Source organism: Eleutherodactylus coqui, chromosome 1 (genome assembly GCF_035609145.1).
Source record: "Eleutherodactylus coqui strain aEleCoq1 chromosome 1, aEleCoq1.hap1, whole genome shotgun sequence".
NCBI lineage: Eukaryota > Metazoa > Chordata > Amphibia > Anura > Eleutherodactylidae > Eleutherodactylus > Eleutherodactylus coqui.
In genome coordinates, this window is record NC_089837.1 from 138,182,785 (window position 1) to 138,248,196 (window position 65,412).

Genomic DNA, 65,412 nt, shown 5'->3' on the forward strand with positions numbered 1-65,412 from the left:
GATGTGTGTGATGTCTGGGAATCAGGATGGATGTGGATGTAGCACAGCTGTGTGTGTGTGATGTGTGGGAATGAGGATGGATGTAGTAGAGCTGTGTGTGTGATGTGTGGGAATCGGGATAGGTGTAGTGGAGCTGTGTGTGGGAATTAGGATGGATGCAGTAGAGCTGTGTGTGATGTGTGGGAATCAGCATGAATGTAATAGAGCTGTTTGTGTAATTTGTGGGAATCAGGATGGATGTAGTAAAGCTGTGTGTGTAATGTGTGGGAATCGGGATGGATGTAGTACAGCTGTGTGTGTAATGTGTGGAAATTAGGATGGATGTAGCAGAGCTGTGTGTGTGATGTCTGGGAATCAGGATGGATGCAGGATATAGTAGATAGGATGGGATATAACAGAGCTGTGTGGTGCATTGCGCCACCAGAAACACTGGTACTATAATTTCCTAATAATTACTAGCATAGTTTAAATCAATCATTTGTGCTACAAAAAGTCTGAGTATGCCCCAAAGGGAGGAATTTAAAAAGGCAGATGTGCCAGAAATCTGGAACAATAAAGTTGCACATTTCTGCACCAGTCATAGTTTTTCTGCGCCCTCACCTTCCAACACTTGTACTATAATTTATGCGAGAAACTAGCGTAAATATAGCGCAAATCAACCAATTAAAATCAATGAGAGCTGTGGCTGAATTGTCAGAGCCAGCCACTACAAAGTGGTCGGAGCGATGTGCTTCTGCTCCGTATCCTGTGTGTTTTGCCTGGTGACAGTGGGCACCGGAACAGCTCTTTGGTCGGGGTCCCGAATGGCAGACCTCTATCCTCAGGATATGTTGTCAATAAATCTTGCCTGGAAAACTCCTCTAACAAATGCCTTACCGTGACTCTTGAGAACCACCCACTTCTACCAACACTCGGAAAGCAGCACAGTGGCTTCATAAACATGGTGGCTGCCTCAAATATGCTACTTTTTAAAGGAACTTAAAGGGGTTGTCTCATGAAATCAAGTGGGGTTATATACTTCTGTATGGCCATATTAATGCACTTTGTAATATACATCGTGCATTAATTATGAGCCATACAAAAGTTATTCACTTACCTGCTCCGTTGCTAGCGTCCCTGTCGCCATGGATCCGTCTAAATTCGCCGTCTTCTGGCGATTTTAGACGCGCTTGCGCTGTGCGGTTTTCTCCGTGGTGAATGGGGCCGCTCGTGCCGGAGAGCTGGTCATCGTAGCTCCGCCCCGTCACGTGTGCCGATTCCAGCCAATCAGGAGGCTGGAATCGGCAATGGACCGCACAGAGCCCACGGTGCACCATAGGAGAAGACCCGCGGTGCATCGTGGGTGAAGATCCCGGCGGCCATCTTGGTAAGGTAAGTAAGAAGTCGCCGCAGAGCGGGGATTCGGGTAAGTACTAAACATTTGTTTTTTTTTAACCCATCCCTTGTGTTTGTCTCGCGCCGAACGGGGGGCCTATTGAAAAAAAACAAAAAAACGTTTCGGCGTGAGACAACCCCTTTAAGCCAGAAAACTTATGTAAATACAGGGAAAATCTGCCCCAATCTATGTACCAGGTGTGTAGAGAAAAGATCTAAGCACTATAGACTTAGGCTCAATGTCCACGGGCAAATTTGAATTATGGAATCCGCACAGGGCACCCGCACGGACGATACACAATTCAAGCCACCCGTAGGGAGACATGGGCGTCCAGAGCTTAATCAAAGCATGCGGATTTGTTTTGAAGTCAAAGGAAGCCGTCCGATCCGTGGTCCGTCCGCAATTGAATTGCAAACAGGCTGCGGATTCCACGGGAAGGCAGGAGATTTTAAAAAATCTCCACTGCGCATGTGCAGCGCCAGGTGCTGTTTCCGGACACATCCACAGTAAAGACCTGGACAGGTAAGCAGTGTCCTCAGCTGCGGGCAGGATGGGATTCCGCTGCGGGCTCCTGCATGCGAAATCAGACCTGCCCGTGCACATGAGGCCTTTTATATAGGCAATTTTCTCATGAGATTTCTGTGCGTTGTATGAAGCACAGAAATTGTGCAGCGAAGAAACTCCCTATTTTAAATGGGCCTATTCAGATATGCGAGTTTTCCGTAGCAACGATTTTGTGAGATTGAAAATTTGCAGCATGTCCTATTTTTGGGCGGTTCTAAGAATCACCCATTCTTTCCTATGGCAGCAAAAAAAATTTGCATTGTGCTCGCATGTACATGAGAGTTTCATGCAAGTGCGATTTTCTTTTTTTTACAATTGGAATAACCTGCAATTTTCACGTGCTTGAAAATCACAAGTGTAGCGATGCAAAGTGTTTTTCTCACAAAATGCATCGCGCTGGTATAAAAAAAAAAAATTGCAAGTGTGCTATCGGTCCGACAGATATTGCACACATCCGTGTGAATGCACCCTAGATCTTTGCCTTATTAAATTGTAACAGGTAAGCAAGTAAAAAAATCCAAAATGCTTATTGGAATAAATGGGTTCGATAAGGTGCGGCTTCCAGCAGGGTTTTCATAGTTTTCCGGATCTGTCTAGACTTCATGCAAAATTGCACCGCGGCCTTTGTTTTTACTTTACCTCTGCCTGCATGTTTATCTTTGTGTCTGTGTTTGCCTACCAGCTTGTCATTCTTTATTTGTCCTCCTGTTTTGTCCTGTCTACTAGGACCTTTGTTGCTATTCCAGAATGTCGGTCATTGTATACAGAGACTGGGGCCATCTGTTTAGGAGTAATCCTCACAGGGGTGGGTGAACTGCCTGTGCTAGCTTTTTCCTGTTACCTCTGCAATTCTGGATTTGCATTAATCAAGCTATGTCATAGTTGGTGTCTTGTCCTTCCGTCTGTCTGTTCTGTCTATCTGCCTGTGTACTTATCTCTCTTTTTTCTGCTTGTATCTCTATGACTGATCAGCTTGGTCAGAGCATCTGCCTGTATGTCACCCTGTGATAGGAAAGGGCAGACAAAGACACACAAAGAGAGGCACTGACACAATCAGGGAGGGAAGAGACAGAGCAGCAAAAAACAAGACCCTGTATAAGGACACAGTATGAATGGTGAGCACAGAGACAGACATAAGCCCAGGATTAGACAGAGCTCCAGACAATGATTCAGCTCTCTATATATAAATAGACTGGCTGGGCTGACAGCATGCAGACAGTTGTCTCATGTAACATCCGCAGGCCTAACTGGTTTATGACTAATATGAGGATTAGGCTTTTCAGGTAAATGTTAGTCATTTAGTGATATACAATGGTGGAAACTGAAAGTGTTCCACCCAGACAGAGCTGCAGAAGATTTATGTAACTTGCCCTAAGCCTCTTGAAGGGTATTTAAAAATTGAATTTTGTAAATTATAGGGCTGTTTATTATACAAAGTGCTGCATTGTTTTAGTTTATAAGTCATAAAGTGTGTTAAGACGTTTATTTTTTGCCCATAGATTGTCAGTGACCGAATCGTGGAGTTAAGGCCCATTTACACGCAAAGATAATCACTCAAAAGTCGTTCAAAAGATAGGGAGAATGACAGTTTGAGGGATTGTTTTGCCTAAGCTGCTAATAGGCACTAATACTATTAGCAGCTTATTACCTTCGTTTGCATGTAAATAAGCCTCCCAAGCTGTATGCAGAGAACAGCAGGCGGTCTGCTCTCTGCATACAGTTCCTTTGTTCTGCCACAGGGCTGGAAGCTGAATACAATGTAGTAAGTGCTCCCCATGGAGAACACAGCGTGTAGTCCTTGCTATCAGCTCTCCGGCTGAAGGATGGGATTTTATGCTCACCTAAAAATCATGGTTCAGCCGAAAAATGAAAGATGGGAGCATTTACACACAACGATTATTGCTCAAACGATGGCTTTTGAGCAAATTTTGAGCGATAATTGTTGCGTGTAAATGGGGGTTTAGAGCTCCGTACATTCCAATATCTGATTTTGAGAATGTTGGAAAATAGGCATGTACGAAATGTCATGCCATGAAATCTCCCAAAGGACGGGCTGTTGTGCAATGGCAGTACACCCAATGAACACAGGAAGGCTCCAGTACTCGCAGACCGGGCACAGGTTCACACAGAAGGACAACGCCACGCGAAGAACAGCGACTGGTTGCAGTCTCCCCACGAAAAATTGTAAACTGCTTGAAGCTGAGCTGCAGAGAATTGCACACACGCATGATACGTGGTGAATAGAGGCGATGAGAGTGAACGTACTTTCATTGTTTCATGCACACCGACGTGTGGACACTGCGTATCCATACGCAGGAGGAATAAATCGCAGCATGCTCTATTTCTCTGTGTTTGCTACGTGGCTCCTCTATGTGTAGGGCAGGGTTTCCATACGCATCCCTGCTTAAAACAGAGCAGGGAATTTAAGAAAAATAATAAATCACCCTGCGCATGTATGCTCAGCCCATAAGTGGTCTCTGCTGCCAGAGCGTGTGGGAGACCTGTGGCGGTTTATGCATACGCCCATGGGCATGAGCCCTTAGGCTGATGGGTTATGGGAGTCCACCACCCCTCCATTAATCCACATGCCCTTTTTGTGTCACTTTTCGAAAGTGGTAAAAAAAGGTATAAGTCACTAACTTTGGTGCAAATGTGCCATACATCAAAATCTGACATTTCTGTTAAAACAGTTTGATAACTAGGCCTCCGTGTTTTTTTTTGAAGTGGGTTAAGTGCAATTTGTAGAGACTTTTTTTTGCTAATGTAAGGGTGGTTTCACGGGGCACAGGAATGGGGAACCCCCACAGCCAAACGGCTTTGTCTTTGGACAGAACTGAAACAGACCCCATTGACTATAATGTCCGGTTTCCTCTCATTTGCTCGCCTTTTGGACGGAAGAAAAAGAGTTGTACGCAGAAGTTTTTCTTCCGATATTTTGAGCCAGATCTAAGACGGAATCTCTGAGCGAAGGATCCAACGTAGCTGTTGGCCAATATGGAATTATGAAACGCACTACACACAGCAGATTTTTGTGGTGTTTTTTTCACCTGTCGCTCACATTTCGAGGCTGGGAACCCACAACCGTATTTTGACACATGTAACACGGATGTGCGTCCTGGCCAGATCTGCTGACCAAAACATCATACTATCCTACCATTCTCAAACTTTGGGTCTGGAGACTCGCAGCCAGGCCGGAACGTACGTCCGTATTACGGATGCAAACATACGGCTGAATACGGTCATGTGTTCCCGGCCTAAGGCCTCATGTCCACGGGCGGATCGGATTCTGCATGCGGGAGTTCACAGCTGAACCTGACCCTGCCCATGGCCGAGGACACTGCGGGTGTTATACTTACCCGTCCTGCGGATGCGTGCGGAAGCGACCGCTGGCACATGTGCAGTGGTTTTTTTTAACTCTTGCTTACTTATGGCCTGTCCCCAATTTAATTGCAGACAGGCCGCGGATTGGACGGCCTTCATAGACTTCAATGGAAGCCATCTGTGAGGGAACTGCACTGAAATGAAGCATGCTGGGAATCGTTTTCTGGACCAAATGGTCTGCAGATCAAATCCGCATGCTTTATGTAATTAGCGGGCGCCCATGTTTCCCTGCGGGCGGCTTGATGTGCGGATCTTCCACAAATCGGATCTGTCCGTGGACATCGAGCCTTAGGGAGAGCGGTATTTTTTGGTATTTGCAGCAAGGTGTGGGGTTGACACTGTTTCTGGTGTTTATGCATGGGACATGAAAAAAGACATAAAAATGTAAACCACATTAACAAAACGCCTATAGAAAAGGCTGGCTTTTTAATATAATTTTTGCAGGGTAAGCATAAAAGCGCCCGAGATGTGCAAGAAGGAAGCCATAGAATGCGCTGTGTGAGCACTAATGGCGCTTGCAGACGTGACGAGCACGGCCAGACATTGCGCACACCGCGGGCGGCTGTCTGCTCCCAGCAGCACTCGGCGCCCTCAGCAGAGAGACGTACACACAGCATCACGTGACCAGCGCGTCTGCCCTCTGCTCACCCCCTCGCCCCCGCTCCGCCCCCTCCCAGTGACGTCACCGTTTCCTGCGCCCCTCAGACTGAGCCGACAGACTGCGAGAGGGAGGCGGCTCGTGTGCAGCGGTGACGTCACGCCCCGTAGCCTGGGGAAGGGGGGAGAGGAGGAGGGTGGCTGCCTGACACCGAGCCAGAACGGCAATGGCACCGGAGCAGGAACTGGACTGCCGGAGCTGCCTAGGTAACGTACATAGGTGGTGGGAGGAGGGCACCGCGGGGGGTGTAGACGGGCTGCCCTGTCAGTCACCTGTCCAGTGGCCGCAGTTGTCACTGTAAACGAGGGCAGAAGCAGTGCTGGCTAGATCCAGGCACAGTTGTGCAGAGAGAAGCTACGGCATGTGCCCTGTGCCAGCCAGCAGGAAGCCCCGGGATGCCCCGCGTGATGCCCGCTGGTTGCAGCCTGTGCAGATGCCAGCATTGGGCTTTTAAATCTGCCTGTACATGGCAGGATTACTGATAGTAGCCCAGTAATGAGCCCTGCCAGCAGCCCTCCTCCTAGTCCACCAATCCATGCAGTCGCTTTGGTTCTATCTGAAAAATTGTCTTTTTTTTTTTTTTTTTTTTTTTAATTTTTTTTTTTACTTTTAGTATTTTTTTTTTCCATTTTCTTATTGATCGTTATTGAATATACGCAATTGTCGCTTCTAATTCTTGGCAGAGAGGCACAATAGACGTTCTGGAGACGATCAAGTACCAAATTGGTGACATTGGGCATATAATTATGGTGTGTGGAGCGGAGAGGTTAGGGGTTAAAGGGCCAGCTGTGCCCTCCATGTGGCTAGCGGGGCCAGTGATCGGGATGTTATTGTGCCGCTGCTCACATTTGGAGTTTCCAGCATCAGTCATTGATTCGTCTGCTGGCAGAATTAAATGTCTCTCTGGTACCCGGGGATTCCCTCGCCTATTGTTTTCTGGGTTATTACTGATGCTCTGGCAGGATGATTACTCCTGGTCTGAGGAGAGAATGCTCCGTCTATCACAGTATGTGCGGGGCTGACCGGCGGCGCTGCTGCGTTAGATATCACCATTATTACCCTTCCCCTGCAGATGGACGTCGCCGACTGCTCTTCTGTGTGAGGCTCTTCATTCCCCGGACAGTGGCTTCTATTCTCAGATTATTTTTCCCCCTCCCCGGCATCGGCTCGTGTTATCCAAGCTGCTTCAGCTGTGTGATTTTGGGCCTTTTCACAGGAGGCTTCCCATCGTGGGAGCAGCAAAACCTAAAGAAGGTTTCAGTTTTCCTGCCCATAGAAACGCATTGGAGCTGAAGATCTTTGGTTTCGATCCGTTTCTCAATTTTCCGTCTCCATTCGTTTTTTTTGCACTGGAACAAAAGCGCACACTGTTTTTTTTTTTGTTTTTAAAAAAAAAAAAAAAAAATCTCATTGTAGTCAACGAGCAACCGAAAACCCCCCCAAAAGAATTTCGTTTTAATTCGTTCTTCCTTTTTTGTATCCGGTTTTATTTGTGAGCATGCACAGAAAATAATGGCAGAGAGCGGAGATAAACCAAGCAATCTAAAAAAAATCCTTTTAAAATGCTGAAAAAAGAAATAAACATAAAGCGCACTTTCCCTTTTTTGCAGGATCCTTTTGCTGGAAACGGCATACCTTCCATTCATTTCCGTTTTTTTTTGTACAGATACACTGAAAAAACCGCTAGTGTGAACTTATCTGCATCTTCCTCCTGTAAGGACTCATTAGCATCAGCGTTGGGAAGTTCTGCTTTCCTGCCCATTTCGAGACACCCCCCCCCCCCCCATGCTGAACGGACCCCCGTTGGCTATAATATTGACTTTCGGCCAGCAGTCTAGCACAGGACAAAATAGCGCTGCTTGCTGTGCCATTCCATGCTGTTTTCTAGCAGTGGAGCTTCCCAGCACTGCTGTGAATGAACCCTAAACATGCTCTTTATTTCTTTGTTTTGTTTATTTATTGTAGATATTTATAAATATTTATGTATTTGCTTATTTTGCTAGTTTCCAGCCTTTGATTCTGCTTTTCCTTATCCTGTTAAAACAAACCAGTTCCTTGTATATAGACAAGAGTGGGTTAATAAACCTGGAGGCTGGCATAGCAGTGGGTGATGTCTACCATCAGGCAGGGATGGATGGCACTGGTTCCCAGGGTCCTGCCATCAGCACCGCCAGCTTAGTTCTCATTCTCCTGCTGGACTGCAGTGAACTGTAAGCTGACTGCATAAGAATTATCACATGACAGTCTTCAGGGAGATTTGTTCCTTTTTTCCCCTTCCCACTTATTGGGTCTAACCAAGTCTTTCCATGTGTTTAAGCTCGCCGTCACGTTACTCTGTTTGTCATTAAACGGGTCTTTTATTGTGTGTTTGAAATACAGCTTGCAGCACCTACAGCAATCTGGAGCGCGGCTTGTAGATTAGAGCGAGCGGGGCTTGGCACACCGATTGATATGTCGGAGATAATTTAAAAAGCCAACACAAAGGATAATCAGGATGACCTTCTGCTACGTACCAGAGCATGCTCTCATCTTTACCTACAATTCGGATTCTTGGGTCCAGGGGGACGTTCTATCATGCTGTATAGAAAGATGTCCTGTGTAGCGAATACTGCTTCTGCACATTTTCTGGATTTGACCTTGACAGTGTTAAAGAATACATATTTTCCTTTCTTTTTCTAGATAACACCAAAGTGTAATAAAATACAACACCAGCAGAAGAAGAGGACGACGACTCTTTGTTCTTGGATATGTGTACAAAAATAACTCCTATGAACTGAATCCTCGGTCTGGAAGCTCTTGTTGCCATTAAGTCTCCATTTCCCAAACTGACTTCGCTCTACTTGTTGCAATGTGGATGCAATGTTGTTACATGAAAGTCAACCAGCAGAAGAACATAAAGCCATTTAATTTGCATCGTCTGTACGAAGGCACTTTGTGAAATCTGTTGCATTCAGCACTTGCGTTTGATTAAATATTGGATAGGAAAACTCAGATTATTTTATCCCATTTTTTTTTTTTTTTTGTGAACTTGTTTCTAGAGATGTACATTCACAAATAATGTAGCATTGATGTGCTCTGGAAATAAGACATTTTTGTCTTTTTTTTTTAATAGCCATGTTGGTTTCTAGACTATAAAGTCCCAACGTCTTACCATTTGAGTTTTGGTAGCGGAAGGATTCGCAAAAATGGGAGAAGACGGAAGTCCCCCGTTAAAAAAAATGGCTAAGGAGACTGATGTTAGTGTAGATGTTCCAAGTGTTCTAAACAAAGTAATGGCGATCAAGATGGAGATAGATGACTTTAAAGATGCAACTGCAGAGGAGAATAAAGATGGTGTTACTAAGTCTACCGAGGTCTCGCTTGGTGGTGCATCAGCACTGAATCCTGGACTCAAACATACGTTGGCACAGTTCAATCTAAGTAGTCGGAGTTCTCTAGGTGGTCCTGCTGCTTTCTCCGCTCGATTTTCACAAGAAAACATGTCACCAGCAGTGTTCTTGCCTCTTCCTTCCCCACAAATTCATCCGGGTCCACTTCTCATCCCATCAGATAGTTCCACGGAGCTCACCCAGACAGAACTGGAAGGAGAATCGATTTCTTGCTTTATGGTAGGAGGTGAAAAGAGACTCTGCCTTCCTCAAGTCTTAAACTCTGTTTTGCGAGACTTCTCGCTGCAGCAAATTAATATTGTGTGTGATGAAATGTACATCTACTGCTCACGTTGTACATCAGACCAGCTTCACATATTGAAAGTTTTGGGAATTCTTCCTTTTAATGCCCCCTCTTGTGGACTGATCACTTTGACAGATGCTCAGAGACTATGCAATGCTCTCTTACGGCCACAAACCTACCCACAGAATGGCAGTTTGTTGCCTGCAAAAAACGCTTTGGCTCAGATAAAGGAAACAGGTAGTGCCTTTGAAGTTGAACATGATTGTTTAGGAAAGTGCCAGGGCTGGTTTGCACCTCAACTTTATACCCAGCTTGATGCCCCCTGCATTCAGTGCTCGGAGTGCTACGGGATGTTCTCCACACAGACTTTTGTCATGCACTCTCACCGGTCGCCAGATAAGAGGACCTGCCATTGGGGTTTTGATTCCGCAAAGTGGCATTGTTATCTTCACCTGAATCCAAAGTATCTAAATACTCCAGAAGGCAAAAAGCTGATGGTTCTTTTAGAAGAGATGAAAGAAAAGTTCAGCAAGAAGAACCAACCCAAAAGAATACAACCCAAAGTAAGTCTAGTCTTGTTTTAGCTATACCTGAAAGCTGTAGATAAAGCAGGTTTTGGACCAGGTAGCTGACAATTGTTGCAAGCAACAATTTCTTTTTGTCTTGGAATGTACTTTTATGTTGGTAAGTTTTATTGCATACATTAAATGATACATTTCTTGCTAGTGCTTGTGTCTGCTGATCCATAGAGATCAGTGGATCTTTGAACATGGTTGCTTAGGAATCATTTAGACAAGCTATCAAAGTGCTAACAACCACTTGTCCGTGAGTGAGTGCATTACATGCTCCGCCCCTGATCACATGATAGTGACGTCATTATGAGTCTTAATGCATAAAACACGCAGAGCCTGACAGCAGCTGTGTGCTGACCGGACCTGTGATGATGTCACCATCATGTGATCAGTCACTTGGGCTCTGACCTCCGCCCCGATCACATGATGGTGACGTCATCACAGGTGCTTTGCTTTATTAAAAACCTGCAGAGCCAGTCAGCAGCCATGTGCGGACATGACCTGTGATTATGTCACCATCATGTGATCAGTCACCAGCTCTTAGCTCCGCCCCTGATCGCATGACGGTGACATCACAGATCCTAAACAAGCAGAGGCCGATGAAGAATCCATTTAGCAGAGCTGTTTGTGCGACAAGTGCATCTAGCAGAGTTTGTGTGTGACGCGCATGTAGCAGAGCTCTGTGGGTGTGTGTGACGCGCATGTAGCAGAGCTCTGTGGGTGTGTGTGACACGCATGTAGCAGAGCTCCTGGTGTGACGCGCATGTAGCAGAGCTCTGTGTGTGTGTGTGTGTGTGTGTGTGTGTGTGTGTGTGTGGGACGCGCATGTAGCAGAGCTCTGAGTGTGTGTGTGTGTGTGTGTGACTCGCGCATGGAAGCGATAATGGTGACGTCATCACAGGTCCTAAAACTGCAGCTGTGTGCGTGCTTACAACTCAAATCCCTGGTTATCGTTTGAACGAGCGAGTGACATCACCGCTAGCTCATTTGTTCTCCGCAGCCTGTTTAGACAGACAGATACATTGTTGCCTCATTCAAATGACAATTGATCACAATCCTTCAGTCTGTCACATTCTGTACATGTTAATTAAAGGAACTGTAAGAGTGCTGTTTAACCGAACAATAAGTGAACGAGCCAATGATGATTTTTATGCCTGCGTAACACGAACGACGAGCGCAATGTGAACGATTATCGTTCGTCATTCGGCCGTTGGCTTGCGTGTATCGTTCCCTTTGCTCATTTGTGTGCTAGTTGTTCCTTCTGGAAGCACCTTTAGAAGTAGCTGGCAACCTATGGGTATTTTTTTTAAGGGTCTTTATGGAAATCTGCCAAAGGTGAGAATTTCCTTCATCCTGCCAGTTGGTGTTATCTGTTAACAAGACGCATGTATGATTTGTGTATGCAGCGTTGTTCCTAGTGTGGATTATAAGTCATACCATCAGGCTTTAGAAGAAGCAGCAGAGCTTAGCTTTAAGATTCATGTTCTGAAGATTGCCATGAAATTCCTTCACGCATTGCAAATGGTATCTGAAATCATTTTTTTTTAATACCTAAATATATGAATTCTGAGAAGATGTATTTGAGCTCAGAAATACATTTTATCACTGGATTCCATTTTATGATAGCGGAACGTTTTGTAACTTCGCTTTCCTTAGATGTGTTTAGCTGAGTAGATGCAGATTTCGGCAAGTATCAAGCAGGGTTTACTCTGTTCCAGAGTAGTTGTTCCATGCGGGTCTCTAGGGTCTCATATAAAAACAATATATAGCGCCAATGTATTCTGAAGCACTTTACAAGTCAGAGGGAACATACACAAAATAAGACATTGCATACAGTATTCAACCAATAGACAATGTGACCTATAGGAGTGGGAGTCCTTCACAGAAGAGCTTCAGTCTATGAGCATATAGGGGTGACACACGAGATTCAAGTGCTTGTTCTGTACAATGGTCCAGTCATCTTTTATATAACTAGGGTGGTATACATAAAGCTGTATGAGCCGCTCAGCAGCTGGTATGTGTATATATATGTGTATGAAGTGTATGGGTTGTGGGGATACAGTGGAAAGAAGAGGATCAGGTTTTCAAGGTCGAGTGTTGAAGCAGGGTAGATGGAGAGTTTGGATTGGGGGATATGGTAGGCTTCCCTAAAAAGATGTGTTTTTAGGACACACTTAAAGGGGTATTCCGGGCATAGACTAACATTTTAAAGTCTAATGTACATCATCACAATAGTTATTGTAATAGGTACCGGGTCTAGCTATTTAATTTTCTATATATGTAATGTGACTCTCCGTCTCAAAAATATATCCACTTCCTCTAGTGTCTTGTCTGCGTTTTCTACTTCCTCCCCTGTCCATAGCCTCCAACATCCTGTGAGCAGTGCATGATGGGAGGACAGGGGAGGAAGCACTCTGCTGCATTGCTCGTGTGCTGTTCAGAGTGCCGAAGGGTCCCATCTGTTGGCTTCAGCAGCTTTCTCTGGCACTCGGAGGGAGGTTGGTGCTGGTAAGTTGTAGGGCCTGTAAGCTGGGGGCGGAGCTACCGGGCTGAAGGGTAAACAAGCTCTATGCCTGCTGGGAGTTGTAGGTAACAGTTTGTTTCTCTGTTTACTGTGGAAGTGTTACAGGTAAACACAAGCAGATCAGCGGCTGCACAGGAGGAAGAAGAGGGTCCAGAGCAGCAGATAAAAGGCACAGGCTGCTGCTACTTAGCTGTACCTCCTAGATTTCAGAATTTGCATTTTGTGCCCAAGAAACCTCTTTAAAACTGTGGTCTTTGGGAATTAACCTGATTGCCTGGGGTAGTGCATGCCAGACAACTGGTGCAGCTCTGGAAAAATCTGAGATGGGATTGGAAGGTTCAGATTAAAGAGAAACTCTATTTTAAGTAATTGACAGAGCAGAGGTCATGGGTGGGGTGGTATGTACATGGCAATTTTTCATTATCTGAAAATCTGTAACATGCCCTAAAATCCAGGCTGATGTGGTGTTTTTGAAAATGACATCAACTGTTGTGTTGCATTGTTGATGCGTATTCTTGTAGAAAACCTGAACTGAAAATCTACAGTAAATATTGCACATGTGAATGTTGCCTAAGGCCTTTCTCACACAGGCGTTTGCAGAAATGCTGCGTTTACTGCGGTTTCAGCAGCGCCGGCATGCGCTTAGCCAGCATTTTGGCTGCATTTGTAGCACAGCTGAAAATGCATCCCGCGGAGCTGGGAAAAAAAGCAAAAAACAATAAGGAATACTCACCTTGCAGGTGCCGTCTGGGTCCGGGCCGCTGATCTCTGGTGCTGCTCCAGGCTTCCCCTGCACTGACAGATCATCTATTGCTGGTAGCAAGGTTTGAGAACCCTGCCTGCAACAAGAGATTGCCATGATTAGACGAGCTCTGATTGGCTGAGCCAGTCAATGAATGGCTGTGATTGGTGCATAGAGCCAGCGCCGAGAACCAATCATAGCAATCTCTTGCTGGAGGCAGGGTTCTCAAACCTTGTTAACAGCAATAGATGATCTGTCAGTGCATGGGAATCCTAGAGCAGCGCCAAAGACCAGCGGCCGGGACCCGGACGGCATCTGCTAAGGTGAGTATTGCTTTTTTTTTTCCATCTAGTGTAGCTAGGGCTGATTTTTCACGCTCTCCGAAAATGGGTGTGCAGTTAATGCTACCAAAAATGCAGTACCTAGTTGTGCCATGTTGTTAGCAGCGCTGAAACTGCTGCTCATTCATTTCAATGGGCAATACAGGTCTGAAAACGGCCAAAGGTAGAACATGCAACGCTGTCAAAGCGCAGCGTTGAAGACGCTTGTGTGAGCAGCCCAATTGAAATGAATGGGAGCGTTGTACAGCGTTTTAGTACTTTGCTGAAAAGGCAGCGCTAAACCCTGTACAAAAACATCTGCGAGACGGAGGCCTATGGGCTCGTTCATATCGGCATTGGTGCTTCGGTCTTCCTGCTCCTGAACGGATCCTTGTTGTGATGGTAACAAATTGTGACAAACGGACGGCAATGGTTACAATGTATCCTGTTTGGTTTGAAGTAGCACCGCACGCTGCGTTATTTTGTTCAGGATTTTAACGTAATTCAGCACTGATGAAACCCCCAACGCGGATGTGAGTGCAGCCTTAGAATCCCTCAACCAGAGAGGGTTCGTTAATGATTGTTCAGGTACGGCCAGCGTTCTGTGGACCGTGTCGGATTGGCGTCTTTCCAGAATGCGCCGTTGTGGTGATTTACTGTCTGCTGTTCTGAAATGTAAAGTCATTTCTATCCTGACACCCAACCAATGACTGGATTGTACATTATGCATGTTGTGGGCTGACTTGCAGGAAAACTCTTTCCTTCTCATCTTGGGGTGTGGAGGGGGCTTATTCATTCTGCAGGAGCGCTAAGAACTAGCGCTGACGTCACCCGCTCGTGAGTCGTTCAGCCGACAGTCGTCCCGTGTAAATGAAGCATTAGTTAATGGTCTCCTTAGGATTTGTAATTATGAGCAGGTGCTCTATTGCCAGTGATGGATTATAACTGCAGTTTTTGACACAGTTGTTTATGCCAGTGTTTCCCAACTCCAGTCCTCACGGACCCCAACAGGTCATGTTTTCAGGATATCATATGGTACGAACCCCTGTGGCAATGTCTGAGGCACTGACAATAATTACATCACCTGTGCAATACTGAGGAAATCCTGAAAACATGACCTGTTGGGGGGCTCTGAGGACTGGAGTTGGGAAACACTGGGCTATACAATATTAGAGCATTGATACATTTCTTTTCCTGAGGCCCAATGCACATGGCTGGATTCCGGGGCGGGCGTCCGCCTCCAGATTCTGCAGCAAATACCTGCCATAGCATGCAATGTAAAAGTGGGTTTCCATGCCCACAGGAATGAATTGTGTTTTTTGGTTTTTTTTCCCCTGCTTGTGGGGGGAGAATTGCAGCATGTTGTATTTTAATCTGGATTCCATGCTGTCGGCTTTCATTGAAGTCCGTCCTGCAGCCCTTCCGCAAACATCATTGTGGAAGCCCCGTGTGATCCACATCATTGCCTAGCGACGGCGCTGTCACATTGGTACTGCGTATTTACATCGGCACGACGGGCAGCAAATCCGCAGTACAGAAGCAAACGCATCCGGACTGGTACACGGGGGTCACCGGCCGGGCATCGTGACAAATTCCGCTGCGGGATCCCACTTGCGGAAACCGACCCGGTTGTGTGCATTTGGACTAACAATAGGCACCAAATCATAAAACATTTTTTAAGGGCTCTCACTCAAGAGTATTCTACCACGTATCACATATGTTGGTTTTGCATGTATAATACGCGGTACCAATCTATATTACATTCAGTTGTGCCTCTCACACACAGTGGGTGAAAAAGATCACAGCATGCACCATATGGGCACGTATTATGCAAGCATAGACGCTGAAATAGTGTATGGGGATTGTCGGCATACTGCTGTGGCCCTCACATGGGAGTTGCACATGTGGTGCGCTGTACTAAATCATTCGTCTGAGAGTGGCCTCAACATAAACTACTGTCTAAATCCTGCGGCCACAGAACATCTTTTTTTAAATATTTTTCCATTCACCGTGCAATGGGTGGGCCCTAGATGGATATGTGACCACGGGCAAACCATCCAGAAACATTGGTGATGCCAGCATGTCCACCGTTCATCTGTACATGACCACACAGCCGTCACTGATCCAATTATCGCAAGGCGTTGTAGTCTCCTGGTAAACACGTTGCGGTTGAGGACCATAATACTGCTGCAGGGGGATTTAAACCGTAAGAATATTACACTTTTTGCTAAAAGCATTCCCGTGCTTTGCAGTGCCCTGGTTTATGCTATGGGAGGCACTCCAAATACACCACCTATAGGGCGTATTGTGGGGAAGCGGTAGAGTACCATGAGTAGTTGGCTTATATGCTTAGTTCAGACTGGTCCAGACACGTCTATAGACCCGACTGATGACACAAGTATCTGTCTGGCTTTTGTCTGTGTTACATCATCTGGAAGAGAAGGAGGACATATTCATGCCATGACTCATTGTTAGGACTCGTATACCGGATCATTGTGATATATATGGCATGTACATATGTGTGGTGCGTTGGAGTGGAGGATAGACTATCTAGATGCAGTTGCTGGCAGTGAATACTTTTTCTTGTCCATGAGATGCTTAGAGGAGGGTTCCTCTCTCTGTTGGGTTGGAGCAGGTCCAGTTATATCTGACCGCCTGGCTGTAGACTATGGACTTTTTGATGTGTTTAGGATGGGAAATGTCCCATCTGAGGTAAGTGGGACGATCAATTGGTTTTCAGTATAGGGATGTCTGTATTGAGTTGTTTGAAATTTTTATGGTGGTGTCCAAAAAGTTGATTTCTGTATACCAGTAGCTTAATATCAGAGTCAATGCATTTCACCCCACCATAATGGAATTTTATTAGTTCTTGTTCGGTGTTGGTCCAGATGACTATGATGTCATCAATGTAGCAGAAGTAGGCCAATAGTCTGCTGGAGCAGGAGGCCAGAAAGTCACTCTCCAGTTTTGCCATGAAAAGGTTGGCATATTGCAGTGCCATTTTTGCTCATGGCGGTTCCAGTGAGTTACAGGAATATCTCTTTGCCAAAGGAGAAATAATTATGTTTGGGGTGAAATGCATTGTGCATTTCTTCAGAAGGAGAGATGTGACATCTAGGGTTTAATCACCAGCCTCTAGCTGCCTTTTCCAATATATACAGGGCGATTGTGGCTCATATTGGCAACTCCGGGGTGTCAATGAAGATTATTGGGTCTCAGCCCTGTGTCTTTTTAAAGACCTGTTAGGAGGCCTCCAATTGTGGGTTAATATGACTGAGGTTTGGCTCCACCTGAAACCAAACACCACATCATTAACTATCGTGGTTCTGTGATATTCTCACCACATTAAGCTCCTGATGTTCTCTCCGTATGGCCAGAGAAACGCGTCGAGCATTCTAAATATCTGTGGATTTTAATTTTAAAATCGGGCTATTGAGAGCTCTGTCATTTCAACAGAGTATCCTAATATCATACTTTAGAGCATTTAAAGGTCTTTTTGAGCATCCAATGTATCCACATACTGTTGGAACATCAATCCAATGGTTGTGTAGTATATTCTTCAGTCTGTACTCCTCTGTGAGTCTGCTATACCCGTCCTCGCTATCCCACTGGCGGCCCTTGCCGGACACCGCTAAGGGTGCTACGTGGCTGTGAATCACATCGACAGCCTCTTTAGCATTCATCATCAAGCATTCTTTATATCTGTGGCTTCTTGGTTGTGGATCTTTGGCCACAGTCCTTAACTTCCATTCTGAGGGCATAGTAAAAGTTACTATGAGCCGCATATCTGCTTATCTGTTACAAAAATTGTGTTGCACAGTGTTATTTATCAATTTAGGTTATTTAGGTTATTCTTCTGTAGGGATTTTTCAGTGAAGTATAATTTTAGCGATTTCCCAAGCCTCTCTGCCTGTGAAACATATGTTATTCTATGAAGTACAGTGTAGATAGTATTAGAAAAAATATTTTTATTAAGAAAGTCACCCATATTTAAAATATCACCCTCTATATTGGACACACTCCAAAAAGAATGAGTAGCTGGTGTGTGACGGTGTTAATGCGAATATTGCACCCCAGACCTGTATTTTCCCTCATTAACTTCCACCCAGCCGTTTTTTAAATGCCGTAATGATAAAAGGCCGGCTTAGTGACAAGTACAGTTGACGGGCTTCTAAAGAAAAGCACAGTACCAGCCATTAAACGGTTAATTGTGGGTGACTTCTTGCGGATGAGGTCTTGGTGATAAATACCTGCAGTAACTATGGCAACTGTGCCGATGTCATACATAGCGAAGCCTAAGTCATAGAGAACCCATATAAGAAAACTCCCTGCCGGCAGGACAGACGGCCATATGCAGCGCGGTGCAGTATTGTATCTTGACGCCAACAGGAAGAACTGGTGGAGTCAAGATTGACAGGGGGGTGATGCCCCCCCAGAACTAATTGGTTGCAGACCTGGATGGGCTGCAGGTCCTGGCAGCCCACTAAGCTCATGCTGCAGCTGCAATCCAGGGAGCCCTGCACCTCCGTTTCTTCCCGGCCCCAGCTGGAGGTGCACATTGGGCCTGGTGAAACCCCCTCCCCACCAGGCAGGCAGAAGAAGGCAACCCACAGCAATCCAGGTAGGCCTGCACCTCCCTTCCTTCACGGCCCCCGCTGAAGGCGCGCATTTGCTCAGGTGAAACCCCCTCTCCACCGGCCGCCGAGAAGAAAGCACCCCGCTCTGTTTTACAGCGCACATCGGGAGCTAGGGGTGTGACAGGGGCGTTCCTCCTGTCAAGCCACTAGCTTCCGGGGGCGACAAGATGCAATACGTGGTGTGTGGAGACCTGGGACTTCACCATTTCTAAGGGAGGAGGGGATGTCTGCCTAGCCAGCCAGAACAGCCATAACTGCACAGCCGGATCCTATCTATTATCCCTAGCGATCCATGGGGGGTCGGATGCCGCAGCCAGATCTCCGGCACGGCCGGTACTCGCTGCCTGGAGGGGTCACTTATGGACATTTCCATTAGGCATCACACGGGGCCTCTGCTTGTTTATTAATGACTGTTTACTAATAACTGTCACATGGAGCGTTCTGTTATATCGGGTATTACTGGGAATATGATACAATGTACAATTCTGGTAACATCTGCTGTTCTATATTAGCGTTAACCCTGTAAGCCCGGAGGGAGGGCCGTCCTCCAGCCATGGCTCCGAGGTGCGCCATTCTCAGTGTTGTCTTACAGCTGTTGGTCTGATCTTACATTTCAGACACGGAATAAAAATATAATAATGCAATTTCAAATAAAATTTTGTCAATTTAACACCGAATGAAAATGTCTTGTGTTTGTTTCACAATCTCTGGTTTGGGGGATGTTGTTTGGGACTCGGGATCCATCACATATTACACAATGATGAAGCCAGGCATCAGTGGGTTCATTTAGAATCCCGTGCAAGAACACAGGAGCAGAGATGACGCGCCTCGCTGCACTACTAACACAAGTAAGCACGTCCCAGGAATGAGTTGGGGCTCATGTCCACAAAAGTGTCAGAAAAAAAAAAAACACTGCAGGTCTCCCCACAGCGTTTAACCACTTTTGTAAACATTGGCTCTGCCAACAGAGACTGCATATGGCTGCGAGTGCACTGCGCATGGCCGCGTATCACGCGCTCACGGACATGCGCAATGTGACTGTTTTAATTCCCCGAGGGTTTGCGTCTGAAAATGCTGCCCATACACAATGTGAAAGGTCTGAGGGAGGTCAAGAGGGATGTCCTCTTCCCACTCATTGTTTTTTAAAAACTTCATAAAAATTCATACATTGATTTGAAGGAATGCTGCCATCCAATAGGTGGCGCTGCAGAGAGGTATTGTTCCATCTTCAGTCTTGGAGGCTTTATGGCTTTGTCTCCTGTTTTGTTGTTTTGGTGCACCTCACCACATTCTCTTTCATTGTTGCTACTTATTTTGAACCTCCTATTTAGGGCGCCAACCCACTGGCGTTTTTTTTCACTGCGAAATTCACAGGTTTTTTTTTTCTGCAGGGGGTCTATGGGACTTGTAATGTAAAAATCGCGATCGCGCAAAATTGAGAAAAAAAAACGCGAATTTCGCAGTAAAAAAACGCTAGTGGGTGGGCACCCTTAGGCAGTAGCGTAGAGATAGGGTCTGCACCATATAACGATTAGGGAATAGTTCCAGATTTCAGTATTGGGACTTGGCCCCTTTGGCCTTGCTATATCTATTCTGGCCATTGCTGAGGTCACCTGCCCCACTAGTCTTACCAGAGTAGAGGACTAGACTATCAGGACTATTTGTGGGTTTCCCTATATGGGGAGACCTTGATCCCACAGAAGTAGGCATTTTTCCCACTAAATAGGGCCCGATTCCTTAACTAAGGCAGGAACTAACATTTAAGCATTGGGAATCAATGTATTTTGACTTCTCTGGCTATTAGTCAAGAGGACTTCACACTCAAGCCCTCAGAATTATCACTCACCAGTTAGCACCATAAGTTGGTACATAGGTTCACTTTTGGTTTCTGAAGAGCTGGTTACACAGCTGAAACGCGTCGAGCTGGTGAACCATTCTTTGCTATCAGAGCAGAATATTGAGAGCTAGTGAATTATTTTTTGTGACCAGTGAGTGCTAAGTAGTTGGGAAGGTACTAGTCATGTGTCTCTCATGAGTGAATCTAGCTCACGATTTGACTTGGGGAACTGGTTATATTCGGGACAGCTGTAGACCAGGTGGGGCTTATTTACTTTAGGCTTCCCAGGTATAACGGTCTTGAACAAGCCCTTAGCCTAATATTCCTATCTTACATTATAATACTAGGGGGAAGTCTTTGACCATACCTCATAATTGTATTGTCTCTATTGGACCCCAGATAATCGGTGTTTTATATGTTGTCTTGTTTAAGCCTTCCAATTTTAATTTAGGAGATTATTAAAAGTTAAATTTTTTTTAGGGAATTACGCAGTGATTGTAAAAAAAATGTAGCTCTTTAGCTACAATATGAAATGAATGTCATTTATTAAAATACACCTTGTTTAATTGTTCGCCATCATTTTGACTTTGACAAGTATTGCATTGTATGTCAGACTCCATTCTCTCTGACAGCCACATAATAGGAAGTTCTTGCATAAAGGAGTAAAGCTGATGGAAAACTGGCCATACGATTGAAGACCGCTGAATGCCACTTTTGACTAATATTATCCTACCGCCACTATGTGACACTAGAAAGCCAGCTTTCTCTCCTGGAAGAGAACTAATTTACATATCTAAGCCCCCCTACTCTGCAGTGACAAAGGGGCAAGATCTGTCTGCAGATGGGTCTCCTTACCTTTTGGAAAAGCTAATTGGTCCTGCTAATCTCATGTTCTAAGGCCTGTTAAAGGGTCCTACGAATATTTTATAGGTTAGCTGCTTCCACTAGGTGGCACTAGAGAGTCAGCTTTCGTTCTCATGGGAGTGATCTATCCACATACAGTACGGGAAATAATTCGCCGTTCTGATAGCCTAAATGTTCAAAATAAGGCCGGGGTCATACGAATGTGTTTGCTGATGCACTGCCCGCTAATCGCGAGCACGCAATGATGTGCTGCCAATTCTACACCATCTTGGCATGTATGAGTATGTAATACGGACCAAGATATTGCATGTGGCAATTCTTTTCGTGAGGTTCATGTGAGCAGCATAATTAAAGTTTGCTACTGCGTATTACGTGCGCAAAAACCGTGTGGGTAATACGCAGTGAGCATACAGACATGTGAGCCCCGCTTTATAGTGTAAACTATCCATAGAATAAAAAGCTCATGTAGTTCAAAATATTATTGTTCATTATTTAAAATGATTTGCATAAACCCCTAAAGAACATAATTTTAGCAATCTATGCCCTTTAAAGGACGCTGTGCAACCATCACTGGCTGGAGACGTCCCAGTATAGCGCTACTGAGCGTATAACTTGACTATTGCATTAATACATGAAAGACCTTATTGCAGGCGTAATGTTTGGAATAAGCAATCTCCCGAATAATTTAGAACCCTCGTGGGTTTAATAGCGATTGTGCACTCTATTTTACATCTTTTAGTCATTGCTTGAACGAGCCAGATAAAACCCGGTATGAAGTGTCCAAAAAATATTCATCATTGCTGTATGCTGGAAGAGCCGGCTAAGAGAGACTCCGCGCCCTGTAAGCTTTTACTGTGATTTGCATTGACATTATGTCTCACTTATTACCGTAGGTTAGTTTTTCATCTTTAGTACATAGATGAAGTTGAACCCATTATTTGGCCAAAAAAATACAATTGTTATAATTCTAAAGCAGCACTTCTTTCTCCCCAGGATTCTGTTACTTAGATTGTCTGTAAGTGCAACGCTTCTGCGACGGGGCTTTACAAAATCTCGTTCACGTAGCACATTTTTTTTCTCTTTGGATCAGACGTTATGCTCTGAGCAGATTTTCAAATCTACAACATGTAATATTATGCCGTGGATTTGCAGTGGATTTTCAGAGGATTTCACCAAATCCAATTTGAAGGGTCAAATCTACAGCAGAAAGTTGCATTATATTCCCTGTGATTCATGATGAGACCTTGCAGCAGAAAAGATCTGCACTGCTTGAATATATCCTGAATGAATGGGAACTCTAGAGCATACGGAGTATGGGAGCAGCCTAGGTATTAGTGTAGCATGTCTCCACATTCCAAAAGCACGTTTTGCTCCACTGTAGTGTGTCTCCACATTCTAAAGTCGTGTCCCTCGCATTGCAGGTTGTGTCTCTACTATATATTAATATGAAGATGTTTCACCAAAACAAAAGCAAGTAAGGAAGATGGAACAATACCTCTGCAGCGCCACCTATTGGATGGCAGCATTCCTTCAAATCAATGTCCGACTCTTTAAATGAGTCTATAAAACAATGATTGGGAATAGGAAACTAAGCAGCAAAACCATACACAGACAGCTGCTTCGGGGTGTTTGCCCCTCATCAGTGTGCAGTAGGTTTCTGGCTTAGCTAGTGAGAGGCATTCTGGATGCTCTCCTTCGGGAGAAACTATGCCCACCCTCTTGACCCACTCACCTACTAGGTGTCTCCACACACCTTCTGGGTGCTCTCCTTAAGGAGGGATGAAACAAAACAAAATTGACACTAAAGGCAACAGACAAGCATTTTCAAGAATATCGTTGAATGGCGTCTAGTTTCCGAAAGTATTCAACTAAATGTCTTGGTAGTAAATTTGCTAAGGAGCTGCATAACTTTCACTAAATTTTATGTTGGCGTGACTTCCGTTTGCTTCAATTCTTTTGGTATAAGCGCCAGTTAGGGGACTGATAAAATTTTGTTGATTTTGTTTATTGTACTATGTCTTGAAAATCAGGCCAATTTAGAATATTAACATAAATTGTCCAACTTTATTAACATTTATCCAACCAAATCCGTGATCCGGAAGTAACCTGGCCCTGAACATGACACCAAAGACTTGGTTCATTTTGGTGTAGACCATTGGACATCCTCAATTTTGGTTGCCGATTGATCATTTCCGAACAATGCAAAAATTCCAAGAGCCAGTTATCAAATGGCAGTAATGTTGGCAGGCTAAAGACTCGGCATTCCCTTGCAGCAAATGAACACGATTGTGTATTCTGTTAGGCTACACGCTATGTGGAAATGCATGTACTGTATCCACTTTCTACAAGACATGCTACACGAATCCCAGCAACCTGTATCTCTCAAGGCACTCTGCAGAAGCATGGTCAGCACAATACATGTCGGTATATAAGATTTGTAAAAATTAATTGGTTTCCCATTTGTTTCAATGGGGTTGTTTTGGCGGCAAGCAGGTGTATTTCTGCAGGCCCATCCAAATGACTGGCACAGCGGCAGCAATTTCTGCAACAAATCTGCAGCGATTGTACTCTTTGTAGAGCAGCGCTGAAGACTCTCAGCTTATGTCATAAACTGAGCCTTATTTATGACATGGTATGGACATGCGATAATATGAAGGCTTTGGCCAAAATTGCATTCTGCTGCTGTCATTAGGCTGAAGCTGTTGTCGCCTTCTATAGATGGGCAATAGAGCGAGCGGCACCTATGGAAGGTCACACTGTTTTTGAGTTGACGTGTCACATTATTAGAGGCTTTTTCTTGCGCATATGATATAATTCTGTAACAGTTGATTCCCCTCCCCAACCCCTCATTCACACGGGCGGATCTTCTGCCTGTATTCAGTCTGTATTTTTATCGTATTGAATTAAATCGGTGTATTAAGATGTGCGAGAAAAATGTAATTGTTCCCAGCAAGAGAAACCAAGTAACTTGTAGATATACTTTTTAATGGCTAACAAAAATACATGATGTTATTGCAAGCTTTCGAGCCACTCAGGATACTTCCTCAGGCATAAATTTTTACGAGACTGTTGATGTGCTTAAAAAAAAAAAATCACAGCCAAATTGCCCATTAATGTCTATGGGTGCATAAAAAGATAACAAAGCAGACACCCATTACTATCCGTACTTACTGTGTTTTTTATTTTTTTTAAATTTTTTTTATTTTTTTTTGTACACGCATGAAAAACAGATGATACATGGAAACAAGACGCACATACGCAGCAAAAACCATGTAGCGTACATATACACATTAAAAATTATGCATTTTTTTTCAGACCAAATTTGCATATGCCCGTGGGAATGAGGCCTTAAATTACACACTGCTATGGCATAGACAAAATGATGCATTACCATTATCTTCTGAAGACACCCATCATGTTGTTCGGGCGATTTTCAGTATGCAGTCAGCATAGGTTTAGCTGATACCACGGCACCCGTGGACAGAGCCTGATATTCTTGCTCAGAAGCATTTATACAGAAAATGACTTTATTTTCATTGGTTAATGATTTTAAAGGTCAGTCCTAATATTGATTTATATGCTATTTCATTCAGACGTGTCATACGTTCGATTGGCTGAAGTTCCATAACCACAGGGTTATCCGACTCTGCATCGCCCTTTACACCTCTCACTGTTCATTAGTGCAGTGATTTAACGATTGGTGGGGCAGAATTTATCATGGTAAAGCAATATAGATTTTTATTCTGAAGTCTATGGCTATATTTACCTGCTGTATTTAGTCTGCTGTCCTGTCATGGCTGTATAAGGGAGCGTTCACACAGAAGAAGACTACGGGGGACGTTCACGAAAAGCCACATACCAGAATACTGGCCTACAAAAGTCGTACAAATTAGTGACTTTGCTTCAGTTTGTGCTGTCCCCGCCACTTTTTTTGAAAGTCACCAGGGCTTGTCGGAAGGGTGTGTGGACGCCCCATACCAACAGATTTATGTATAATTTACACCAGAAACTGGCATAAATTATACAAGAAATGAATCCCCGGGTTGGGATAAGGCACGGTGCGCCTGGGGAGTCATACGAAGTCCGGTGCAGAAATTACTGGGCTTAGTAAATTTCCCCCCCATGTTATTCAATGCTTCAAGCTAAACGGAAACGAATGGAGCCACTCTGGTGTCCACATCACAATACAAGTGACTGGCTCCATTTGTTTCTGTCCGGGGGTGCCATCACAGCGCTGTTACCTGCAGCTGTCGCGGAACCCCCCCCCCCCAACGGAATCGCATGGCGTATTAGATAACGCTGTAAGTACTGTATTGTATTTCTCATGAAATAAGTCCTCTTCTCTTTATATGGTGCCACTTCTCTGTTTCTTTGTGTTAGTACCCCACAAACAATGGTAATAAGCCTCAGTTGTCTACTTTTTACTTCTGTTATTCCTCCGGGAAATATGTAAACCGAAAATGTGCCCCATCATTACTAATTTTATTGCAAGCCTTTATTATAAGGGACATGTTGGGAGAGGTGATGGGTCCTCATGAAGGTGACTCTTCACTAGATTTTACCAGCTGAAAGTGGACTAATCCTTTTATCTTTCTTTTCTTAGACTGAACATATACAGACATTGGAATTGCCTTCTTGGTACCCGGTTATTAAGCAGGAAGACGATGGCACCAGCCGAGCACATTTGCTGCATCCTAGGTAAGTAAAGCGGCAGAAATGCAGTCCTAAGCTCTTGCTCACGACCTGAAGGTTGTGTGTTCAATCCCCGCTTGGTTCTGCTAGCCAGCTCAAGGTTGACTCCTCCTTCCGAGGTCGGTAAAATGAGTACTCAGCTTGGTGGTGGAAGTGGGGGTGTAATAAAAAAAATTACCTGCAAGCGCTGCGGAATAAGTTGTTGCTATACAAATAACAAGATTTATTTTAATACCTTCTTATCAGGCACTCCCTTGGTTTGACAGCCCCTGGTGATTTCACCTGAGGGAGTACTGGACCTCCATACTGGAGCTCACTGTCTTAGGAGAGTCTGCTCTTAGGCCACTCTCACACAAATGCGTTTTTACAGCGGTGTTTTGAATGCCACATTGATCGAGGTACAAAGCTGCCATTGATTCAAATAGGGCCTCGCAGACCAGTTTTCAAATGTGCTGTCTGCTCTATTTTGGCGTGACAATGATGGGGGTGCATTAAAAAGCACTGTGAACACCGTAACCTGCATTTAAAGATGGCGGTAAAAATCGCGGCGGTTTGCCAGCGCTGTGTGTGAGAGTGGCCTAAAGCTTGCTATATCTATTGTTCCTTATCATAGAATGTCACTGGTCTTGTATGTATGTATGTATGTATGTTCCACACCCTTTACTACACACAGCTTGGGTTATGGGAATTACAGAAGGTGCTTGCTAAGTGGATGAAGCCGGACTTCATGTCAGACTTAAGAAATATGTCAAATAGCTATATCCAAGAAATATATATTATATATAATTAGCAGAAGTTCTACTTTAAAAATCCTTAATGAAACATGAGGGAATTGCAGTTACTAATGTAAAGTTTTATTGACACCGCTCCCATGACTAGTCAGAAAACTTTTAGGGCTACTTAACACGAATGTATTTTAGTCCATGTGATATTGGTGCCTATAATGGTCTAGACCACAGTAGTCAGTGTGTTCCAATTCATGCAACAGTTTGTTTTACACCATCCATGTGAAAAACAATTGCAGAATGATTGCAGAACATACTAATTTAGTCCACTTTGTCACTTTGTGGACAAGACTTTTTTTTTTTTTTTTAAATCAATTTTTATTGAAATTTTTACAATAAAAGACGAAAGAGAATTTTACAGCGTACCGTACATATGTAGAACTGTAGACAAGGATAAACATATGCATTAACAATCTGCTATATCTAGACATTACCGCGGGGCATGTACAGTATCTTTGGGTTAAGAAAGAGAAAGAGGGGATCATCAGGTCTCAACTGAGGCCAGTATTGTGAGTAATTATTGCAAGGACCTGTTCAAACAGAACATACTGTGGAAGACAAAAGGGGGGAATGGGAAGGGTTAAGAGAGGATAGGTGAGGGGGGGGCGGGAGCGAGGGAGAGTGAGCTCCCGAGAGGGGGGAAGGTTATTTCCAACGTTGGGGCTCTCACCAGCTGCGCCCCCAATGGCGTTCCCGATGTCAGCTTCGTTCTAAGCCAGTAATGGAGGAGGAGGGAGAGGAAGGGTTCAGCGCAAGGACCCTCTGGAGCCAGTAGGGCTAAGGTGGGGGATAGTGAGGCTGTCTCCCTCCTGTGTGTGGGCCAGAGAAATATTCCCTTCTCAGCCCAACTGCTGCATGTCGCCGGCACTGGGAGACCTTCCGACCACGTCGCTCCTAATAGCCCGCCATGGGCTCCAGATTTTTAGAAAATTATCATGGGTCCCCTTAGACCAACTGGAGAGCTCTTCCAAGTTCGCCAAAAGATCCGCTCTGTCCCTCCAGAGAGTCACAGTAGGAGCATCTTGCTGCTTCCACATCAGAGGGATCAGAGCTTTCGCTATATCGATCAAAAGGGCAATCAGTTTGTGTTTACGAGGGTGAAAGACATGGGATGGCCTCCACAGAAGAACCACCTCAGGGGAGAGCGCCAGATTAGGGGAAAGCTTTTTCAGCACCATCTCTATGCCCCTCCAGAAAGAAGTTATAACCGGGCAATCCCACCATATATGCAGAAATGAGCCAGTAGCAGATTCACATCTCCAGCACCTGTCCTGTAAGGCCAGCTTATGGTCAAACAACCATTGCGGAGTCCGGTACCACCTCGCCAGGAGTTTATAGTGAGATTCCTGTGAGGTGACATACGGAGACAGGCCGACCGCATAATTAAGGATGAGCTTGGTTTCATCTCTGGATAGAGATATGCGGAGCTCCCTCTCCCAAGAAATGAGGAAGGCAGGTTTCGATATCAGCAGAGGGGAGATGAAATGTTTGCGAATATTAGCTATTCTCCTAGGGGCTACGGAAGCACCATTGATTGCGGGTTCGAAAGGGATCAGAGGCCTGGTCGATTTGTGTATCCCGAAAAAGTCCTTAAAGACTTTCACTATGTGAGTCGCTACTAGAAAAGGCAAGTTCCGGTTTGGGAGGAGATCTTCCAATAAGGAGGAAGGAGGTTTATGGGAGCGAAAGAGGATGTCCTGAAAGCATTTACCTTCAAGGATCCTCCAAGCACCAGCCGAACATGGGTCTAGGGTTAAACCCATGAATTTATATAGCGCACATAAGGGGGTGCTAGGAGAGGGGCTAGGCGTCAGTCTCCCATGTCTCAAGTGGGCCTCTTAATAGGAGGTTGAATCCACAGCCCCTATGAATTTTCCTGCCGGGAAACCATAGATCTTCTATGAGATCAGGGCCATACGTTCTTCTAGCTAATGTCTGGATAAGAGGATCTCTGCTCGGACGGGAAAGTTCCAACCAATAATTCAATTGATTGGCAAGGTAGAACTCCCGAACACAGGGGAGATCCACTCCTCCCTCACAGCGTCGTCTGACCAGAAGACAGTGGGCCAATCTTGGTCTCTTTACCATCCACAAGTACCTCGAGAAAATTGATCTGAGAGTCTTAAAAAAAGAGGTTGGGATGAAAATAGGAAGGAGTCTGATCTTATATAAGATAATGGGGATGATATACGATTTTAGAATGTTTTTCCTACCTAGCCAGGAAATAAAGGGTAAGTCGTAGGAACTTAGTAAACTTTTAATTTTGGTTATTAGAGGGAGAAAGTTTGCCGTGAAGAGGTCTGCTTTTTTAGTGAAACTTATGCCCAGGAAATCGATGTTTGAGTTAGACCAGGAGAAAGGGGAGTTGCTGCTAAGGACCTTGTATCTGGAGGAAGAGATGGAGATGTTGAGAACTGTAGATTTACTGAAGTTAATTTTAAAATTAGAGAGGACTCCAAATTCCTCTAAGAGTGACGTAAGTCTGGGGAGGCCCTGTTTAGGATTCGTGATGAGAAAGACTGTCGTCCGCATATGCTGCCACAGACAAGGTCTCTCTGCCAATTTTCAGTCCCAGAATCAAGGGGTCCCTCCTTACCTTTTGAAGAAAAGGTTCCAGAGCCAGTATGAAAAGGGTAGGGGATAAGGGGCAGCCCTGGCGTGTACCATTGTTTATGTTAAAGGGGGGGGGGGGGGGAGAGAGTGAATTATTGATTTTAAGTCTGGCATGGGGCATAGCATATAGGGATAGGATTGCAGAGACGAATTTGGGTGGGATGTTAAAATGGAGGAGAACAAGTTCCATGTGGACAAGACTTGCCCAGTGAAGTCAATGGGTACTGAAAAGGGGAAAAAAACCTACATTGACACCGTCTGTGTGCAATTTGTATTTCACAGATCCATTGCTAGAAGATATGGAAAAAAGTAAATTGAAGCTGCTTTTTTTTCTTTCACAACAAACCCCCCCCCCCCCCCCCCCCCAAAAAAAGAAAGAAATGACATATAGGAGTTAAAGCTGGACGCAAAGACTACATCTGTAACAGAATGCGGGACTGTGTTTGAGGCGTATATTCTTTCAATGTCTTGCGGATTGTGTCTAAGTGGGCGGAAAGTGCACTCCTAGGTAATACCGGATAGCTCCGGCATAGTGCTCTTATTTTGGGTCTTTGGGTTCAAGGCTTACTGCCTAATGATGTACAGGCTCTGTAAACGCAATGACTCCCCAGATGGGGAGTAAAACACTTATGCTTGGAGCGCTGCTAGTATCTGAGGCTGTCCACATCGCAGTCTGTTTTAGATTGATTTACCTTCTTTCCTCTTTTGAAAATATAAAAAATGAATGTCTGACTGATACAAACGGAAGCGAATAGATTGATGTTAAAAGGATCCATCAAGCCTCAAAGAAATGGACAGCTTCTGTTTGCATTAGTTTTTTTTTTTTTTTATTCCTGAGAATCGGTTTTTCCCCTCTTTTACAACTGCTCGCTCAGTGTGATTTAATGGATTCGTTAAATGGAAGCCCAAACGAAATGGTTTCTGTTTGTGTCCACCCCCCCCATTGAGTAAAACATTAAAGTTTGAAAAAAATAAATACTTAAAACTCCATTCTGCCCTGTTTCTATTTTTTAGATTTAAAAAAAAGTCCAGCACGTCAGTCTTTTCTTACTGAATCCTTCTTTTCTTCCGTTTTTCTGCTCTTAGGCTGCGTTCACATAGGCGAATGCGATTTTGGTCTGTGAAAAACTAACTTTTCCATACCATTTTCATGTGTGTGAAAAATGCGCATTTTTAGTGTGTGTTCTTCTCCACTCTGCATTTCCGGATTATTTTTTCAAGTGCTTCCTTAATTAAAAACACATCACACTCGTATGTGAATCGCATGGCATGTGATTGTGATAGAAAATAATGGGCGATTCTTGAAGAATAGGATATAAGGCAATTTTATTAACTCTAAAATCAGTCCAAGAAAAAAAGGGCTCACATGCATTAACCCATGAAAGGCTTCTTTACCTTTGCAAGTTCTGTTCATCTTTGAATCGGACAGAAGCCACACTGAAAAATAGTCTGCGTGAATGCACCCTTAAGGCCAATTTACACGCAAAGATGATTACTCAAAGTTCATTCAAAAGATAGGGAGTATGACATTTTGAGCGATCATTTTGCATAAGCTGCTAATATTCACTAATGCCTAGGCATTGGCAGCTTATTACCTTCATTTGCATGTAAATGAGCCTACAGAGCTGTATGTAGAGAACAGCAGGTGGTCTGTTCTCTGCATACAGCTACTTTTTTTTCTGCCGAGGGACTGCAAGCTGAACACCTTATAATCAGCGCTCCCATGGAGAGCACAGAGTGCGGTCCAACTCTCTGGCTGAACAATGGATTTTATGCTCACCTAAAAATCATCGTCCAGACGAAAAGTAAATGATGGTAGCATTTACACACAACGATTATCGCTCAAAAGACCTTGTTTGAGTGAATTTTGAACGATAATCATTGTGTGTAAATGGGCCCTTTGGATGGAACTGTAAAATGGTAAATGAAGCACTAATATGAAGTCTGCCCCCTGTGCAATATGATAAACCGAGAGATTACACAACGTTAATTTAAAATAGTACGAGATGTGACAAATGTCTGTACTTCATTAATAGGTTGATATAACACCTTTCACTCTGTAACTGCTGTGCTTGCTCTCAGTTAATCTTAATATTTAGAACAAGCAGTAAACCCTGTCAAAGCTGATAGACGGAGAACTTGCTAGTTCATCACGGTCTCTGACTCCATCTCATGCATAACATATTCCGTTAAACCAATACATATTTAGGCATGCAGTTTCTGGAGAGTGTTCCTTCTAAAGTTTACTTGGGATGGCAGATAAGATTGATACTTGTCGCTCTTTTGCTTCTTTTCAAGTGCCCAAGGAAATGAGGGAAATCATTTTATCAGAGAGATCTATAGACTTCTATAGACCAAAAGTGTCCTTTGGGGCCTCTTTACACGCCCTGAAGATCAGGCAAAAGTGGAACGTTTCTTTGTCTGATCATTGTGCCGTGTGTAGCCGCGCCCAATCCGACAACGAATGAGCAATTCCACTACAAGTAGGGCAGCCCCTTTAAACATTTCGCCACGTCTTTACATGGACGTTATTTCTACTACTGCTCAAGGGATTGATTCTAAAACAACGACACAATGGAATCGCTATTCTAGCACTTTCCTAGTATATTTCTGCACATCAGTCTATACGTTGCCTCCAGCCAACTGCTGCTTAAAAAATGGAGAATCTCTCCTATTTATTCTGCATGTGTTCTGTTGAACCTGGTGCTGGCGGACGGTGCCCATCCTACCTCAGTAAAAGATTCCCAAATGAATAATTATAATTCGAAACTCTAGAGTTTCACCGGAGCTTCCTTTACAAAGCTGCAAGTTATGTTTGTATTGTGCTGCCAAGAATACAATACTTTTGGGAGTTATTTCAGTTTCTCAGCTCCTAAAAATATTCCGCTGGCTCCTGGACATCTTGGCTTGACATCCTTTTTTTTTAATCCATTTTCATCAGTATGTGGTGTAGCCATCTGTGACCAGGCAACAAGGCATGAACATGTAGCTAGTGCCACACCATTATATATGGCTGGGTCCTTCCAGACACCTTAGTGTGAGGCTGATGGCATGTCAGCGTTTGTTTAAAGGGCCTTCACACAGGCCAATGCAGGCTTTGGGGATCAATCACTTAATACTATTGTTCCTCCCCCATATGCTATCATCAGTCGGCAGCATAGCCCCTTATTACACGGGAAGATGTGCCGCCACCGATGATTGATGGTTTATAAAACATGCAATCATCTGACTGACAAACAAGGTAATTTTTTGGGTAATTGCTGGCAACTTCAGATGGAGCAATTATTGGGTTAACGAAAGGTAGTTTCCTCATCCTTGGCCAGTGGAAATTTAAAAAATTTCCCTGACATTTCCACTTAATAGTATTTTTTTAAATGTCCACCTAAATCATTAAAGAGAACTCCAGCACCTATTTTCGCCCACCTGTACCACCACTGTTTTCCAGCCAGCTTCAGATTTACACATTGTTATTCAAAATGGCCGACAGGAAGTGCAAATTCTACGTCTCCCACAACGCCTCATGGCCAGTTAGTGAGGAGTGCGCATTCACAACTGTACAAACTGCCCTCATTACAGAATTTGAAGGCACTGAACATGCCTGACCAGTAAAACGGGTCGTAACCATGGAGAACTAAGCGAGAAGGAGGGGATCGTTCAGACGGCAGAATCTGATGTGGATTTTTGTAAAACCATTTCAAACCTATTGCAGAATTACATGTTATCACCCTATGAAGCCGATAACCTTCACTCCGACTCACCCGAATACCCCTTTAATAATCGTATTAAAGTAGCTCAACTTTAAAATCAATTATGTGTTACTGGGAGAATGTGGTAACAATATTCACTGGAACATGGCTGACGTGTTGTACGGAGCGCCACGGCCCCTTTGATTTACAATCAATGTAGATCCAAGCTCGCGAACTACAAGCGATAATATCTTCCGTGTCGGAGGGTAGTGATACAAGTGGGTTTTCTCTGTAAATTCCCCATACACCGTCTGATTCTAGTAAGTTCTGCTCGTTACACCTGTACGTTTTCCCATCCTGTTCCTACTCCTATTTGTTCTGGCCGTCTATCTTCCTCTTTTTCCGCTGGCCTTGACATTTTCCCGTATCTTGGGCCTATTGTGCGCTTACAGATTTTCAGTATATTCTGTCATACAGGATTTGGAGATTTTATTATTTTGTCACTTCATTTATATGGAACTCACTAATTTGTTACAGTGTGAGATTAAGCCTCTCTAATCATGCACACAAGAAGAAAATATGGTGACTAAATGATCAATTCTTGGGTTGCAGGCAATTTGTGTTCATGCTGCTATAAATCTGCCATGTAATTTAGGCCTCCGTCCCTCCCATCCATACTAGCGAAATCTGCAGGCTGACTACCTGCAGCGAGGCAAACGCTTCCCATAAATATTAATGGGAAAAATGAGGTCTGACTGAGATTCCAGTGAATGCCGATGCTGGAACAGGTCATTTATTGAAAATTAGAGGAAAATAATGATCTTATTTAGTTTATGTTCGTGTGAATGGACAGGAAAATAGTCATGCAATTCTGTGCTATAGTTTCTCTTAAAATGGTTGTTCGGTATTGGACAATGTTCACATGCCGGCAGAGGAATCTGCACCATTTTAGCATTTAATTGCATGCGCCTCAGAGTTGGGGATCAACTGCTGGGGATCAAACTGGCAATGCTGTGTTGTAAAAATCCACCATGGCTCTGACGGTACGGGATCCCATGTGCAGATACCCTCAGGTTGCCTGTCCACGGGCGTAGCGATATCCCGCGGCAGATCTTCGGGAGCTGGTGAGAGCTGACAACTCTCTCCGCTGAGCCTATCTGACGTATGATTCTTCACTCGTGGACGGCAGTCCCGCGCTTTCCCTAGCAACGCTATGGAAAGCTTCAGACAGCGCGATTCACCGGCGATTTACCGACGCCGAATCATCGCCTGTGGACAGGAGCCCTTAGGCCACTCTCACACATAGCGCTAGATTTCCGTCCCGTGTGAACCCAACCTTAGGGTTTGTTAAAGAGGATCAGTTCAGGCAATCCTCTAAGTTTAACCCTTTCCTATCCAATTTGTATCCTGGTTTTCCTACGGGGCTTACTCTTTTTCTGCCATTATACAATGCTGCTATCTGGTGGCTATAGCCAGTACTGCACGAGGTGACACGTTGGATAGGCTCCGACGGCAGAGAGGCTGGCAATATACAGTAAGAGAACCCCGACGGGCGTCTTGAAACATCGAAGCTGTACAGCCTTAAATTATAATGTCTTTAGACGTCAGACAGTGGATTGGAAAGGGTTAAACGCATCAGCTGCACAAATCTGTCACATCCTGGACTCCTTAGTTCATTGACTGCGCAGGTCCTGGTCATGAGGGGTGTTTCAGTCTGTTTCCATTTTATTCATAGAAAGCCGAGATCTTAACCCTCTCCAATCCACTGTCTGACCTCTAAAGACATTATGATTTAGGGCTGTATAGCTCTGATGTTGTAAGTCATCTGTTGGGGTTCTCTTACTGTATATTGCCAGCCTCTCTGCTGTGGGAGCCTATCCAACATGTCCTCATGCAGTACTGGCTTTAGCCAGCAGATAGCGCCATTGTATTATGGCAGAAAAAGAGTAAGCCCCCTAGGAAAACCAGGATACAAATTGGATTGGAAAGGGTTAAATCTATGTACTATATAAACCATTGTATGGGTGTATTTTCCGTAAAATGCATTCTTTAACATAATGATCAAGTTTAACTTACTGATGATCTATTCTTTACAATCCTATTAACACTTATTAGACATTTAAGTCCCTTCCCTTTTCTTGTGCAGACGATAACGGCACCCAGTGACTTAATGTCTTTGATGTTTCATTTCCAGTTACTATCTCTACATGTACGATAAAGTGGTGGCGCCAAATGTGTCCCTCTCTGCTGCTGTTTCGCAATGTAAGGACTCCAAACCCCTAAGAAGAGAAGCCGAGACAAACAAGCAGTCGGTGGCGGAGTGTGAAAACACCAGCCAAAGCACAAAACATAAATCTGCTACCTCGTACCCTGACCTCTCCATGGAGGAGCAGGAGAGCGTAGATCTGAAAACCGACCCACAGTCCCGCAGTAAACCACGTAAGTAGCGCATGCGGACAGCAGAGGAATATTGCAAGATGCCCTGATTCTGTTGATATGTGGAATTATCTCTGATTGTAACTATGTGATAAGACATGAAAACTGATGTTCTGGAGACACAGGAGTAGAGAGATGCTGAATGATGATATGGCCATCAATATGCACAAATATACTAAAAATGATTTATTATACTAAACTACGTATTATATTGAGTGCTCAAACGGCTTTTTATACAGGCTTGAGCTTAGCATATTACCACAGTCTATAAAATAGTGTTAAGGTATGTACCAAATAAATTGAAATCCACTGCAAACACTATCTATGAACAGGATTAGTTCTATTTTAAAGGCATACTGCCAGCTACTGACATGTTGTTTTTCGGTCCAGTGTCTACAGCGGTTGGAACACATTTTTCGGATACAGAGCTCAAACTCCCATGTGTAGATATAAAAGCCACCAGGGAGAAGTTTAAAGGGGTTCTCCAGTTGTTTGACAACATGCCTTCAAGAGCAATACTGTAGTAAAATAACAAACGCCTCACTACTTACCCTTCCTCACTGCCGGAATCCTGCGCTGATGTCTCTTGTGTCAGGTGACCGCTGCAGCCAATCAGAGACTGCAGTGTCGCCGCTTATTTTCTTGGCAAGAGAGCTGGACGGGGATGCTGTAGTGTCTGATTGGCTGCAGTGCTCACCTGACATCCAGTGACATCAGCTGTCACAATAAACCACGGCAGTGCTGCAGCGCTGGATTCCGGTGGCAGAAGAGGGACAAGTATTGCTCAGTTTTTTATTTTGCTACAGTGGAGCGCTATTGAAGAGATGTTGTCCGGTAAATGCACAACCCCTTTAATGCACAGTGTGTTATTACTAATTCAATGTCTAAACCATATGCACTAAGCTCCCTCTAGTACTGGCTGCAGGCACTGTGCAGGGAAGTCTGAAGCTCCGACTTTTATGGTATGTGCCTGGCCCATAAAAGCCTATAGAAAAATTACAGTTTATACTGTTTTTATTTTCCACATGTATATGCCGAATGTATTCTGCAGACACTGTGCAAACAGAACCTATGTAACAGCATTGATACATGGACCTCAATTAAGCTAGCCAAATGATTGGGCAGTCGAAATGCAACCCCTCAATCCTTAGCTCTCCCTACATCTGCCATTGGGCGAGAATCTGGAGACCCTCCTATCCATTAGATGATTGGCTGGAACTGCCGAAATGTGCAGATCCGGTGAGCGAAGTTAAATGTCTATGGCCAGCCTTCTGGCAGATTCAACCAGTAAAATGTTCTTTTTCCCCATTTTAACTTCTACGCCCCACCATGTAATGAGATATTTCCCATGGCTGGTGAGGTGCAATTTTTATTTTATGACTAGAGATGAGCAAACGTACTCGGTAAGGCGGATTTCGCAATCGAGCACCGCGATTTTCGAGTACTTCACTACTCGGGTGAAAAGTACTCGGGAGCGCTGTGGGTGAGCGGGGGGTTGCAGAGGGGAGAGAGAGAGAGAGCTCCCACCTGTTCTGCGCTGCTACCCCCCGCTCCACCACGCCACCCCCCCCCCGCCCCACAGCGCCCCCGAGTACTTTTCACCCGAGTAGTGAAGTACTCGAAAATCGTGGTGCTCGATTGCGAAATCCGCCTTACCGAGTACGTTTGCTCATCTCTATTTATGACATATCTGATTCTTTGTGTTGCTGCTCTAAAACGTATCAATATTATGTTATAATTGACATTTAGTTGATTTGAAGAGGAAGACATGGCCGGCTAACGGATGATGAACACAATGATGTATGTTCTTCTCCGACATTAATCTTGTTTGCCTGAGTTGTTTGCGGAGATGATTTGAGACGGCTGCATTGAGGAATTCTATTTATAGGCTGGTCTTGTGAATCTCATGACACCGCTCACGTTATCTCTGCCCCGTTGTATGCTCCGCTACAGTACAAGGTAAACCAGGCTTTACAAGACCCCAATTTAGAAGCATTCTCTATATAGTAAGGGCCATAACTCGGCCTACAGGGCTCTAGTGGAGGACAGACAGGAGAGGTTTAATAGGGAGTCGAGATGGGAGTGAGTTAATGAGAAAAACGAGGAGGCGTTAAAAAAGAAGAACCAGGAAAGTGCGGGAAGTACAGTGTTCATGACATTGTGTGCCTTCCCCCTTGGTTTATTATTGGTTATTATTGGGTCTCTTGCCTCCAGGTATAGCAGGGGAGGGGGTTAGTCCTTGTTGAGGTGTTGGTGTGGTCTAGCCTGGAAAAAGACCAGTGGGCCTCCGAGCCGGTCTGAATGCAACTGGAGGCACTTTTGGTTGATATACATTATTACAGTGTGTGTATACACACACACACACACACACACACACACACACACACACACACACACACACACACACACACACACACACACACACACACTTGTAATGGGGAGGTAACAGATATTGAAGCTCCAAGGATCTTCCCTCGTATTGGAGGGGAGATTAATTAAATTATCATGTATATCGTTAAAACTATTAGCATTGACTCTCAAAAACACCAAGTTATAACAAAGAAATAGTAAAAAAAACTAAAAAGGACCCTCAACAGGCAATGTATTAAAGCAGCAACCTTTGACTAGTAGAGACATGCAAATAATTAAACATCATCATCGTTGATAATTATAAATGTCACCATAGCGTAACTACTAATTCAGGGTCGAAAATTGGAGGAAAAGCATACAGTACTCATGGATCGTCCAAGGTATGGATATATTACATTGTCGTCCTCCAGACTTTTTTTCATCCATATAGCCTGTGGATGACCCTACTACGCCACTCACAGCGGGGTGGTCGCCCTGAAAAGAGCATCCCTGCGGTCCTGAAGACTGTCTCCTTTAAGTAGTTTACAAAGGCCCTACCAATTGATTACAGCCATATCCATATAAGGTTTGTTGCGATTTGGTGTTTTTGTGGGTCAGTGCTAATATTTTTAATGATATACAGTAAAGAGTATTCTTTTAGCAGGCGGTCTTGTAAAGTGATGTTTTTGTTCTGGTTGCCCTACCCTCTATATTTATTTGTTCTTGGGGAGATGTTAAAAGATAAACTACATGAATTGCACTATTTGCTGGTTTACGGCTCACTTTATGACCAGAGGCACATGTATGGAGAAAAGATTTATTAAACAATCAAGATGTAGAGATTCTAATGGTCCCAGCGTTCCCCCTTTACTGCCTTCCCGATATCTCTGTGCCGGGCAGGACCACCATTTAATCTTCGTTCACAAATGCTGCAAAATCAATAGGCTGTATGGAATGAAAACGTATGTTGATGCATTTTTCTACGGCGCACTCTCCCCACTCCAAAGTAATGTTTTCTTGGGGGACTGTCTTTCATTAAACAAGAAATAACCATACTGATTTAAAAAATAACCAAAGGCAATCAATATGTAGTTTGAGCACAAAATACTGCTTCTACAGGGGGGCAGAGAGGGAGCTAAGAATTTATCCAGCTGTGATCTTTTGTGGTATTCAAGGTGGAGCTCCTTACACACACACAAAAAATCACTTGTCCTTTTTAAAGGAGTTTTAACCCTTTTACTGCATGAGTTTTGTTTTTTTTAAATATGACATTACATGCTATATAATCTGCAACTGTGCCATCTAGTGGCTGCTCTGAGAACCATGTAGTAATACCATGGAGTGTCTCATATCTGCTACACCATGCAGTAGAGAGGCAGACCCGTTCTCTTAAGAAACGTATGGATATATGTGTACTGTATCATATATGATACAAAATGCAGTGGAGGGTTAAAATGTGCCAGGTTTATAAAGCTACGGCATCTACGAGATTACTTGGTTTTTCTTACTGAGAACAATCACTGGTTTATTAATGGTGTGCACCAAAATTTTAGCACAAAGTGTTGTTCTAAGGCCTCATGTCCACTAGCTAAATGAAATTGCGGATTCCGCAGCGGGTCTGTTTGTATGTGTGTTTTTTCCCTTGCAGCGCTGTGAGACAAAAAATGCAGCATGTCCTGTTTTTCCCTATGTGACTAGGAAAAAAAATCGTATTGCGCTTGCATATACATGCATTTTTTATGTGAGTGCGATGCAAAGAATAATGGACGATTTTCTTGAAAAACGCATTGCACTCGCATAAAACTGTAGGTTTCTTAGATCAATATTGCCCATGTAAATGCGCCCTAAGAAACCTGGCTAAATGCTTGTTTGTCTGACCGCTATCCTCCCTGTCCTCCTAGTAAACCTTAGATGCACTCAATAAATTGGCCGCCAAGGGCCCATTTACATGGAACGAATTATTGTTCAGATTGTCGCTGGATTGTGCGAACCTGAACAATATTCGCTCAGCGTGAATGCTGCCAGCCAATGAGCAATGAGTAATAACTTGTTTGCTTATCGTTCAGTTTCTGCAGGCATAAAAGCAAACGAGGATTGGCCAGTGTAAACAGGTAGTGGTTCATCTGTGAATGACTGCCTGTTTACGGTGTATAGAGGTGGACGGCTGGAAGCGATGTCTAGTCCACTCTGCCTCCATTCACTGAGCCGCCATTGCTTCTGTGTGAGGGCACAGGAACCGAAATAGCTGTTGGGCGCTTAAGCCCCGGACAATCATCCCATCAGAAAGAACCCCTAAGTAAAATGAGATTTAGGCCGCCTGCACATGGCCAGATTGGTGCTGCTGAATCCGGGGCGGGCGTCCGCTTCCAGATTCCACGACAAGGACCTGTCATAGCATGCTATGGAAAAGCGGTTTTGCCTGCGTATAAGAGGAAGTCAATTGCGATTTTCAGCTCACGGGGGGAAAAAATCGCAGCATGCTCCATTTCTAGTAGGATTCCATGTGGACGGCTTCTATTAAAGTCGATAGAAGCCGTCTGACCCGCGGCCTTTCCACAATCATCATTGCGAAAAGGCCCACGTGATCCGCGTCATCGTCTAGTGAGGGTGTGGCATAATCTGTACTGCGCATGTGCGCCGGCCTGCACATCCACAATACAGAATAAAGAGGACAGGTACGCAGGGTCGCCGGGCACAGGGTCAGATCCCACATCCAGAATCCAACCCAGTCGTGCGCAGCCGGCCTTCTTCAGACCCCTTTAAAATTCATCATCATCTTGTGCTTAACAGTGTTCTATATATGAAGCTGACTACAAAAAGATCTTACAAGCCCGGGTTTGTTTGTTTTATTATCGGCCCCTCTTCTGCTATTGTATGTTATGTTCATCATCTAACTTTATCTGTTGTAGAAGCCAGCTCTGCCAATGAAGGAAAAGACAATCCAGCATGTAATAAGGACGATATATGCGAGGATGACAAGGGTCACATTATGGAAGAAGTTGTAAAGACATTCCTAAAACAGCAAGAAAAATTAAATTACATTTTACAGAAGAAGCAACAAATCCAGATGGTGAGGACGGAACTAATATCCTAATGTAGAAGCTCTTAAAAAGCTGATATTACAGCTGATATCTGTACATATGTGCCTTTTTAGGCCGGGCTCAAACGAGCGTACGCTTACTGCGTATTGTATCATGGTGTGATACATGGTAATTCGCAGGCGATCAAATACATTGTCTTACGCTGGATCGCTCACATTTGCATGTAAGAATTGCATAGTATGCAAGCACAAAAAAGAACGCAGCATGTTCCTTTTGTTGTGTTTTGCGCTTGTGAGCCCATTGTTCTCTATGGGTGCTGACTCACTGCGATATTGTGAAGCGTCAGTGTGGGAAATGTAAACAAAACAGCGAGATATACGCTGTCATAGGCAGTACAATATCGCTGCTATACTCAGCTCACCGGCCTTGTTCTTTTTATTGATGATTTTGATGTCGAATAGCAGTTGTTGATGCTTTGAAATCCGCTATGCTGTGCTAAAATAAAATGGCGCTGTATTGTAGAAGCATTTTTTATGATTCACAGACTGAAGATAGATGTTGGGATTTGTAAAACTGGGCTGCAAAAATGAGTTTTATTACATGTCATACATACAAAAATTTTAAGAAAACATTATTGGATTAAGATGCAATGACGCCGTACATTGGCCTATTCATGACGAGCTGTCCTGCCATCCTCATACTGGACAATGTCATTGACAAGGCTCCACACGTCAGTCCGTTTTCAGCTACATTCAGGCCTTGTGTGTGTTCTCCATATATGCTGCTCCTATAGATGTTCCACAGTGGTGCAATTCCATTGTTCTTGCTGTATTGATTTTTCGTTTGAATGCATGAATGATATCAGAGCTAGTTTGCGAAGTCTATTTATACTGACAGATACATCGTTGGCTCATTCGAATGAGAACTAGATGGTACCCCTGGCATATGCCACCCAATGGATGCCAAAAGGAAAACTCTCCTGGCTTTATCAGTATAGTAGGAGCCTATGGGAAGGTTTAACCCTTTGCAATCCAATTTTGGATTCAGGGTTTCCTAGGGGGCTTTCTCTTTCTGCCATTATACAATGGCACCATCTGCTGGCTAGAGCCAGTACTGCAGTATGTGACATGCTGGAGAGGCCCCGGACAACAGAGCGGCCAGTAATATACAGAGAGAATACCCTGCCGGACATCTTCCAACATTGTCAGAGCTGTACAGCCTTCAATCAGAATGTTTTTAGACGTCAGACAGTGGATTGGAAAGGGTTAAACGTCCTGGCGCATACAGCAAACAAGCAGGGGAAACATAATATGAAAGGAGCCTAAGCTGTTAGGCCTCATGCCCACAGCAGTGGCGGACTCCGCCAGCGGAATATCGCAGCGAAGTCTGACACGGCGCCGCACAAAGACACCATGCTTAAGCTGCAGAATTATGGATGGAGCTCTGGGATATAATGCAATCTTAGGGCTAGAAAAAGATAACTATTACACTATATATTTTCATGGTTAATCCACTTTTTATTTAAAACTATAGTTAAAACATAAAATGACATTGAAAAGTGGATATACCTTTATATTTTAGTATAGGATAGTGGTTGGCCTTTTTTCTTTCGTCTATTTGACTTGAAGATTTCTCTCTGACAGGAGGTTGAAATGCTGAGTAGCTCCAAAGCCATGAAAGAGCTGACAGCGGAGCAGCAGAATTTGCAGAAAGAGTTTGAATGTTTGCAGACAGAGCACATGCAGAAGATGGAAGAGTTGTATGACGAGCAGCGAGATCTGGAGGAGAAGCTCAAACAAGTTAAAAAGCAGAAATGTTCCTGTGATTCCAATGCCGAGCGGGATAAGGAGACGCAGTATGCAAACCAGGTGAGCTGGAAGTACATAATCTTTACGGATTTCGGTTTGATGATTTTTATAGTTGGCTTGGGAGAGTACAAATATTTCACTCTCCATTTTATTTAAATGGTTACGCACGTGTTATAATGGGATGTCACATTCCTAGAATAGAAGCCCTTTATGATCACTAGAGGGGCTGACTTCGGAGACCACCACCAATCCGGAGAATGTAAGGGTCTGCTTGTAAGGGATCCTGCACACTGGTGACCGCGCCTGATATTGCCCTCACAATCCTTCTGAAAACCCCTGGATGTAAGGCAGTTTCCCATGTAAACAACCTCGCATCCCTGCGGGGCTGGAGGAATCCCCCATAGCAAGGAGAGAGAGGAAGGTGGAGCTACAGGGGGTCTCCTAGAAATCTCCCCATATTTGGAAAGATAGGGGGTGGGGCTAGAGGCTCCCCCGAGTGCCGGGTTTGAGGAGGCAGGGCTAGAGGGTGGATCCATCTAGCCTCACACCCTCTCTTGGCTAGAGAGGAATCACTATGAGAACCCCCTCTAGCCCCGCCCCTGTTCTTGGGGGAAGCCCTCTAGCCCTGCCCCCTATTTCTCCAAATATAGGGAGATCTCTAGGAGATCCCCTGTAGGTTTGTTCCCTCTCTCTCCTTGCTATGTGGAATTTCTTCAACCCCGTAGGCCTTTTTCGCGATCTTTTCCCATTGATTTTAATGAGGGTCCGGCGCTGCTGCTGTCAGCCCCATTGCAGACAATGGGCAATATTGCTAAAAGAGAGAAAAACGCAAATGTGAATGAAATCACTCAAAAGAATGTCTTTCATACCTGTGCAAGATTTGTGTGTCTTGCAAACGCACACATCTCGTACAATTTTCTCACCAGTGTGAAGGTGTCCTTAGTTTTTCCTGCACAGTGGCAATCCCAGCCACCAGACTGTGCAGGGAACTGCTTCTGTCCCATTGGCTTGAATGAGTCTGCGCTGCAGTGACCACTGCAAGAGGATGGCCATGATGCTGCTCTGCAGGGGAAAAGCAGCGAAGGAGATGCAGCCCTACATGAGACCTCCTTCCCCTTCTTTTTCAGGATTGGTTTGAGTCCCAGATGCCAGACCCCCAGCAATCATAAAGTAATGGCTTATCCTAGCGAAATCCTGCCAGTTTATAACATGGGAATACCCCTTTAAGTTTAGATAACAATTGAACTTTAGGTGTATGGGGTTGCTATTTGTCAATGGTAACCAGAAAGTAGAACTGGTACCTTCCTTTACAGTATATTGTAAGTGCAAGCGGAAGAGAAAAAAAAAACATATTCTTTCTCTTCCGTATATATTAGCATCTTTCCAAATGAGTGATAGCATATAAAAGTAACATAGTAACATAGTAACATAGTATGTAAGGCCGAATGAAGACATTGTCCATCTAGTCCAGCCTGTCTATCCTACTGTGTTGATCCAGAGGAAGGCAAAAAACCCCAAGGCCAGAAGTCAATTGGCTCTTTTGGGGAAAAAATTCCTTCCCGACTCCCTAATGGCAATCAGACTGTTCCCTGGATCAACCCCTAATAGTTCCTACCTGCCTATATACCAGGATTGACACTTAAACTAAAATTTATATCCTGTAATATCCTTCTCCAGAAAGACATCAAGTCCCCTTTTAAACTTCTCTATGGATTTTGCCATCACCACTTCCTCCGGTAGAGAGTTCCACAGTCTAACTGCTCTTACAGTAAAGAACCCCTTTCTGTGTTGGTGATGAAACCTACTTTCCTCTAATCGTAGCGGATGTCCTCTTGTTACCGTCGTGGTCCTGGGTGTAAACAGATCGCGGGAGAGATCCATGTGTTGTCCCCTCATGTACTTATACATGGTTATTTGGTCGCCTCTTAACCTTCTTTTTTCTAGAGTAAATAGTCCCAATTTGGATAGCCTCTCTGGGTATTCCAGTCCCGTCATTCCATGTATTAGTTTAGTCGCTCTTCTTTGAACCCCCTCAAGCACTGTGACATCTTTCCTGAGCACCGGTGTCCAGAATTGTACGCAGTATTCCATGTGAGGTCTGACAAGTGCCTTATATAATGGAAGGATAATGTTCTCATCCTTCGCCCCTATACCTCTTTTAATGCACCCCAAGACTTTATTTGCCTTTGCAGCGGCTGACTTGCATTGGTTACTCCAGTTTAGTCTATTATCCACTAGTACCCCCAGATCCTTTTCCATATCACTTTTCCCTAGTGGTACCCCATTAAGTGAATATTGGTGACATCCGTTCCTCCTGCCCATGTGCATAGTCTTACATTTTTCAACATTGAACTTCATTTGCCATTTTTCTGCCCAAGCCCCCAGCTTATCCAGGTCCGTTTGTAGCCACACATTGTCCTCCGTTGCATTAATTATATTGTATAATTTTGTGTCATCTGCAAATATTGATATTTTGCTGTGCAGCCCCTCTATCAGGTCATTGATAAATATGTTGAACAGAGTGGGGCCTAATACTGAACCCTGTGGCACCCCGCTAGCGACTGTGGTCCAATCAGAGTACGAACCATTTATTACCACCCTCTGCTTTCTATCGTTGAGCCAATTTTTTACCCACTTACACACGTTTTCGCCCAGTCCGAGCTGCCTCATTTTGTATATTAGCCTATTATGAGGCACGGTGTCAAAAGCTTTAGAGAAGTCCAGATATACAAGATCAATAGATTCTCCCTGGTCCAGCTTAGAGCTTACTTCATCGTAGAAACTGATCAGATTTGTCTGACATGAGCGACCCTTCATGAATCCATGTTGGTGAGGAGTTATTCCCTTAATCTCCTTGAGGTACTCATCGATTGCGTCTCTCAGAATCCCCTCGAAAATTTTTCCCGTTACTGAAGTGAGACTTACTGGCCTGTAGTTACCAGGCTCACTTTTGCTCCCTTTTTTGTAAATTGGGACCACGTTGGCAATGCGCCAGTCCAATGGTACTACTCCGGTCTTAATAGTGTCTAGAAATATTAGGTATAGCGGCCTAGCTATCTCGTCACTTAGTTCCTTTATTATCCTTGGGTGTAATCCATCTGGGCCCGGTGATTTATCAATTTTAGTTTTCTTTAGACGCTTCCGCACCTCCTCCTGCGTTAGGTATGAGATATTTTGTGAGGGGTTCGTTTTATTCCCCTGCATCTCGTATGGCATTTCCTTTTCTTTGGTGAACACACTTGAGAAGAAACTGTTTAGTAGATTTGCTTTCCCTTCGTCATCATCAATGATTTCTCCTGCATTGTTTTTTAAAGGGCCAGCGCTCTCCCTGCAAATCCTTTTGCTGTTTATGTAGTTGAAAAATAGCTTCGGGTTGTTTCTGCTCTCTTTTGCGATCCGTCTTTCTGCTTCCTCCTTGGCAGTTTTGATCGTATCTTTGCATATTTTGTTTTTTTCCCTGTATGATTTTAGCGCTTCTTCGCTGCCTTGTTGCTTTAGTAGTTTGAACGCTTTCTTCTTTTCGTTTATTGCCCCTCGTACCGTCTTGTCGAGCCACATTGGTTTCCTTTTAGTTGAGTTTCTTTTATTTTTAAAGGGAATGAACTGCTCACATGAGGCGATTAGGATCCTTTTGAACTTTTCCCATTTTTCCTCCGTACTGATATTTTTGAGGATGTTGTCCCAATTAATGTTACCGATAGTAGCTCTAAGCTCATCAAATTTTGCTTTACTAAAGTTTAGTTTCTTTGTCACTCCCTGATAAGGCTTCCTATTGATTGACAGCTGGAAGTTGATTATATTGTGGTCGCTGTTCCCCAAGTGCCCCTCAACCTGCACCCCCTTTATACGTTCCGGTTTGTTAGTTAGCACTAGGTCCAGAATGGCTCTCCCTCTTGTTGGTTCCTGCACAAGTTGGTTCAGGTAATTGTCTTTAATTACTCTCAAGAACTTATCACCCCTGTGAGATTTGCAGGTTTCGTTCTCCCATGTTATATCTGGGTAATTAAAGTCCCCCATGATAATTACTTCGTTTCGTTTTGACACCTCTTCTATCTGCCTTAGTAGTAAGTCTTCAGTTTCTTCTGTTGCTTTTGGTGGTCTATAGAAGACCCCTATCAGGATTTTGTTATTTTTTCCTCCCTGTATTTCTACCCACAGAGATTCCACCTGTTTGTCTCCTACCCCTATATCCTCCCGTAGCCTCGGCTTCAAGTTCGATTTGACGTACAGACATACCCCTCCCCCTTTCTGGTTCCTTCGGTCTCTTCTGAAGAGATTATACCCCTGCAAATTCACCGCCCAATCGCACTTATCATCAAGCCATGTTTCCGTAATTCCGACTATATCATAACTTTCATCAGTCATTCTTGCTTCAAGCTCACCCACTTTACCGATCAGACTTCGTGCATTCGTGATCATACAATTTATTTCATTTTTTTTGTTTTTTAAATTTGTTTTGTTGCTATTCGTACTATTGGCTGATCTATCAGTTCTAACTGTACTAACCCCACCCCCTGCTCGTCCCCCATTCCCTTTGCTTGGACCCAGATCGCTAATTACACTGGCTACCCCACTATTTCTCATTTTACCCTCCCCCCCAGTCCCTAGTTTAAACAATCCTCCAGCCTTCTAGCCATCTTTTCCCCCAGCACAGCTGCACCCTCCCCATTTAGATGCAGCCCGTCCCTACGGTAGAGCCTGTAGCCGACCGCAAAGTCAGCCCAGTTCTCCAGGAACCCAAATCCCTCCTTCTTGCACCAACTCCGGAGCCACTTGTTTACCTCCCTAAGATCCTGCTGCCTTTCTAGTGTGGCTTTAGGTACAGGTAGTATTTCCGAGAAAACTACCCTGGAGGTCCGCGCCCTGAGCTTGGACCCTAAGTCCCTGAAATCATTTTTGAGGGCCCTCCATTGACCTCTAATTTGTTCATTGGTGCCAACGTGCACCATGACCGCTGGATCCTCACCAGCCCCTCCCAGTAATCTGTCAATCCGATCCGCGATGTGTCGAACTCGAGCGCCAGGAAGACAACACACCGTTCGACGATCCCGGTCTTTATGGCAGATTGCCCTCTCTGTCCCCCTAATAATTGAGTCCCCCACCACTAGAACCTGTCTAGCCTGCCCTGCGCTCCCCGTCCCCGTCTCACTGGAGCAGTCATCCCCCTGGCGTTCAGAGGGCGTGTCGTGCTGCAGCGGTGCTGGCTCTGTAATGGCATCCCCCTCATCTGCTAATCGTGCAAACTTGTTGGGTTGTGCCAGTTCAGGACTAGCCTCCCTGGTTCTCTTCCCTCTAACCCTCCTTCTTTCTGTCACCCAGCTGACTGCCTGCTCCCCCTGCACTTCCGTACTACCATCCGCCCCCGCCTCTACCCCAGCGAGTGCCTGCTCAGTGAGCACCAAACTCCTTTCCATGATGTCAATGGCTCTCAGTGTTGCCAGTTGCCCATTTAGATCCAGAATTTGGGCTTCTAAATTTGCAACGTGCATGCATCTTGCGCAACAGTATGCACCCTCGATCGGCTGATCAAGGACCGCATACATTGCACAAGTAGCACACTGGATGACATTGCCAGGCATGGAGCTCATCCTAATGGGGATCTACAATTTACTTGTGGAAGTAGTGAAGATAGACTTGCTCACACTCCGCTGACCCGCTGCCGCAACCGCTGACCCGCTGCCGCAACCGCTGACCCGCTGCCGCAACCGCTGACCCGCTGCCACAACCGCTGACCCGCTGCCGCAACCGCTGACCCGCTGCCGCAACCGCTGACCCGCTGCCGCAACCGCTGACCCGCTGCCGCAACCGCTGACCCGCTGCCGCAACCGCTGACCCGCTGCCGCAACCGCTGACCCGCTGCTGCAACCGCTGACCCGCTGCCGCAACCGCTGCCGCAACCCCTCTCCCGCTGCTGCAACCCCTCACCCGCTGCCTCTCTCAAGTGTTGGTTATGGGAAGATTTACATAGAGATTGTCTTAATAAGTGTGGTAGAAGAGTGTCCATGTTGATAAAATTTCAATTTTAGTCATAAAAATCTATTTGTGTATGAGTGTTGTTTGGTGCGTCCTAAGGCCGGTTTCACATCTGTCGCAGATTCGGTTCAAAATACTGGAAGAAAAAGCAGTGCACGAATATAATAAGGTCCGTTTGTTGCTGTTCGGATCCATCCTGAGACAGAGCCATTCAGCCACATGGATTTCCCTTTCCTGCTCCCCGAACGGAGCAAGAAAGTAGAACCCCGGGCGCAGATGTGAAACCACCCGAACACCGTCATTGTTTGTGAACAGTCTGCTTATCAGTGACAGAAGTAAAATATTTTTGCCTTGGTGAAAGCTCTGTGTATATGTATACCTGCATTCTGTTCACAGATGCTAGTGTGATGCCATCAGCATTTGTCAGAAGCATAGTGATATGTTATCTGCATTGGCACCCGCAGTGTTTTACGTCCCATTTACCATATATTGTTAGTAAATAGTTTCGGTATAGTAGTCATTTCTTTGATACTATATGTTACATTGTGTCCTCCTCTGCTAACGTGTATGTCCCCATTCAGGAACCAGTTTACATATAGAATTAATCTATATAAAACAGTAACTTTGCATGTATCCTATACTGTATCTTTAAAGGGATTGTCTAAATGTTTTTCTAAAGGGAGTTTTTAAATTCCTGCTGCTTATGTCAAAACATAGGCTGCAGAGGCCTGTAAATGCATGACGGGATGTCACAGGCTGCTGCAGCCAATCGCAGGCCTCAGCGCTTGAAAATGAGGTCTCAGCAATCTGTGACGTGCCGTACACAGGCTAACTGCAGCCTGTAAACATCGCGTCAGAGGGAAGACTGGAGTTGCGACTCTGGAACTGCGGGGACCTCGGATAGTTGAGTATTGAACCTTTTATTACATTTTGACGTGGGGAGCAGGAATGGGGGGGGGGGGGGGGGACTCAGACAACCACTGGCAATGTACATTAGTTTAATGTTGGCACAATCTGCTGATTTCGCCAGGGCTTGGCAATCATCTAATGTGTATGGCACCTCACTACTCTCCCCTGACCTTTACCATTGCACTTGAATTTCTTTCTATGTGAGGCGTTGAGTGGGGAGCGTTTACATGCAACAACAAGCCCACAATCCAGCAATGCTTTCTACCAATAGTAAACTATTTTTTTGCATTTACACTGGACGATGATCACTCAAATTCATTCTTTTGAAGAAATTTTGAGTGCTTATCATATCGTGTAAATGGCCCTCTAGAACTCTGACAACCCCTTCAATAGTCTGCGTAAGTAAAAATTGTTGCTAAGGTTCCATTTTCTATACATAGTATTCTAATGTTACGGTGTGTGTTTGTATTTTCCTGCAGCTGACAGAACTGCGGCAGAGGCTGGATCAGGCAGAAGCTGACCGGAGAGAGCTGCAGGATGAACTGAGGAGAGAACGGGAAGCCAGGGAAAAGTTGGAGTTGATGATAAAGGAGCTGAAGCTTCAGATACTACAGTCTGCCAAGAGTAGTAATAGAGACTAGAAGATGCGGCTCACTGACAAGTCGTCATACTTAAAACAGGGTGTATATGGTGGCTTGGACTAAATTGTGAGCAGATGAATGTGCTGCATATATGGGGAGGGACTGATTCTGCTGAAAAGTATGACGATCTGCATTGAACATGCGTGACTTGGAATCGCCTCACTGCTGGGATATTAGTCAGCTTAACAAGTACTTTTCAGCTTGTGCAGCTAACTACTGCATATTAGAGGTCAAACCCAGTGGGAAAACTTCTTTAAAGTAACATCAAGTTGAATCCAGGAGTCTCTTACTTAGCATTGCTAATTGGCTCATGAGACTCTAAAGAGCTCATATCTGACCACAGATCATGAGAGATTTCTGATTTCCATATGCTCCAGCATTACATGGTAACTGCACTTTGTCTCCCAAATGTGTGGCAGCTGCTGGACGTCTACTAGATTAACCATACAAAATGCTGCTACTTGTTTTATCTCGGACTGTGTTACTGGGTATTATCATAAATGTTCTCCATTACCGAGTCCTTTTATAAAAGTGTTCTAGCCCTATGGGTGGGTTACACTAATGGTAGACTAACCAGTAATCATATTTCACAATCGGTAAAGATTCTTCTATGCATTCATCAACATTCAGCGTTCATACTGTCCATCATTGCCATTTTAAATGTTTGATAAGCTACCACTTCTCTCACTCTTATAAACGCTTACTTTTCAGCACCCTGATATGACTAAAGCTGCTGCATCCATGCAATAGAATAGGATTTCTTAACGTTGTATTTAGACCTTATAAAATATTTTTTTCCTGTGACAAATATTTATATTTATCATGAAATAGTGTCTGTAGCCTACTAGATGTGCTGAATTCTTTTTAGTTTTTACTTAGAATTCGCTCATTATTAATACTCCTCTGGAATAGACCATGCTATTTATCACACTTTTATGTTACCTCCCTGCTCTTTGCATTTGGGAGCAGTCAAAGTAATAAAGTGGACAGAAAAAAAATTATATATATATTCTATATATAAATAAATACAAAACTGCACTCATTGTAAAAAAACAAAAACAAAAAAAAAACAAAAAACGGGCACCTAGAAGGAGTTGTCAAAGTTGAATACAACTTTCTGTGTGTGATTGTAACGTTGATATAAGTAATCAATTACAATATCGGAGCAAAATGATAACTTATTGAACACTTGAACATAAAAGTAGCTTCTGAGAGCCTTTTTATAGGCCAAGGGTGCAACCAGTTTTGTGGCTCAGGTGTCAAAACTGTTCATCTTAATCACACTACAACTCTAATCATTTACATATATTCCTGAGATGTAACTGCATGCCGAGTTTTGCAGCAAAACGACCACTTCTTCTAGGTATTTGATTTTTATTTTATTTTTTTTTTACAAAGAGTGTATATATTGAAGACAGTTGACATCATATATCAAAGCCTGGTCAAAGGAAAAATGGCCTTATAAGCAATAGCATCAAATCTCAGCCCATGGTTTATGTTTCCAGTGCCGTTCTATTAAAGCTGAGCTCTAGTTGGGGTTGCTATGGCAAAAGACCTTTTTTTCCTTCCTCTGAGACAATTACTTTGCTATATGAGGCCCAGTTAGTTCCTGTCCATTGAATTGTATATAGAAAATGTTTTGAAAAAAAGGCATTTATAATTCATGTCTGCTTTTGTGCTAAAGTGGGTGAAAGAGCAAGTTTGAATCTATTTCTGTATTTATTTTCTACATACCTTTCTGTGATCTAATCATTTGGATAGAACTCTTTTCATGCATGGCTTTCAAATGGCTGCTAATTTTTCTTACAGATATGTGATGTAGGTGTCCCAAATATTTGATATTAGTGCTTTTTACAAATTGCCTGCATCTTTCTAATTTGGCCATTTACACTCCTGTATAAGTAGCCAACACACATACTTTATGGGTAAACTCTATGACAGATTTATCAATGCTGTAGGCAACAGTTTTGAAGCTTTTAAAAACAATTGAGAATTGCTAAGGTTGTGATATTCATTATAGTGGTCTCTAATACATATTACTTTTTTGGGCACAGGAGCCCATTCAGGTGCTACATTCTACATAATCTGGTGCATTTAAAGCAAGAAATGACCATGCATAGATTTGCAGTGCTTTTTGCCACCTTCTCTGTCTTTACACCTAATACATTTGTCGATTGTTGATTACAGCCCTCTGCTAAACCCCAACCACTTTTCAAAAGTGGTGAGTACAGATTTCATGTCCCCAAAATTGGCCCAAATTGAATAATTCCTACTTTTTGCGTTGACCTAAATTCATGCTTATTCTACGTTGTCACAAACTCTGACTCTAATAACAGGAGAGCCTATGAAGTGTCTTTCAAATATTTTTTTTTAAAGCACTCGGTTGACATATTGCTATATCACATACTGTCACAGCCTGTAGCCAAAGCATTGTATAACCACCTACAAGCATGCAATTTCATATGACTGCAATGACATGACTACAATTGTTACATCGTTTAACCTAGAAGTGTGCCACAGCATATTATTTTATCTAGTATCTAAACTTGCTCTTTTGTTTTTTAAATGCCGACATGACTAATATCGCAGCCTGGAACTGCAAGGTGTGACTGCTACAAAGCTGCTTTTCCTTTAGCACATTGTGAAGCAGCTTCATACCGAACAGTAAAGTTAGATGAGCCGGAATGGTTGGGAATTCTATTGTGGCTCTGTATTCTACAAAGTCCTAATAGTGTTGCCTGAGAGGTCATGGGGATTCGACTCTACTTCCGAATTAATCATTTTGATTGAAAAAAGGGTGAATTGCAACCTATTTGATTTCTAAAGACTGATTTAACCCTTTCCAATCCACTGACTGACGTCTAAAGACATTCTGATTGAAAGCTGTACAACTCCAATGTCGGAAGATGTCCGGCAGGGTATTCTTACTGTAGATTACTGCCCGCTCTGTTGTCAGAGGCCTCTCCAGCATGTCTCATACCGCAGTACTGGCTCCAGCCAGCAGATGGCGCTATTGTATAACGGCAGAAAGAGAAAACCCGCTAGGAAACCCTGAAGTCAAAATTGGATTGCAAAGGGTTAAAAACCAATAGTTGCCAATGCTTCATCTGTTCTTTGCTGTCTCGCCCTCATTATATTTATTATGACGTAATATTATTCTATATATTTTGTTTTTTCCCAATTGCAAATAGCATTATTATTTAGTGTTTTTCTATTTATTACTATGTCTGTTGTGTAAATACAGTTATTTAAAGTAGAATATTTTTGGCATATACAGTAATTCTATAAATTCATCATCTTGTTTTCTACAGATTAACCTTCTGAATGATAGATGTGCCATTCTTTGGGTTTAGTGACCTTTTTTCCTTCCAACTGTATATATTGTAAAGTTTTTTTTGCTGAATCGACATCGCCTTGCTCGAAAGCTTCACAGAACATACATTGACTGCTCATATATGTAGTTCTCCAAGCCACCTGTATAGACGATATATTCTGTATTGTTGTGTGGTGTATTTGATACCGCATGCTTTTTGTATATTTGTGTAAAGTGTTTAGCTTTTGATACTGATACAAAATTCTTAGAACATTTACAAAAGAAGACAAACTAATTGATTAACAATTCATCAAGCCCGGCTTATAAAGAGGCGTAAAATATTACTCTTATTTTTCTTTTGAACCATTATTTTTAAGTGGGTGTCTAGGCTGGAAAAGGATACATCATTTACATTTTGATACTGGTAATCAATTTTAAGAATCATATCATTCTAAGATACACTATAAACTCTGCAAACATGCCAAGTTGTGTGAATAATTTGACTTTTGTGTGAAATAGGTTGAAAATAGAGGTTTTCTTCATCAAAATTCTTTTTACTTTCTGATCGAGATGGCTGTGTGTATAACATGTTTTAGCTTTAATTTGGAGTCTTTAGGGACATCTCATAGCAATAGACATTGGAGAGATTGTCATGAGTAATCCTCTAATGCCTCGTTTAGACGGAACGATTGGCATTCAGAAAATCGTTCAAACGAGTGAAACTGAACGAAAATCATCATTCAGTTTAATCGCGGGCAAACAACTGAACGAAGAGTGAGAATCGTGAGGTTTTCGACGGTAGTTCAGTTTCAGCCGGCTTAAAAACCAGCGCCGGTTCGGGCACTTATTGTGCTGTTTAAACACTGATTGTTCAGTGTTTCAGTAGTAAGAGAAGAAGAAAAAGTGTTCAAAAGCCCTAATCTGTATATGTTTATATGTTGCCATTAAGGCATACAGAATACGTAATATATTTCAGTTATTGGTCAGGGCAATAAGACAGTGCAATGAATGCTATCAATGGCTGTGCAGAACATGAATAACTCAGGGAAGCAGTAGCTAAATGTATTAGGGCGCCCCAATGTCCACTTAGGTCTAACGGCTTGAAATGGTAAGTTAGTTGTCTGCCATACAGTGAGACATTTTTTGTTCCCAGGATGCTTTAGTATACCGTACAGCCATGTATCCTTTATTTATTCAGTTAGAATGGTTCACATAATTGGTAGCCAGATCAGTCTTTGTAGTAAGAGAAAAAAAACACAAACTTCATGCTAATAGGGTTATGCATTTGGCATGGAGACCCATTACCCAAGGGGGTATATATTTGTGTACATGTATGTCTTTAACCGTAGTTCCAGTTTGCAGTTACCTAGGCTGAAATGTTAGAGGGTTGTGAACGTGACTCAGTCCTGCTGCAGGGCATCAAGTGTTTTTCAGTTTGTATCGTGTATCCCATTTGTAATGTATAGGCTGCCGTTTGTGGCCATCTGTCATTTGCCGATTAACTCTAAGGACAAGTATGGGAATTCCCTGTGGTTGTCCTTCTCTGTGTTTTGGATTGACTGAAGATATTTGTATAATAAAAGTGTATTAGAGTTGTGGATAAGGTCATGTGCCGGCTAGAATTTTCTTCTTGGCTAGGCATGGTGTAGTAAAGTTTATGTAAATTTTCAGCATCACTTACCTAATTTATGTTGCACCAGCTATGGCAGTACGCTACACTGCATGCAGATAAGTAGTGTCAATGTTTGTGTTTTTTCCATTTACTGTGGGTAAAAATGTTGGTTTCTGTTGGTCATATGAAGAATTGAACTTTGTTTGAGCAGTGTAAGCATGTTAATTGCCTTGGTGTCAATACATTTAAGAAATAGTTGCTGCTAATAAAAAGAATGTCTGTTTAATAGTAAAACCTTTTAAAGGGAGTCTGTTGGCACATTTAGGTAGGTCTTATCTAGAGATGACCTTGTATAAACTATCTGTTGCCATCTAAAATGAGGTTATAACTAGAGATGAGCGAGCACCAAAATGCTCGGGTCCTCGTTATTCGAGTCGAGATTTTCGTAAAATTTGAGAGCTCTATTCGAGTAACGAACCCAATTGACTTTAATGGGAGACTCAAGCATTTTTGTATGGGACGCGCCAGTTGCCGAGCTTTTTTTTTCCCTGTGTGCTAACTTTCCCTCTCCTTCTCCCTCTCCCCTCCGCCAAACCAGCCACAAACTACTGTTGATGTGCGCAGCGTCGCAGCGGGGAGGGGTCAAATCTGACTCACCAGCAGTGGGGAGGGGCCAAAACTGGGGCGGGGTCGAACACGGCGTGATGCTCGCTTGAGTAGAGAGCACCATCGAGTATGCTTATACTCGAACAAGCATCAAGCTCCGAAGAGTACGCTCGCTCAACTCTAGTTATAACTCATGCTTTATGTCAGTTATTTGTAAAGAGTCATTTGGGTGGTCATTAGTGTTATAACTTTTTTTTCTCATATTCCTGTATCCTAATTTGATGCACTTTTGCCTAAAAACAAAGCATTCAATTGTTTCAATATTTTTCAGAAAAGGTCATCCCAAAATATCATTGGATATATAGTATCTATCTATCTATCTATCTATCTATCTATCTATCTATCTATCTATCTATCTATCTATCTATCTATCTATCTATCTATCTATCAATCATCTCCAATTATATGATTTTGGGGTGACTTTTCTGAAAAATATTGCAATAGCAATTAAATTATTTGTTTTAAGGCAAGAGTGCATTAAATTAGGATACAGGAATATGAGGTTGTAAAAAAAAAAAAGTTATAACCCTAGTGGTCATGCTCTCCGATCCTTCTTGGAATCCAGTAGGCTGGGATACGTCATTACAAGCCAGCATTATACTGCGGTGGATGGTTTATACAGGGGCATCTTTAGAAATCCATTGTGGTCAAGGTATAGTGACATGGTAGCGGTTTAGGGGGCCCAAAAGGTAGTGACAGATTCCCTTTAAATGTTTTCCCATTTGATACCATGCAAGTATCAATTTGGGCCCATTGGAGTAAAGCACAATGTTGGGCGATTAGTGTCTTTCAGTTTAGTGACATTTGGATTACTAATATGCAGAGACTTCTAGTATCAGGAGAATAAAGATCCACGAATTGCCTATGCTTGCCTTGTTGGAAACTTAGAAACCTAAAGAAGCATTTCAGTGAAATTGAATCAGTGAAACAGGAAAGGACTCTGTGTCTTATATAGTCAATGCCTCTGATTGATACCTACAGAGAAACAAAATGACTGCTACCCCCTGACTTGATAAGTGTTTGGTAACAAATATTACAAAATTGCATCTATGCACACTGTAAGGATTGGGACAATAGAAGAGAACTGAATATTTTTGTATGGACTGTTGTCCCCCATAAATGAATCTATTTAGTTTAAAATGAAGCCTAGACTACAGCTATATATCATTATATACACACAGGTTTTGTGCTATCTGTAGGTACCCAACCAATTTGCCCATCAGATGTCCCAATAACTATTTTATTATGACTTTCCATTAAGTCCCCTTTTGGTATAAATGTAATTGTGCTTGCTTTGAGCTTCATCTCTGATACCAGAAGTCATTTGGAGTTTGTTGCTTTTTCATATTGTTTCAATGTACTTTTGTTTCGCCTTTTCTTCTTTGTTATAATGTAAACAGTGCTTGAAACATCTAGACAATGGAGGAAGTGACTGCGCTGGTATAATTCCATCCTGGCATTGTTCACTGCCAATTTTCAGAAAACAAAAGTGGAATGAAACAATAATGAAGCGGTTGCACACCTACAATATTTACTCATATCAGGAAAAAAGTGACAAGTGAGCTTCATAAATACAACGTTCATACTAAATACCGGTATGATGATACCAAGTAATTGGTGTAATTGTATCAATAAATATCTTCAGATGACCTGCAAAACATTATTACCTAATTTATCAACTGGGGCCAGGCTGCTACAGTCCATAAGAGTATATTAAGTAGCACAAAAGTTGCATTTATATGCCGTTTTGCTTGGACTTTCATGTGACTGTCATGGCAAGTATGTCAATATGCAAAGATTGTATGCAAGTCGCACGAGAGTTTCTATTAACCCTTTCCCATCCACTGTCTGACGTCTGAAGACATTATGATTTAAGGCTCTACAGCTCCGATGTTGGAAGACGGCCGTTGGGGTTCTCTTACTGTATATTGCCAGCCTCTCTGCTGTTTGAGCCTATGCAATGTATCACCTCATGTAGTACTGGCTTTAGCCAGCAGATAGCGCCGTTGTATAACGGCAGAAAAACAGTAAGCCCCCTAGGAAAACTAGGATACAAATTGGATTGGAAAGGGTTAAAGCTGTGGCATGCTATCTGTATGCAGCCCCAACCGAAAATAAACGTATCCATACAGCTACTTTATTCCAATGCCAGAGGAATTTTAGTTTACAACCGCCCTGACATTTTTAGCATCCATTCAATGTTAGAGTGTTGAGTGATCTATTGTTCCAGGTGGTCTTTTTCATGAGGCAGGGGTAGCGATACTCAGAAATGAGGATCTGTGTGGATGTAGCCATAGAATATGTTTCATTATTACACAACATTGAATCTGTTTCAGGCTATATACAGGAAAGCTGACTTTGTACAATCTTCCACCTTTCCCTTTCTAGAAATGATCTACAATATTTAACAATCACCTAGTCTATATAATACCTATTGTATGAATACCGGACTGATCGATGTTCCCATGCTGCTAAGACACTAGACAAGAGCATATGTAGATTGCATAGATTTTCCTTTTATTGACTGACTTTATGTATTGTTATATAAAAATATTAACTTTCACTATATGAAGAGAAATTATTTAACCCTTTCATGTCCTTTTCTTTCTCTCCAAAAATACCGATTTTCGTCTAGTCATGCAATTTTTACTTGGTGCAAATGGATATTCAGTGCAATAAAAGCCACAGTCTGTATGAAGGAAGATGGGCTTCTCTGTATCTTAATCATTTGGGCGATAATTGCCGTTTTTATAGGGACTACAAAAGATTCTAGTTCCTTAAGAATATTTTATGTTTTATAGCTATTAATGGGATATCGTTGTGTTCTCTGCATTCAGATGACCTGTCATCTCTTCTGTTATGTCTGTTTTAGCAAATATTTCTATTCCCTATAAAATATATACATTAGCATCTTGGTCCTCTTTAAAGGGGTTATTCAGTTGAGAATTATCGATGGCCCATCTCTGGGGTTTTGCTCTGATCAACTGTTCACCAGGTTGGTATGCTCATGTACTGTGATGATTTCTGCAGGCAGCAGTCAGCTCCGTTCCTATTGCAGTGCCCAGGCTTGGTAGTGCAAGCAAAGTTTCCATGCACTTCAGTGGGAGGTTTGCCTGTAATACCAAGCCTGGTCCCTGCAGGGGGAACCTGTCTGCTTCCAGCAGAAATCAATTCAGTGTACTTGCACAGCGAACAGTTGATTTGCAGGGGTCTCATGTAGCAGACCTCTACTGATGTAATATTGCTGGCCTATCCTAACCATAGGCTACCGATGACTGGACAACCGCTTTAACTACCCTCTGCTGTACCTGTCCTTACAGGTGATGTACATCTCAAGGTCACTGGCCAGCAGAAATAGCCTGCCTACATACATATAAACGTATATGTGATATCTTTGCAAAGCTTTTTGGTTGAAACCTGACTTTGTAGCTAGATGGACGGAAGTTGACCCAGTCATCTCTTGCTATATCAAAGCCTTGAGGTGTGCTAGAACTCACTACTGGCACAGAAGCCAAATCCATAGAAGTATTTCTCACATCTTTGGCTATCAGATATGCAAAATATTGGTCTATTACTTCACCATTGGTTACTTGGTACACTGCTTGGCCTTTTAAATAGTTAGGACCCTGTTGGTTGGTGCCAGTACCAAGGCTGCCAATATATTCTTTGTGCAATTCTTCCTCTAAGTAATGGCATTGGTCACTATTTGAAAGACTGGAGAGAATTTTTTTTTGTTTTATTGGAACTTACAAGGTGCAAAAAGTGCCCTCAAGGTAAAGCCATAATGCAAAATATAGCATGACTTTATTTATGATTACCTTCCCTCTTAACTCATTGTTTTATAATCTATTACATGTTCTATAACTCATGTCTGTGTGATTTGATGGATTACTCCTTTTAACAGAATGAATCCATAGTTCTGATGTATCAGATTGTATTGTAGAGGCAGGAATTACCTGTGTATCAACCGAAATATGCAATATGTATACAATTACATATTTTTCCTTGCTCCGATGTTTTTGAATTTAAGTACAAATTCTTCTGCTGCTTCTTTGCATTTATTCCACCGAATTCACAATATGATGCACATTTGCACAAGTCGGCACTCCTGCATTAAGTATAACACACCCACGGGGGCTCATCATGTATTTTAATGTGTATGCCTTTAAGGAAAAGAGATCTATTTCAGGATGAAGAAAGATGTTATTTTTCAGTAAATCTATATTACGTTCTCATGCATACTCCTCAGAAGCTGTCTATGTTGCATGATAAACCTATGTAAAATGTGAATTATTGAATAAAGAGCATGTATAATACATTGCTTTGTTACAAGTGATACCTGTAATACGTCTAAAGCGAAGAAGTGACTGTTAGGCAGCACAACTCTTCACTTTATGATATTTGCCAATGATGTATATACAGATCATGCTTTAAGTAACTGTGATTGTGAATTACATGAATCAAAACTGTCCTCTACCTCACAAGAAACAGGTGTTTTATATGGTTTGAAACAATACAAAATGCATTTATCTGGTCAATCAGTTTACAAAATGTGGGAAAATCTATATTGCAACATTGCATACTGTGCTTTCTGCTTATACCTCAAAATGTATTTTTGTGCTGCTCTCCATTGTCATTCCTTGTAAATATGAAATACCACTGGTGGATTAAAATCTTAATAAAACATGATGTGATGACTTTCTATTGTTGCACTTGTTTTATTGCTAAATGTTGGCTGTTCAGAATTAGCAGAGTATTTGAATACATGCCACTTCTCGTCTACAGTGGTGCTTCAGAGTTTATGAACTCTTTGGAATTTTCCATATTTCTGCTCATATTTGACCTGAAACTCCATCAGATGTTCACACAAGGCCTAAAAGTAGATAAAGAAATCGTTGATTAGATCAACTTGGAGGAATTTTAGCCCATTCCTCTGTACAAAACAGCTTCAACTATTATGTTGGTGGGTTTCCTCCTATGAACGGCACACTACAGGTCATCCCTCAACATATCTATAGGATTAAGGTCAGGACTCTGACTTGGCCATTCCAAAACTTTAACTTTATTTTTCTTTAACCATTCTTTGGTAAAACGACTTGTGTGCTACATCATCGTCTTGTTGCATGCCCATAGATGTACTGACATTTTCCCTTTAGAATTTGCTGGTATAATTCAGAATGTATTGTTCCAACATATATGGCAAAACAGGCCTAAACCATGATATTACGGTAATGCAGTTGTTCGTTCTGCTCAGAAGACTTTCTCTACAGAAAAAAAGTAGAGAGCTGGTGGATGCCCCCAGGAGTTATTGAGTGTGCACTCGAGATCCAGGCCAACCAGCATTCACACACTAAGTTAGAAGTGGACAAGTGCTGGCCAACTCCGCTCCACAGTGGAGGTGGTTGGTTTCAATGAACACTGAGCTTTAAAAGGGAACTGCATTTTTGACACACATGTACAGTAGTCGGTGAGAGCTTTATTTTTGCATTTGTAGCATATCTGAATGGGGTTCCCAAAAAGGGAATACCTCTTTAAGTTCATTGAAATTGTTTGTTTAATACAGTTCTTTATGCTCACCTTTGTCTTGCGACTGCCTTCAGGAAGCATCAAGTTAAAGCTGCTGTATATGGCAACTATGAAGCTATTCTGTCACAGATTGCCCGAAGAAATTTCCAGACATTGTCTAAAGTCTTCTCTGGACAGTAGATCAATAAACAGATTGATCTCTGCCTTGTCCTGTAACCTTGGCAGAAAAAGTGAGCGCTGAAGAAGCCATGACATGACAGTCCTTTTTTTTTGTCCTGAAAGCCTTCCTCATTTGAAAATTCAACATGTCAGAATGACTTTCAACATCCAACCTGGGCCTCGTTATAGTCATTTACGTTATAAAGAGGCCTCAATGATTTATTTGATACTGGTCTTGTGGGATACAAAGTGGTCTAATGTGCAACTTCTTGGTTACAAGTAAAGACCATGTGGGTCTAAAATACTTAAAGGGATTCTGTCAGAAGTTTTGCCCATTCAGAACTGCTGACTGATTTCTGTAGGCGCTGAGGAGCAGGGAGTGAAGATATCTTCAGTAAAGGTGTGAAATTCAACCTTTAATCCCCAATACATGCCAACCACAATTGCTTAGTGGGTGGAACTTTTTCCTTTGCTCTCCTTCTGTCCAATCAGAGGCTCCACAATCGTCTCCTGATTAGATGCTACAGCTGTCAATCATTATTGTAGCGCACACATGTCAAAGAAGGTCTGTGGGCTGAATCCAACCACCACCTCATTTTATGTGGCCCTGCATTAAACCTTAAAGGGGTTATGCAAGCAGCGTCTGCTCTGACCCCTGTGAAGTGATCTGCACTTGTAATTACAGGTGCAGCTCTCAGTGAAATCAATGGGAGCTGCACTTGTTAAAGCAGGCTAGGATCCCATTGATTTGAATGAGAGCTGCACTTGCAAGTCTGAGTGCCAGCCACTGCACAGCGTTCAGAGCAGCGGCTTCTGCTCTGACCCCAATGCATCCTGGCTGTGACAGCAGGCACTGCCTGGAAAACCCCTTTAAAGGAATTCTTCTACTCACCCCATCTGCATCTTCAATATAGGGGCATAGTGCAGAGTCTGTGATTGCTGATGTCTGCGATTGCTGATGTCTGCGCTGAGGTTGAGAGGTCAGCCACCACAGGCTCAGCTGCAGGCGGGGTGAGTGTAAATCCTGTAGGGATGCTGCCCAGCCAGAGGCCAATAAGGAGGTTGCTATTGGTCTCTGACCAGACAGCAGCCCTGGGACTACTATAGGAGTCACTGTTACTAATGGGGCCAATATAGGGGACACTTTTACTACTCGGTCCACTATGGGGGTCACTATTAGGATCAGCCATAGTGGCCACAGGAATAATGATGCCTCCATAATGGATACTGTAGTGGTAGTGAACCCCCATAGGGGCCTCAGTAGTATTAGGGTAAACCATAGTGGCCCCAGTAGTAATAGTACTGGGGCCACTAACGTCAACCCTATTACTTCTGGGGCACTATACAAGTTCACTATCACTACAGGGGCCTTTATGGGGACACTATTACTACTGAGGCTACTATGGGGATTAATATTAGGATTCGTTCACATTTCGGGCGTAAAAATAGGCTGTGTATTTGCACAACAAAAAATCGCTTATTGCCCCGTTTATCGGGCAGTCGGGCATGTTTTTATGTGTACAAATATACTGTGTATTTGCGTACGCAAAAAAGAACGCAGATAGTCTCATTGAAATAGTGGGCAAATACGCAAGAAACCTGCATATTTGTGCCTGCCCATTCACTTCAATGGCCTGTTAAGGTCAGGCCATGTATTTTTTTTACATAAAAAACACGCTCATGTGAATGAGCCTTTACTATACCATTGCAAACGGCCCTTTGTGAAAATGAGTTTGACAACCCTGCTGTAGAGCATCTGATTGGACAAGTGATAATTGCCTGATCAGTGGGGATCAGACCAATGCACCTCCCATATATTACTAGGATGGGAGGGCCTGGTTTCATGTTCTCTTCTCCCTCACAACCCCCAGCTTTAAGACCATTGTAAGGAGGATTTGAAAGGGAACAGCAAATGGGCATGCACTCTGCCGCTCCGTTAAACATCTAAGATACTGACGAATACAGTTGAGCACAGTGCAAGTAAGTGATAACTGGCGGAGAAGGCAAAGTCTCTGAAGCCTGTATCTGCACATGTGCTGAATGTTCTCAGCGCCTATGTAGAAGAGGCACAGCCGGTGAGACTGTCGTGTATGAATCACATGACTGCTATCTTGGGCACTATGTATGTGTGACTGCCATGTCCTAAGTTTACATACATCAGCAGGAGAGCGCTTTAACATGCATACTAAGGTAAGGATGCAACATTTTAACATTTCACATGGTATTACACATCTGTTTATAGCAGTGTTTCCTAAACTACTCAGCTTTTCAGGATTTCTGAAGTATTACACAGGTGACGTAATTATTCTCAGAGCCTCGGGTGTTGTCTCTATAGAATATTCTTAAATCATCACCTGTTGGTGGGTCATGAGGACTGGAATTTGGGAAACAGTGGAGGCCATTTACAAAGGGCTTTCTTTGCACCAGAATTCTGGTGTGGAAAAGTGACAAATGTTGGCACAAATCCCACTTGCTAAAAAAAATTGTGACTTTTCGCCCCTCTGTGCCACCCTTGCCACTTTTGTAATAAGTGGGTAGGACTTGTCAGGAGGGGTGTGACTACTCTGGACTGACACCTTTATGTATAATTTATGCCAGAAATTGTAATTTACGCCACCTCCACGCTGGTGTAGAGTTCTGTGTTGGTGTATGGAGGAGCCAAGATGCAACTAATACATGAAGAGGCATGTACTTCTTCATATATTGGTTGCACCATGCATCGGAGGAAATTATATTAAGACCGGTATTTGAAACATCAGTGTTAGGAAATTTCGCACACTGTTTTATAGCATTTCCTTGGTCATATCTAGGGAGAGTACATAAATGAACAGGCCTCTGAAATGGCATAACTAAGGCATGCCCTAAACAGAGTAATGCTGGACAGGCTTGGTGGCTGTTAGACCCAGGGTTGTCAGTATGAGGCCGTATTCACAAGAAGTCTTAGGCCTCCTTCACACGAACTTTGCATTTTCACGCTGGCCGCATCCTGGGCAAAAAAACATTTGAAAAGGAAAATGCCGTGATCAAGTCCCAAACAAAATGAGCTTTTTCTCGTCCATTCACACAGACAGCTGCGGCGTATTAGCGAAAATATATGCTGCAGCATGGAATTACCTCGGTTGACATAAATCCTCGAAATGACTTCTAATAGTTAAATAGTGCCAGCTGTACTCTTTTCCCAGTGTTGGACGCAGCTAAACTCCCTCCCCCTCCCTTATTTTTCAGCTCCCATAGAAGCCTATGGGAGCCTCCAGCGTATGTCAGCAAGACCTATCTTTTCTGGCAGAGTATAAAATTGGTGTGACTTCGCAGCAATTTTTCCACACCTGCCTAAAACCTTCCATCAGCACTATATATGTATGTCATTTGCAGGAAGAGGTTATGGATAGTGGTGAGCAAGTATACTCGCTAACGGCAATTGCTTGAGCGAGCATTGCCCTTAGCGAGTACCTGCTCGCTCGAGACAAAAGGCTTGGGTGGCGGCGGCGGGCAGGGAGCTGCGGGGAGATCTCTCTCCTTCTCCCCCCCCCCCTGCTCCCCCCTGCTGACTGCCGCTACTCACCGCTCCCCCGCGCCGGCACCCAAACCTTTTGTCTCGAGCGTGCAGGTACTCGCTAAGGGCAATGCTCGCTCGAGCAATTGTCCTTAGCGAGTATGCTCGCTCATCTCTAGTTATGGTCTGTTCCTGCTATTATAATCTGTCAGAATTATCTACTTTCCAGCAGGTATTTAGTTTTTTAAATGCTGGATTAAAGAGTGAAGTACCTGTTCTGTTCACCAATAATTGTCCTATTACACTTATGGAACCTGATGGAAAAATGTTAACGTACGTTGCCCCAATGACCGTGAACAGACCTGATTACACATAACACACTTGGTAGCCTATTTAAATATATTTTACATGTTAAAACTGGGATATTACACAAAACAGAAAATATTTCCTCTTCCCCCTTTTAACGATTGCACTCTCCTTTCCTTAAAAAAAATGTTTTATTATTATCAACACTGTAATTCTTGAAACCTGCACTGTATTCAACTGTTCTAAAACTGCATTACC

General features: G+C 43.3%; 1 protein-coding gene across 1 annotated transcript; it reads left to right on the forward strand.

Moving 5' to 3' along the window:
- Window positions 1–9,042: 9,042 nt before the first annotated feature.
- SKIL (SKI like proto-oncogene) lies at window positions 9,043–50,912 on the forward strand. The gene is made up of 6 exons (XM_066601031.1): window positions 9,043–10,213; window positions 25,750–25,844; window positions 35,117–35,361; window positions 40,617–40,777; window positions 42,392–42,616; window positions 49,918–50,912. Exons 1-6 carry the CDS (start codon window positions 9,164–9,166, stop codon window positions 50,077–50,079), a joined length of 1,938 nt encoding a protein of 645 aa, XP_066457128.1. The 5' UTR covers window positions 9,043–9,163; the 3' UTR covers window positions 50,080–50,912.
- The last annotated feature ends 14,500 nt before the right edge of the window (window positions 50,913–65,412 follow it).

What these genes read in the sequence shown, in the direction of transcription:
- SKIL (XM_066601031.1), top strand. Translation starts at nt 9,164, where the DNA reads ATGGGAGAAGACGGAAGTCCCCCGTTAAAAAAAATGGCTAAGGAGACT. An exon ending in CCAAAAGAATACAACCCAAA is followed by an intron (nt 10,214 to 25,749) that starts GTAAGTCTAGTC and finishes TTCTTTTCTTAG; the next exon opens with ACTGAACATATACAGACATT. An exon ending in ACAGTCCCGCAGTAAACCAC is followed by an intron (nt 35,362 to 40,616) that starts GTAAGTAGCGCA and finishes TATCTGTTGTAG; the next exon opens with AAGCCAGCTCTGCCAATGAA.